The sequence below is a fragment of the Perca fluviatilis genome, chromosome 7 (genome assembly GCF_010015445.1).
Source record: "Perca fluviatilis chromosome 7, GENO_Pfluv_1.0, whole genome shotgun sequence".
NCBI lineage: Eukaryota > Metazoa > Chordata > Actinopteri > Perciformes > Percidae > Perca > Perca fluviatilis.
In genome coordinates, this window is record NC_053118.1 from 32,852,292 (window position 1) to 32,914,802 (window position 62,511).

Genomic DNA, 62,511 nt, shown 5'->3' on the forward strand with positions numbered 1-62,511 from the left:
TTAAAATGTTTTGTTTTGCTTTCAACCTTTCTCATCAAAATTCACTTTGTGTATCACTGAGACCTAACAAACAAAATGAATCCTCCACCCACGAACTGGCCTTCGCTTGCACCGTAAACAGTCACCGCAGCTCTGTCCGATGAAATAAAGCAACGCATACTCATGAACGGGTTCGTATGATATCGTACGGAAACTTATGGATGCCAAATTCATATGATATCCGCATGATAACAATTACGGCAACTGCCGGCTTGTCACATTTACAACCGGTCAAATGACAGTTAAGTTTAGCGGTCTTTACAGTTAAATTTAGCCGAGAAAAGGTGACTGTGAGCCTTAGTTGCAACAGTTATAAGAACGCATCGCACGTGGATAGAGCTTCAGGTATGACTGACTGATTACCTAACATACTAACAACCGACTTTAGTTCCAATTCCTGTTGTTGTGGTTACGAGCAAAGATGCATCACAGACAAACGCTTGATTGATTGCAACTGTGCCAAATTAAAGGAAATTACTGCAAAAAATAGACTAGAAAGCCATATCAATCATTATTCAGCTTTTTTGCTGAATCAGATAGTTTCATTGAGCAATACAGTGACCTTCCTATGACTGATTGCACTGAATAATAGCTGAAATATGTACTGTAACCTATAATATATAAGTCAAATCCTGGTCTCCCCTATACGGATGCTCTACACCATCACTTCTTCACTGAATTAACTGCCTGAAACAAGCGACAATGTATCCCCTTATAATATCTAGTATATACCCCTGCCCGCCCCCCCCAGCTAATACCACTGTTCTAAATTTGTGTGATCCTGATCCGTACATCACTAGGATTAGCGTTCTCCATCACTTGTGTGTGTGTTCGAAAGAACAAGCTGGGATGGTACCATGCCATCAATTAGTCATGTAAATGTCATCTTCGTTATTTAGACTGGGTTATGATACCTCTATTCTGAGCGGCGAGGTTTAAATGAAAGCTTAAAATGAAATGAGAGGATTGGGGAATCTCATCTGATGGTATCCACACAGCTGCGGATACAATATTAAACAGAGACCTCCGGGGCATGACGGCTATCTGATTAGCAATAAAAACCACTTGAACAATATGAAACGGCGCTAATTGGGATGAGAAAGAGAATGAGGCAAGGCAGGAGAGGAGACACAATGAGAAAGGTAAGAAACGGCCAATGAAATGTGGCCAGTTTGCATTATACTTCCTTTATTACCTCTAGTTTCATTTTACTCAAAAAACAATATGCTGCTCCTGCTCTCTCTGCTGCTCCGGACGCTTCGCCATCAATTGTTTTTTTTGACTGAATTGTTCTCGGGTTGAACTGTGCTCTTACGGTGGCAAAGATTGTCTAACTGTTCCCCTATTTCTACAGAGATGAAAAAAATGAAATGATCGAAAGGCCTATATTTCAACACAGATGCATTTTCTCTTGGCCCAGAATGGAATGAGTCTATCTGTGGCCCTCACAGAAAATGTAATCACAGTTCACAAAAAAAAAAAAAAGAAAGTGGCCAACTTTGGCTCTGGGGGATGTCGAACTCGGGATGAAGGCAGATTCGATAGAGCGTCACACCTCCTAAAAATCTAAGCGCCGTCAGTGCTCGGCATCAGCACAGTATTTTCTCAGTGCCTCCTCTCAGGCCTTTGATATGCTTTAACAAATGTTAATAGAATACAGAGTGCCGAGGGTAGAGTTTAGGAATTACAAATTGCTGATCTTATTCACAGGCATCCTTAAGGGACTTTTTAGACTCCCAACACCTTGACACATTCCCTTGAGGACTCAAACGGGAAGGAATGAGAATTGTGCAAGAATGTAAATTGACTGGAAGGAGAGGCTGCCAAGTGAATCCGCAGATGGTTGTGTCGAACTGGCAAAGGATGGTGGGGAGGTATGGGGTGGCACTTGGCTTTCTTTGGCACACTGCAAGCATCTGGCACTGGTGGCACAGGAAAAAACATGCATCCCCACAACAACACTTCCACCCTCATCACTGTCGAGAACCCCGCCTCCCTCTATATTCGGTTTATCTCACCGCCCAGCTTTGGGAAGACAATAGGGCTGTGAAAAATCAAGCCTTTGTGTCCTCTCGCTGCGGGGGCCTCTCTGTTTGTGCTATGAATGTGGATGGCTCAAGGTTTATGGTAATCTCATCCCAGGGCCGACAGTGTTATGCAGGACTGGGTGGTCACAGGCAAGTGAAGCACAAAGGAGAGTCGTAGCTGCAGTAAATTAGAGGTTTAGTTGATGATGGAAAGCTTACTCCTGCAGCGCAGCCTTCTCTTGAATGAACTGATGAAGTTGTACACAGTGAGCTCCCCAGTGGTAGCCTCTTCAGTGCCCATCTTGGACCTGCAGGCCCTGCTGGGTATAATGACAAAACTGTCTTCCTGGTGCTCAATTGTAGACCTTTTTTTTTTTTAAAATGGCTGTAATGTTCTTGTTGCCCAGTCTCAAATACACAAAAGGCAGGACATAAATTTGTGACTGACCTACAAGGGAATACGTGATTGAGAAATGGTTGAATGCAAAACAGTATTTACTCTGTAAAGTAAGTACTGTTCTTAAATACAATTTTGAGGTACTTGTTATTTACTTTAGTACTTTCATTTTATGCTTCAACTCCAAAAACATTGTAATATTTATTGTGCAGAATTTACAGACAGCTGTATCTACAAGTTAATTGGCAGACAAAGATTTTATTTTGAAAAACCACGATAACTTCGTAAAATAACATGCATTGTTGTAGATGAAACTAACCAACAGTAGCCTATATTTCAAAGCTACATTATGTAAGAATTTCTCCCATCTAGCGGTGAAATTGTATATGACAACCAACTGAATATTACTTTTTAGCCCCTCCCATTCCGAGGGCATTTTAACTCCTACAGTGGCCGTATTATTCCAAGTACGACTTCGTCCATTAGCGTTCCTTCCAGTGTAATAATAGTTTTAAGTTATTGTGATACCATTTCATTGCTAACATCAGCTATCAGGTTCCCAAACATATGCAAGCTAATGTTAGTAAAGTATCAGTGCTATCGTTATTTAAAGTGCTATCGGTATTCTGTATATTGTACAAGATAAATAGTGCAAGGCAATGTTTACAGCGTAGGAGAGAAGCAACGGAGGTTTGTGTTTTTAATATATTTCTCTGAGCAGTATGAACAATGTAAGTGAAACCGAAATTAGCTCTTAGCGTACAGAGTCATTTGAACTATGCCTGTTGATCACGCCTCTTGTACAGTAGAAATACAGAGCACTCCCCAGACTAATGTTCAATCTTAAAAGATTGAGCTTGGTCTGGTTATAGCCAGACTAGGTTTAAGGCACTTCCGCATTTGCAGCACTTCGCCGAATCGGATGCTTTGTCCATTAATATTTACAGTCAATTATTGTACTCCAAAAGGAGGTGTTCCTAAGATGTCTGTCTGACCGACCCATTGCATCCCCTGCTGTTTTATCAGTTAACTAGGGTTTATGTTCTTATCTACCCTAATGAGAAAGACACCAAACTATTTGATATTTAAGTCAAGTTATTGAGATGCACATTTTTCTCACTTTTGGTTTGTGCTAAGCTAATGATGCATTAGGCAAGGCTAATAACAAAGTATCTGTCTCTTAAACAAAGAGATGTAACTAGTATACATCTTCTCATGTAACTCCCATTACAAAATTTGCACATGTACCATGTGATTTAGTCCAAATGGCGGGGCTCGGTTTGCATAAACAGCTACTGTATGCAGGGAATGAATACATTTGTTATTTCCTGTGATATATCTACAGTGCACGTGCAAAAGTCTAAAATTGACATGTAGTTATAAAAAACTATCATTAGCATCCTCATGTGAGCCTACAAGGTTTAGCATTGGAAATGAATAAGCTGTAATAGTTGACTAAAAATGTCCATGATATCTTGTATCATCACATTTTGTATAGAGCCTGTACACAGACAAGTGTTGGCACTTTGGCAGTCATCTCATTAATGAGTTTAACGTATGAGACCAACAATCTGGCATCCATTTACCCCCTATGTGTACGTTCCTGCTAAGACCCAATCACTTGGCAGGGACCTGGCTTCCCAGCATCCAAAACCAGCCGCACAGCAATACATCGAACACACTGGCAAAGCACACAGCAGCATCTTATTTAAATTGGCGTGATAACCAATCCACACTTAACAAGGGCAAAACATGCTGGCTGACACACTCATTTTATAGTCAACAGTGTATCACAAGATTTAGATGAGATCTACACCCAAAGATTGTGCACTGTATCTGTTGAAGCCATTTCATTGGCAACCAGTGTGTGACGCTGAGGGTAGCCATAGTTTGATTACTGCGCACATCGAGGTTGGTTTACGAGGTGGAAACGTAAAAAAAGGATAACGTAAAATGTTTTTTGAGTAAGTGTGTTTTGAGAAGAGTTTTGTTAGCATGTAAAAATAAACAGATCGACAAATCCAACTTAAAGTTGTGGATTTTGGACAATTATTTGGGTGAAAATAGGAGTTTTTTCAAGCATGCCATCTACACCGGAGCCACGTGTACATTACCGACCAAAAATGAAATGTGTCAGCACAGTTTCTGTCTTCTTGCACTCATCTCTTGAAGTTACTGACACTCTTTAAAGTTAGCATACTGTACATGCAAGAAGAAAAGAGAAAAATAGCAGCTCTGCACAGACAGATGGCATGGATTGCTGGAGCACCGTCAGCACCAATATCTCACCCAATCTTCCCAAAAAGTTCAAAGCAATTGGATTTTTTTCTTCTTTATTTGATAGGAGAGCTTAGACATGAAAGGGGAGGGAGAGGGGGAAGGACATGCAGCCGCCGCGGCGAGGACTGACCCTTTGTACATGGGGCACACGCTCTACCAGGTGAGCTATTCAGGTGCCCCGCAATTGAATTTTTGATGGATTTGAGTAAATGAGCGTCCACAGAAAGTGAAACTTGTACAAACGGCTTCGAAAGGATCCGACCTATACCTGGTTTTACAGTTTTTTACAACTGCTTACACAAAAAATCTTTACATGTCACACGATTTTTGAAACCTCTCACTCAAAGAGCAAAACTACACACCAAATCTCCAAAACCATAAGCCATTTCTCAGCCTTTCACTCAGTTTGCAATAGCATAAAACACTTTTTTTTCAAAACACTACACCCAATTCTAAGACACAAACATTTAACAGGAAGTGACTTGCTTTCCTTTTCCAAACACAACCGATTAAAATGCTACACCTATTCACCAGGTCCCACACCCACTCCTCACTTCAAACACTAATTGCTTAACTGATAACTATGCAATCACTGCTATGGGCCTATAAGTAGATCAAAGGTCAGATTACCAGGTCGGATTTGTTTTGCACAGTGGATGCCAACAATAGAGAGAAGAGATAGCAAAGAGAGTAGGAGGGAGAGGCAGGGGACGACAACCAGGACAAGTTCAAGGAGGAAGAGTTGGAAGAAGAGGACAAGTTGGAAGAGGACTAGTTTTAATCTTAGTTTCTGTCCATACCCAAAAGGAAAATATACAAAGAGATATTGCTCTTTCTGTTAAAGCACAAGAGCTTATGGCACATGTGTCGCGGGCCAAATCCGGCCCCCTCGCAGATTATGATCCGGCCCGCATATCAATTTAGGTTCACAATACATTTTGGGCCACCTAGTTTTTGTCTCTTTTTCTGACTTTTTTTTTTTTTTTTGACGATTTGTAACTTTTTCCGACAATGTTGTCACTTTTGACGATTTTGGGCGCTTTTTTTCTATGATGGCTGAGGAACTTTTTCAGGACTTCTTTAGGACTTTATTACAACCAAACTGTAAGTGAGAAGACTATATGACACATGAAATAATACAGTCAAAGATAATAGACTTTTTTGATTAAATAAAAGCATATCAATAAAGTAAACATGTCTGGCCCTTGATGTGATTCTGATTTTTTTGTGTGGCCCTTAGTGAAGTTGAGTTGGACACCCTTGGCTTATGGGAATTGACATCAGATCCATCTCAATCCTACTATAGTATACACATAAAATGCACATACCGTACCTTGAATTGACTTTGTCCTCGTGGCAATGATATACAGTAGAAATAAAAATGTTTTTCCTTCTCTGACACTTTCTATCTTTAGCTGCTTTGCACTAAAACAAACTTTCTTAAATAAGAGTGACACTGCTGCAGAGATGTGTTGCCAACTGACAGTTGCCAGCAGATGCTGATACAAACAGTCATGAATTATAAAAAAAATACCTCCCTCTGCAGAGGGACAGGGCAAGCCAAGTTCAAATTTCTGTATCATCTGCTCTCCAGAAGAGTCTTCTGAGACACGGAGGATTATAGATCCAGTCCACACTCACGCTGCTGGGCCTCACTGCCAGCCGCTGTGCCGGGGAGGGGGTTTACAGAGGGGCTCAGAGAGACTCGGCCCGTTTCAAGAGCTTTCAGACAGAAGCACTGCGCTGGTTTATCCAGCAGGGGGGTGTTTAACCAGCTCATCACGCTTAGCTGTGCTAATGGGACTCATCGGCTGCCAGATGACCTGTCCTATGCTGCAGGCTGCCAGGATTAAAGGACAATTCCCGCTTCAGACCCTCTGATCTCTTGGATATTCATTGTATTCTGGTTGTTTTTGTGACTGTTGGATGACCTACAAATGTGAATGCTGTATATGCATATCTATTTGATTTTTTTCTGTAATGTAATGATTTTGTAAGTAGGCATGGGCCGGTTACCCGTTTCAAGGTATACCGTGGTTTGAAAAAGTCACGGTTTCAAAACCACTAACATTTTCCATCATACCGTTAGGTATGAGCTGTTTTTTTTATCAGTGGTCAAGGAAAGAAAGTGCAGTTTAGGAATCTGTGTCCCCACCAGTGTGCATTGTGTTTTTTTTTGTTTTTTTTACCCAGACATTTAAAAACTATTTTTTTTAAAGCTGTACTTGCAATACTGCAATACTGTGAAACCGTGAGCTTTTTGCTGAAGGTTATCATACCGTAACAATCTCATACCGGCCCATGCCTAATTGTAAAGTACTGTCGGGACAGGACTATATAAGCATTATGCTTTTGCCTACTCCTTGTCAAACTTAACCTTTTTTTTGTTTGTTCTTTGTTAAAATCGGATTGATTTGTCTATGTTTGCGTTTTTATCTTTGTGTTTTTATTTAGTTTTTGTCTTTTCTTCTTTGACAACATACTTTTGATTTGTTCGAGATAAATAAAAAAAATCTAATCAAAATCAAAGTGCTGTGATTTACTTTGCTGACCCCTTTCTCTCAACCTCTACTCCAGGGGCGTCAAACTCATATTAGTTCATGGGCCACATACCCCTAATTGGATCTCAAGTGGGCCAGACCATAAACATCTCCAGAAAGATCAGAAACTTTATCTGCGACAGAGTTTCTTGTTGCTTCTGCTCCGACAGCATTCTAAGGACATTGTAGGAAAAAAACTGGGAGAGAGGGGTAATATTCCGAGAGAAAAATTGTAAGACTAAAGTCGTATATATACGGAAAAAGAACTCTGATATTCTCTGAGATTAAAGATGTCAGTTTAGAATAGGAATTAATTACTTCTCTGCAATTTTCACACTTTGCAAAGTCATCCAGTGGGCCTGATTGGATCCTTTGGCGGGCAGGTTCTGGCCCACGGGCCGTATGTCTGACACACCTGCTCTACTCCTACATTTGATTCTTACATTTCCCAGAATTTCTATTGACTGTCCACAGAGAAAGTGCCTGAAATTATTTGCATTAGCTGTTGACGGCGGAAGATAAAATGCTAACAACTGCCGTGACAACAGAAGAGCTCACTTTCTCAGAAAATTAAAAGTGTCTTGTTTCTTAAAACACAAGTAAAACTCACACTGCAGACACTAGAAAGCCTCCGAAATCAATTCGCTCAGGCTAGTTTGCTTGAATTGAAGTGGAAAGCCTCCACTCATCATTCAGAGGAGCTACTGTCAACCAATCAGGGACCAGTGTTCCCACCACTTAAAGTAATCTTGACAGATAACAGTGAGGAGCATCATCCTGAATCATAGAACTATAAAAATGAAATGACTTGGTGCTTTGGAGTGTGTAAAGGTTTGTTTATATCTGTTTGGAGAAAAAATTACTTTGACTTTTTTTGATAGATTCAGAAAAGTTCCAGTTTGCTCTATGAACAAAACAAACCTGTTGAACCACATAAGTAACAACAGTCAATCTAGAGGTTCTTATGTGTTGCTGATGGTATCTCTGAAATAATAACAGAGCAGCTAAGGCCCGAGCGGAGCCCATTATTACCCACAAAGCATTTCACTACATCATCGACCCCGGTATTAAGAGTTCTTAGGTTCCAGGCTCTGCTGGATGACAGTTTGTGACGAATGTGGTTAAAACTGAGAGCGAAGTACATCCATTATTTCACTGTAAACAATACTTCGGCAATGATCTTCAAGACTCTGCTGTATTTTGTGTGTGAAGGATTTGCTCCACTATTGACTGAACTGCTTCAACATTCGAGGCGTGTGTTTTTGAAACAATATACCACACGCGCGCACGCACACACGCCGGCCTACCACAGCCTGGCCATGACCCTGTTTTAAATTACCACTTTCTGATGCAATTACATCCCTTGCTGCGGAGGGTGATGTTGGCTTTTTGTTTCACCACCATTTGTTTTCTCTGTGCGTTCTCGCCGGAGCATCCTGACAAAGACTCCACGACCTTGCCTCCCATTTAGACATCGCTACCCGACCGCGCAAAATCCAAATGCGCTGCTCTGAGGGGAAAGAAGAAAAAGAAAAAAAATCACAATTGAACCATTCCCTGCGGAAACCCGGGGAATAAGAACAGGAAATGAGATGTTCACTGATGTGCTGAAGGGTGTGTGTGCATGAATGTGGGTTGAGTGTGTGTGTGTGTGTGTGTGTGTGTGTACACATAGGTGATTTGTGTGCCTCTGTGTAAGTGTGTGCATGTGTGTGGCAGGCAGAAGAATTAACTGATCAACATCTTTTTTACTCTACTCTTCTCGCCTGCCGTGTAGTGTGGACACTGTAATATCACACGTTGGGAGAAAAAGCTGCCGGAGAACTGCTTCCTTCAGCACTTGTTCCAAGTTACTAAAATAAAAATGGAAAAGTTTGCTTCACTTCCCAGAGACTCTCTCAGTACACACTCTTTGCCTGCCACTTCACAGGAGCAGAAATACCTCCATGACTGGAACTACTTCGCCTGCCACTTTCAGAACCGCCGAGGTGGGAATTTACAAAGGGTTGTGAATTGTTTTATCTGAATCTCCTCATATGTAAGGCGCCAAATGTTTGTCATTTATGAGATGACATGTGAAGTTACATAACGATTTTAGCATTAAATCAAAAGAGAACTGTTGCCAGCATTACTAACAATAGGCATAATTATCTGCTCTTTGGTTTCATTTAGTCCGGTGTGAGCTGTTTAGGCCAATTTAATCAGTGTGGGCAGATGGCAGATCAGCAAATTGCATATAAAGCCAGCTAATGCTAAAACCCACAGACAGAAAATAGATAAATGAATTGTAATAATGACTATCAGTAGCCTACTTTATTCATTTGCTTCTTTTGTCACTTCCGCCACCGCCTTCGGTGTCCTCACTTCACCCACTGCGGCGATGCGATGTCTCCTGCCTGCTAATAACACGACCAAGGTGTGAAATCAACACAGAACTGCAGCATCTGTTGGCAGCCTCGAGGTACTGCGCTAATAAACCCATTTAACTAATGCCTTGGTTGGAAAGAAAATGCTTTCATGGCAACTTTAAATTTGTCGTTAAAATGCCTAAAAAAGTTGCTACGGAAGAGGATTAGGGCCACATGTGAAAAATGTATTTGTGTTCTGAGTTTATAGTCAGAACTATGACTTTAATCTTAGAGTTATGACTTCTTTTAAGTCTAAAAATGTTTTTTTTTTTTTAAATAAAAGTCAGAATTCTGAGGTAAAAGTCAGAATTCTTACTTTATTCTCAGAATTCTTACTTTATTCTCAGAATTCCTACTTTATTCTCAGAATTCTTACTTTATTCTCAGAATTCTTACTTTATTCTCAGAATTCTTACTTTATTCTCAGAATTCCTAATTTATTCTCAGAATTCCTACTTTATTCTCAGAATTCCTACTTTATTCTCAGAATTCTGACTTTAATCTCAGAATTCTTACTTCATTCTCAGAATTCAATACATTTTTTCACATGTGGCCCTAATCCTGTTCCGTAAATTGCTTATTGGGTAGCCATCAATGCACTGTCTCAAAAATCCACTGAAACCCCTGTTAAAGGCACAATCTGCAAGTAAATAACAAGTACATACCATTTCCTTCAAACTAAATGACAAAACACATCGTCGTCTTTGCCTTCCAAAATATATGTTAGTCATTTACACAGCTCGCATTACAAAAAATGATTAATGTGAATCTGATCTGCCCCTGCTTTGTTTATGGTTTAAAATAGGAAAGCTTATGGTGGGGGTTGGAAGAGAACAACAACTGTTGGTAGGAAACAGGAAATGAATAGCAGTCTCCCATGCCCGAGTCACACGCTTTGTTGACTAATCCATCCACTCAGACTTCCTCCCGACAAGGCTTAGGGGCTCTCTGACAACGTCACGCTACTTGAGCCTTTGTCACTGACAAACAAGAGTCATAATTCACATGGTCACTAGAGGTCCTTGTAAACTTGAACAGAGCTGTAGACATTGAACATGGTTTTAGGCATCTGAATAAACAAACCGATGCGGTAGCTTTTTCATGTTAGGACACTCACAAAAATTTACATTGTACAATAAAAAAATAAGCAATTTTCCACATATCATTTTAAATATTGGCCTGTTTTACTCTTTTTGTGACATTTCTGATGTAAAACACCAAACAAAACAACTATAAAAGCAACATTGACAACATGCTTGTTAGTGCATTATAAAACTAGTTCGACAGTGATAGTAGTATCTTATCCTGTGTTTTTTTAAGTATATGGAACACACACTATTTGGTTATAGGCCTTCCTTCCATTTCTGGCCAGTTTTCTCGTTTGGTGGTGTATTTTTCTCATATCCAGCCGCCACAGTAGAATTTCTAAAACATAAATGGCAAACGTCAGTCACTCAGAATCAAAGAGCCGAGGGCTTATTTCTAATCTTACAATTCTGCACCGACATTCAATAATCAAACAGAGAGAAATCCATCATAGAAAGGCGCACAGAGACTAATTTCTCCACCAACAGTTGCCCCTAGAGAGCCACATGTTGTGTATGGAGTAAAAGGAAAGACACATCTGTGGTCTGTTACAGTATTACCACTGATACTGTACGCACAATAGAAACGGCTACATTCGAGAAACTTGTGGATTCATGTTTATCTAAAAAAATATCTGATTTTTCACTTATTAAATTATTGGTAATGAGGCAGATTGACAGATACTGAAGGTAGACAAAAGCATTCATTGTGATGAAGTAAACAAAGAATAAAAAATAAATAAATCAACTACTTATTTCACACTACAATACAACGTATGTGAATGTGGAGGTTAATTCTTGAGCTTGGAAACACATGTACCGGGATAACAAAACAACAACTCAAGGTTCAATTACTAAAATATTCCCAAAGCTTTCAGTCGTAAGTGAACCTCAAGTTTAGAATGACCACAGTACAATAATGGGGTTTAAAGGGCAGGTTCACCCAAATCACACCCAAAAAACATGCTCTGCCATTTTCTCCTAGCAATATGGTTTTAGTTTTAAGGTTATCAGACAGAAAGTACCAGCGTGAAGTTTGTGAATGAATGTATAGTGAGGGAGTGAGTCACTGTTTTTGCTGCAGTCTGAGCGGTGAAGATATCGAAACACGAGCAAAGAAAACTCCTGCATGGCTGGGTACAGCTGGGAGTCCTTTGGATTGGGACTTCTTTATTTTTGTGGCTGAACTGACCTTTTAGATTCTGTACTGCCTATAATCTGGATCCCCTCAGTGCTGAGCAGAGCATTTTAATTTATTTGGCTTCAGATGAGCTTTGACTGTAAACTCACGGATCATAGGGCTAATAATGTATTATGTGTCCGCTGATTTTGGGGAGTGGCAGACAGGAGGGTTGTTTGTTACTAGTCTGTGTATTGTGTGCAGTCAAGGATTCTGTCTGGATACTGTATGTGACTTTTTGGAGTATGCATGCGTACTACTTGTGTGTTTATGTGTGTGAGTGCACATGGGGGTGGAATCACAAAACCACGTTACAGCTGTCACAAGCAGAGCTGAAATTGGATTAGTGTCACCTGTGATAAGGCAAAGGGGCGAAAGCGGGAAAAGGAGAAAATTGGAAGAAAGGAAACGGCTATTTCACTACCACTACCTCCCTTTGCACCTCCACCGCCCACAATAATTTCATTTCAAATTCCGAGGCACCGAATGCATAACCGCACTGGCATGCCGTTATGGAGCCGGCTGCAGTTAATGGAATATTTAAATGCAGACTGCGGAACCCTGAATTTCCTTTCTTTTCCGAACAGCGTGCAACCCCCTCCCTCTTCTACCTTTCTCCTATCTCTCATTCTAGAATTGCCTTTGTTAGGATTTGACACTATTTTTACACCTCCGAGAGCAATGTATTTCCATCTGCTGCAGTTGAAAGGGCCTGCAGAGACACAGAGTGAATGAGAGCAGCTTTTGGTCAGGTGCTATTAGCTTCAACCGATCCACGCCACATAGAAATCAATGCAAAAGGAGTGACAACAGACAACCCTACATCACAGACTTTTTAAACGGCGGTGAAAGATTCAATTAAGCTAATGCAGAGAGAGACAGAGAGGGAGGACACAGCTGCACGGGCATGTGACGAACCATAACAATACTTCTGAACTGATATCGCCAAAACGCTGCATCAAATAATGATGGAAGGCTGGAGAGAGCCGGCATTACATTGTTGAGAGCAGGCCCGCATGAAGAAAGTGAAAAGAGAAAAAGTAGCAGGTGGAGTAAAAGATACTAGGGGGTGTGGGGGTGGGTGGGGGTGGAGATGGAGATGCTGACAGCAGGTGAAACTGAAAAGAAACAGAGAGGGAGGAAGCCGAGAGGGGAGAGGGAATAACTCATAGAGGAGCTATAAATACAGGAGAGAGAGGCCCTTGGTTGCTGCATGAAGCCACAATAAGATGCCCCGGCATTTTTAGCATTCAGCTAGCGTAGCATTATAGCCCAGCTCCTGCTGTGTCTATAGTAAAATCAATAAGAGGGAGGTATCAAGGGACTGTGCTGGATATATATATATATATATATATATATATATATATATATATATATATATATATATATATATATATAGGTGGGGCGCTGAGCAAGAAGATAGGACGACTCGGATACAGATAGACTCCCATTAAGTATTCAACCACGGGGTCACTACAGTTACAGCTCCTCCACAGAGATGGATATTTCCATTTCCCCACATCCTAGGATTCATCCCTATCTCTTGTGCAGTCACAGTCCTGCCACACCGAAGGGATTTACAATTTTATATGGAGGGGCTGCTGGTTGTAAACAATATACAGTATAATAAGAAGCAGTTTATGGTGGGAGTTTGTCACCCAATAACTATGTGGTCTGACTCAGTCGAAATGCTCCAATAACCCGTTTGTGCTTTGTGCTGATGCTTTAATCAATGTCCCACGTTTGAATGGTGAGCTCTTTTCTCTGGTTTGACGATATAGAAATGATATCAGCCTCTCACTTTTTGATGGAGCTGAATTGGTCCGACTATGAATGGTTTCCTGCAGCGACCCTGATACTCCCCAGATATTGGATCATCCCTCTGTTAGGCTGGCTGAGCCCGATTACTCCTTTCAAAAGGGGACCCGTTATGCTTTTTCTTATTTTCTGTCAATATAATGTGACAATGTCAGATGTTCACATTAAACGTGGCCAAAGCTTCAAATAATGCGGTAAACGTGTAAAAGTAATCCCTGTGATGTACCAGACTGATAAGACCAATTCCAGCATTCATTTCTACTCTCGGCTCAAGCTTACGTCAACTCATCCCAGATTTCTATATATATACGATCATCTGCTCCAGGCATGTTCAGTTACGGCTATTTGCGTTCACAGGTTGGTTATATACCTTTAGACACCAAAAGTACGTAGTTAGGGTTAGGAAAACATCATAGTTTGGGTTACGTTTACCTAGGAAGTTAAATAGTGCATATACACCCTTCTCAGCAGGTTACTGCTGTGTTTACATTACATCCACTGCTACATGTAGCGAAATTTTAACGTCGGGGAATCCTATAATCTTGGTTGCAGTTAATTACTTCTCATACACTTAAAATCTAATTATTTTTTTTTTAATTCATGTCTTATTCCCTTACATATGCTCCTGGCACCTCTGCTCTTCTTTCTTCCTCTTCTTAATGGGCAACTATTATATAGCATCTTCAGGTTAATACTTGTATTTTGTGTTTGTATAACATGTTATAAAACACTTTATTTTTCTCATACTGCCCATTAGGGGTGCACGATTCAGAAAATGTCACGATTTAATATCGATTTTTAGGCTCAAGATTCGATTCAAAATCGATTTTCGATTCAAAAACGATTCTCGATTCAAAAAACGATTCACAGTATGTAATGTAGTTACTTTTCCCATGTGATTGTAATAGACATACAATTTAAAAGAAACACAACAAATTAAATGTAGTTTGATATTACTTTATATGTCTTCATACAAAAATAAAAACCTCTGCAACTAAAAACTATAAAAGTATAAAATAAAACTGTTAAATAAAAAGAGCTTTTCGTTCAGAGAGAAGGGAAATTGTAATTTCCCCACTGGGGATCAATAAACAGTATAAATAAATAAATTTAATTATAAAATAAGTAAAACACTGATCATCTACAACACAGTGCCCACACAAAGATGACACAGAGCTGGTTTAATATTGGCAAAGTATACCTTTAACTTATCTCACTCTCTCAGGCTTCATTAGCTAGTTAGCTAGCATGCTTGCCCACTGAGGTGACACGACAACAACCCCCCATGACAATGTTAGGGCGAACCTATAGATGTCGATATTTCCTCAGTAAAATAACTTTTGCTCCATTGGTTTGCCTGTCCAGTCAGTGGAGGGGAAATGACACAGAGTTGAAGTTATTTTCAAAAACGTAAAAGATCCTGGGCTTTTGAGAAAACATTCGAGGCTGGTGCCCCAGAAGCCATCCCCCTGCTCAGCTGTTCAAACAATGGGAGGGAGGTGTTCCTTGGCTCCCTGTTAGCGTTTGAAAAATGACATGAATGGACACCTTTCGAAACAGCAGCACCTTTCTATTTTTCTTGGAAGGAAGGAAGGCAGGGTGCGATATTGGCAGAGGGAAAAAAAAGTCCAGTCATGTCGTCTTTAATGAAAGCATCCGCAGCATCTGTGTGGAGTTCTGGTTGGCACCCTCGGCACATTGTTATCTCCCTCTGCTTCCTGGCTGAGAGGCAGCGGTGGACCTCCCAGGCCCCTGTGTGGCACAGTCGCACTGGAGGCCATTAAAGACAGGCAGCAGCACCTGGAAAATAGGAGAACACAGAGGAAATGGAGGAGAAAAGAAGCAGAAAGCTACACAAGAAATGGAACAGAGAGGGGCTCATTATCGCTCAGAGCGGGTATTACAGGCTAGCTGTCAGCTCACCTTTGGGTTTTTTGGAGGAGTGTCGGTGTGGGGAGGAAAGTGGTGGCTGGAAAAATTAATTTTGGCTGACAGTGTTTTCATAATTAGACCTCTACATGATAGGTGTGAGCCCCCTAACCTTCAAGATCAGAATTTAAATATGAAAAGTGGAGACCAAATCTGCTCTTTTGATGAAGAAAATTGTGTTTTGAATCAGGTATGTATGTTTTGTAACAGGGCAGAAATAAAAGGCCACGAATGTCATAAAATAACAGAGTGTCTGATCTTTCTTGTCTGGATTCAACAAAAGGCCAGAGTCACACATTTCTTTTTCAAGCTCATTTCTAACAGCAGAAGCAGTGGATAAACCATAAATAAATCAAAGGTGTGGTACCAGTGCCCCCTAGTGAACATGGTGAAAAAAAGTGGTTGAGCAATAACCTTGAATCTCCAGGTGCTCTGCATGTATGTCACCTCACTTAGACACAGCCACGTGTGTTGCTCTTGTTTTACCACATATGCCTGGTTTTATGAAGACAAAATTAAAAGTAGTGTATGCAGGTCAAAACACAAATGTTTGTCACATATCAATCTTCAGTGATCAGCGGCAGATAATGGCTGCCTTCACAGGAGGCCTGAATGTTTTGAAAGGATTTCTTCCGCTTCACTTCACAAACAATACAAAACCTTTTAAATGCCAATCTCAACACAATGCCCGTCAGATTAATGCGCACCTGACTGTAATTATGCAAATTTGAAGTAATTAGCCAAGAAACCTGGTTGCTCTAATGAGTTGTTGCAAAAGAGTACAGGCTAATTTCGGATAATGAGCCTCACATTGTGCGCTCCGGTTTACATAACACAGAAACTAAAGGTCTTATTTTAAAGGGATTCCCATATACAGTATCAGCCACCCACAGACTTCATCTCCATACAAATGCATTACAAATTAGACTCAGTATGTTTGCCAGCTCACGCAGCTGAGTCTTAAACTAAACATTTTTCTTTTTGCTACCTGCCACAAACATGCCTCTTTGCAAGCTATTTTGGCCCAGGTCACCTATTGACCTGACAACTAAGTGTCAGGGGAGAGCGCACATGTCAGCTGCAGGTGGAAACTCTCAGCAGGGAGCGATGCTGTGGCTGCTGGCTGCCACAGTTGGAGAACAGGATACCACAGCACTGAGGGACTGCAGGTAAAGAGACTTCTCTTTTCCCCTTCACATTCCTTTTATTTATTAAGCTTTTTGGTTTCATTTTATGTGTTTTACTGTCGCTAACGGATGGGATGGGAGCATCGCAGGCTGCTTGATTTCCCTGTGATGTTTTCTTGTATTTGCACCAGTGGTGACATTTTACAGTGAGTGTAGAACAAAGCAGCGTCAGACACAGGAAGAGTCACAGCTAAAATACTTCCCTTTACTGCTGCAACTAACGATTATTGTCATCTATTATTTTCTCGATTGTTTGGTCTATAATATGTCAGAAAATGGTGAAAAATGGCGATCAGTGTTTCCCAAAGCCCAAGATAAAATCCTCAAATGTCGTTTGTCCACAACTCAAAGATATTCAGTTTGCTGTCACAGAGGAGTGAAGCAACGAGAAAATATTAACATTTTAGAAGCTGGAATCAGAGAAACTTTACTTTTATTAGAAGAAATTGACCCAAACCGATTAACCGATTATCAAAATAGTTGGCGATTAATTTCATAGTCGACAACTAATCGGTTAATCTTTGCAGCTCTACTTCCCTTTTTGAGAATCTTGCCCTTTTCTTAGATGTAGCTTCTGAGAAGGTTACCTTAGGTTTCATGAAGTTGTGTGTGACACAGAGCACATTTCCTTCTTTCCTTCTATGCCTGCAGGTGGATAGAACATTATGCTCTTTTTGCACTGAAATAAATCTTTACACTTGAGCAAAATGTCCTATTTTAATGTAACGATGTGCCAGAGGTCTGTCCTCCAAAGATTTTTTTTTTATCCACAGTGATATTTTAAATTTCTGACCCGCACAAAGAAGAGTCCAACCTGTATTTAGGATCCTGCATGTCATTTCTGCTTAGCTAAGCAGTTAACTTCGGTATCAACCTGGAGGTCTCCAACCCTCTTAAGATGTACGGCCTGTACTTAGAAGCAGTGAACGATTACATAAACGAATCGTACGGAGAAGATGTGTGGAGATTGATCGAGAACCGAGCAGAGATACCCCACCTCAAGTTTGTCCGACATCAGATGTACAAGTAGGTTGTTGTTTTTGCTAATCATGTTTCCCCATCATACTGTGGTGAATACTACTGTGGTTTTCAGTGCTTGAACAGCAACAAACTGTATTTTTTTGGCAAAAGACTCACCATCATGCAGGTATAATAGCACAGCAACCTAATAATGCTTAGACCAGGGGTCTCACATTATAGATGTGCAAAGTATTTTTTCAAAAATTTTATAATTTGGTGGCCCCCCTGCAGTAACTCTGAGTACCCCCTAGGGGCCCCAGACCCCTTGTTGAAGATCTCTGGCTTAGGCCATTGCTCAATTCAAGTGCAGCACAAAATGTAAAAAGAAAACGTTCTGCCATTCAGGAAATATTAATTCTTTGGTTGACATACTCTATTTATGGGCCTAAGTTTTTTAGTCTGTAGCTTAATTGCCGACTTGTGATTGTTGATGTGGGCAACTATGACGATGCGCTTTAACACGGTGGACACATTGTCATAAACAGCTGTACAGTGTAAGACTATTTAGCATAGTGCTGCAATAATTATACGTTCGCATTGTTCAATTATTGTTTTGACTACTGAGATACTTTGATGTTGGGCCCTCTCCTGCCTTAGATTTTGATTCCAAGTTTTAAGAGTTTGGTCATGTCTCTACTGTTCTACACTAATGTTTTATGTAAAGCACTTTGAATAGCTTTCTTTCTGAAATGTGCTATATAAATGAAGCTGTCTTGCCTTTTTTTCTTACTGAAAAGCTACTTTCTTATAAAATCCCTTTGGGACAAATAGCTAAGAAAGAATAGCTCAAAACAAAAATGAATTCATTACTTTCCTTCTGCTTGACAGTGACAACCTGATTCTGCGGTTGGCAAAGGCAGCAGGCGAGGTTCTGGGAAAGACCCATGATGAGCTGATGTACGCCTTTGGGGTCTACATGGTCAAGAGGATTGGAAACTATGGATATGAGCGGATCCTAAAGGTGATATAGTGACACCCACAGATGCATCATGTCCTCCTTCTACGCTCCAATATCACTGACTGATAATACATTAGTGACTAAATATACCAAACATACCCTGCTCTTCTGGTCTCTGACACTTGGCAGGTGATGCGCTATGTTTCATATTTCCAAATCAATGGAATAAGCCTGTATTTGGAAGCAGCCTCGTGAACCTTAAATCTTGAGAATTGTGTAGTTAGCATGAGCGCTTAACATGGGTAGAGCCAGATGTTGTACACATTAGGGGCTCAGCCAAAACTAGAGGATGTCAGGGGGCATGCTCCCTATTTACGGCAGCTATATGCCTTATTTGTCAAGCCATTTGATAATAGAATGCCTAAAAATCTGTACCATTTGGGATAGCTGCCATGGAAAAAAATCATCTGGTAAAGCCTATCTATCTAAATGTTCAACCAACTACATCATTTTGAAATCAGAACATAAATGTTGAGGATTTTCACTCCTGACACCTAAAAAGAGGCAAAAAATGTAAGTTGTGGTAAGGCTACATAACATAGGCTCTGTAGGAATTTGGCGTAAACAGCATTACTAAGCCAAACCTATTTTTATCTTATACATTACTGGAGCAGTGTTTACAAAATGATTTCCCTAGTAATAGAACTTTTGCTCCATTGATTTTCTGGTCCAGTCAGAGAGAGTGGAAATGCCACAAAGTTATTTTAAAACCCTATTAAGTTTGGGGCTTTTAAAGAAAACATTTGGGTCTGGAGACCCAGACGGCCCCTCCTCTGCTCCACCCCTGGTGGTCACAAGGAAATAACCAAAATTCCAAATTCCAAACAAATTTATGCCAATGAATTTCCTTAATAGGCAACAAAGATCTCATTCATTTATTCATTTAAAATTAAAACAAGTCCACTGCCGTTTATACACTACAGTATCAGTATCTTTGCATTGTGGGAAGAAAAACAATCGCAATGACTGCTAAATTAGCACCAAAGAGACGTTTAAATAGATTCTAACTACCAAGTAATCTGACAACATGAAAAATGTCTTCATAATGAAATATCATCCATATATATAAACCACAGTTCTTATTTACAATTAATTCAAATATAATAATTTTCCATCTGTTCTAGGTTTTGGGGCGAAATGTGCGCGACTTCATCAATGAGCTGGACAACCTGCACGAGTACTTTCGCTTCTCCTTCCCCAAAGTGCAGCCGCCGAGCTTCTGCGTGGAGGAGGAGTGCGAGACGAGCCTCACGCTCCACTACCGCAGCACCCGCAAGGGCTTCACTCAGTTCGTCAAAGGTAACAGGAGCCACAGCGGGGGAAACACTGGGTGTACACTTTACCACAGTGACAGGAAACCGGGTTTGATCCCCAACCCCAAGACCTCTCTGTAGTGTAGATCTCCAAGTGTCTGTGTGGGTTTGTGGCTGTTGCATGCTGGGAAGGCTCTAGCTTCAGGAACCTGAATGTGCTTAGTGACTAAACAATGAGTGTTATTTAGCTTGTCCATTGTACATGACACGGTTACTTTTCAACACAGACACAACACACATTATTAAAAAGCCCATATCAGTATTTTTTGCACATTTTACCTGAAATTTCAGCTGCATTACCACATAAAGACAATTTCACTTTGATAACATAAAAGCAAACTTTTGTCCAATGTGTGTGGACATTAAATTCATTTCCAAGTTATTTTCATACTGTAGTGAACTGCAGGTTGGGACATTTATTCTGGAGTGGGATTTCGTAAATAGTCTGCAGTACTAATGCAAATTAAATGTAAACTGTAGTACAAGCCATACAAGGCGTGATGAACTGTAAGTTTTGAGCTGATCATATTCGTTTCAATTGTTTTAATTAAATGTATTAAATATCAGGTGAATATCAGATCAAGAAAATCAAGTTAGTATAATTTCCTACCTCCTCCTTCAAAAACTATTTGGTAAGAAAACCTGAAAGCGATGAGCTTTGTGTACAAAACTGTGGTGAGAAGTAAAATACATGATGCTCCGCTATGCCGTCAGGCAAGGTCAATCAATCCAGGCTAAGTCCTTCATTCAAAATGAAACACTGACTCCATTTCACTCCTCAGTTTGCTCTGAAAATAAGCTTACACAAGCCCATTGTGATTGAATGACCAGTGTGTGTAATTGTCTCCTGCAGGGCAGCTCTCTCAAGTGGGACGCCAATTCTACAACACAGATATCGAAGTGGAAATCCTGTCTAAAGAGGAAACCGAGAAAATGACGTATGTGGTATGTACTTGGGCTTAGGTCGAGTGTCAGTTTAGCTGCCGAGCGTCTCACCTTGACCCCTCGTCAGCTCTATCAGCATGGAAATCATTCCATCACCGGAGTTCTTATTTACACTCTGACAGCAAGTGTTTATTGGATGGAGATAAGTGTTTATTGGGATGGGACTTTGGGTAAACTCATAAAAAAAATTTGAAATGTTCAACCTCAATTATCTCTACCGTCTAGCACCAGCTAACATCAATGTCACCCCTTTTGTTTAAGAGTTTTTTTTCCCCTGAGCAGAAAGTCAGTGTGGATTCCTGAAATAACCAGCGAGCCCTTCACTACCCAACAAACACAGCAACAACAACAACAACAACAGCAGCACAGCAACATTAGAACAATATTCACAATCAGTACATGTAACCAGGGTGCGATTTATTTTTTTATCATGCACTACGAAACAAAACATGCAAGAATTAAATCCCCCTTGCAATACCATGGATATAGTGCCACTTGGCCAGGCATGCCAAACACTTAAATATGCACATCAATATTCAATGGAAAATACAGCGCTTTTAAGCCGGAGAGCGAAGTTCTCATTGCGTCGAAACCAAAATACTTTCAACCAGGAAACGCTTTTTAGTTCCTCGGGAGTGTTTTAATTCCAAACCACAATTTTTACTAAACATAGTCATTTTGGTGCCTAAACTTAACTGTCATCGCCGCGTGACGCTAACTTTTTCTGCCTAAACTCAACTACCATTCCCCCTGAAAGGACCGCCATCTGGCGATGCCTGTAGCAGGCTCACAGTCACCTATTGGCGGCTAAACAACCGCAGCTGGTAGCCAGAGTCCCGGAGCTCTGTAGCGTCTAAATACAACCAGCAACTGCCGCTCGGATTTTATCGTTCTTTCACAGGATAGACGATGTTCACATGACAGCACTTCACTTAGTTTAAAATACTATTTTAGTTATATAATGTTCTATTGGTGAAGTAGGATTGATCACTTTGAGGGGGGGGGGGATACATTTTGTTAAAAAAATATGTAGACCAGAAAGGGGGAAACCCCACGCATCCCACCCTGGCAAATCGCACCCTGCATGTTACCATGTAAGCAACACCAAGTAACAAAACACAGCCAAGCAACACTGATTATAGCCTATAGTTTGACACATGCAAATCAGCAATAAGCAATGCGACAAAATACAGCATTCATGGAGGAGATCTTGATAAAAATGCTAAAAGTAATAAAAGTACAAGTTAGTAAAATGGTGAAACTGTTTTAGAGAGGTGTTGATTCAACTGTATGATACGGAGTGTATAGTATGAAAGCCAAGTTTGTCTTTGCTCTGATTAGCCAAAAATCAGCAGTTTAAATTTGGCAATAGCTTTCAGCTACAGTAACTTGTTGTGATGAGAAAAGCTGCCTGTAACAAGCCAACACAAAGGTTTTTTTAATGTCACAAGTGCATGGAGGAGAAAGATGAGAAAGAAAGAACAGAAAATAATGTGAGGATATTTTCTCACAGAGATTAGTTGGAAATTATGCACATAGGCTTTTTAAAAGATTTCAAGCTCAAAATTATAAAAAAAAAAAGCTACTCATTACATACATGATTTTGGTTTAATCGACTGCAGTTGAGAAAAATATTTCAAATTGTATCTTTTGTTGTTCAAACCACCACAAAAACACACTGACTTCAAATCCCAAATGTTTGATCAACTTGAACTTGACACTGCTCATCCAGGTTTATAAGATGAACTTCGATAACGCCGCCTTCAAACACCGCATGCCCCAGCAGAAGACGGCGCCGAGCTACGAGAAGCTGCCAATGAAGCGAGGTATCTTCTTTGACATGTTCCCCTTCAGCGTCATCTTCCGCCGCGACATGACTATGTACCGCATCGGTGACGGACTCAAAGAGGTCTTCTCTGACCTCCAGGGCAAGAAAGTCAACGAGGAGTTCACTCTGATCAGACCCATGCTGGAGTTCAGCTGGGATAATGTGAGTTCACAGGGACGCGTCCTATTTGTCAAAACTAAATTGCTCATGTGACTTAAATTACTGCCTTGCTGACTTATTGAGCCACACCGATCTTTCTGCTGTCTCTCATCAGATTTACACCCATTTGAACAATGTGTTTGAACTGCTGTCTAAAGCGGTGGTGGAGAGCAAGCAGAAGGTCAACATCCCCAAACTGAACAAGGAGGAGCCAGAGGAGAAGGAAGAGAACGAGAAAGCGAAGAGGGAAGAAGAACGAGGTACCAGTCTCTCCATTTCAATCATTTCAAATGTATTATGTATAAGAAAAGGGTTCATTTCCGATAGATGGGATCACAAAAATGTCCATCAAGTCATCGGGACAGAGCAAAATAAAATATTTATAATATATTCAGTTGGAAATAAATATTAAATGGATTGAAGAGCCAAACCAATTGCACTGCATCCTCCAAGCACATAAACTATATTTAAATACATAGTGTGACGAATCAGTAGCACACCAAACAGCCTCCAGCTTGGTGAATGTCAAAATAAAATAGGATGAAGAGAAATAAAACAGGACGATTAATTTGTTGCATATTGCCAAGGGTGTTGTTATTTCAAGAGGAAATGACAATAACCATGTTTATCTTAATGTTAACGTGTCAGAATGAAACCTAATGGACAGAACTTACAACAAGGTGATGAATTTGTAATATATTCTCACAGTGTTTTCCTTAGGTTTGTGGACAGAGGTGTGCGTATTTGGTGGGGGTATAGGGGTACTACCTTAATAAAATGTTACATTTTTCAATAACAATATGGGCAATTTCACATCGTTTTGGACCATTATTATTACCATATCTGTGTCTAAAACGTTGAAAAAGCTAGAGCAGAAAATTAAAGACAAAACTTGCTAAAGACGTCCACTGGGGACCAACTACAATCATTAGATCCGACTCATTAATCAAGTTATTTAGTTAGTTTTGATGCTCACATTGATTCATTTGTAATCATATAAGTGATTATTGGTCGTGATTGGCCGTGATGACTATTTTGCCATGTAGATTTGACAACAGTGATGACTATTTCTTTCCGCCTCAAAAACGCCTCCTTGGGCAAAACGATACATTATCTGTGTCAAATAAGAGTAATATAACCAAAAGATCTCCTAGGATTCATTCAAAACTTTAATCTGTTTAAAAACTAATAAATAAATAAATATTTTTAAATTTGACTGAAAGACAATTAGATGGTTAATCGCAAATATTTCGGAGACAAATAATTGTACAGTAACATTTGGAATTGTTAGAGCTCTAATTAATTTTGTCATCCATTTGGCTATAGGTGCTGCTCAAAAACGGCTTGGGTGCTGCGCCTAAGCTTTATAATAATGGAAAAACCCAGTTCTCATGTTGAACATAACCATTCTGCCATTGCATAGGCTATATCTACGACGTTCCACTTCCGGGATTGCTCCGACGCCGCTCGAAATTCCGCTGGATGTCGCTCTTCTTTGTGTTTGAATTTTAAACTCCGGTGGATTTCTGAGGACTATGGTTAACTGCTCCTCAGATCTCTGCAGGGTAAATCCAGACAGCTAGCTAGACTATCTGTCCAATCTGAGCTTTCTGTTGCACGACTAAAACAACTTTTGAACGTACACAAGTTCCTTCCCGATGCTAATTGGTTTAAAGAAATGCCAATAAACCAGAGCAGATTTTTCTCCCATCCCGGAATGCTGCGTGGACTAGCCAGACCCTCCTCCGCAGCGCTGTGGAGGAAGGTCTGGCAACGCGAGACTAGCCATTGCCTGACTGTGTTATTGGAATTCACCGCACCGCCTACACACATTTATGCCCTTGTTAACTCGCTTGCCAACCAGGTTCACTGAGTCATGCATCCTCTCACTGTCTCTGCTGCTCTGCCTCCGTCAGAGCCGAAGGCGGTGGAGGAGATGAAGGGCACAGACCAAGAGTACAGCAGCTCTCTCACCCAATACAACAGCTCTACAAACTCTGGAGGGGAAGACATTGAACTGCTGGCGTTCCAGACTATCACCGGTCAGTTTATTTTGTTTCTTTCCAGCATGTTTTTAATTGCCACAGTCCTGTTGACCTGTCCCTCGTGGTTCTTCTCAGGAAAGTGTAGTGAGACCATCTTTGAAGACATGCGGGAGCCTCCAAAGAAGCCTCTCCACCTGAAGGGCCAGATGAAGTATGTCCCCCCGTGGGACTCCCTCATCTTCTTGGGGACACCCATGTAAGACCACAGCCTACAGACTGACTAGGTTGAATGGTACTGACTTATGGCGCTTTTCCATTACATGGTACCTGCTCGACTCGCCTCAACTCTACTCTACTCGCCTTTTTTGGTTTTCCATTAGGAAAAAAAGTGCCTGGTACCTGCCAACAAGTACTTTTTTTTAGTACCACCTCAGTCGAGGTTCCAAGCGAGCTGAGGCGATACCAAAAGGTGACGTGAAAGCGACAGAGGGGGGTTGTCCTGAACAAACCCGCCATTTTTAAATAGTTTAGCCAGCTGTGTTTTTTTTTGCTGCCTCCAGCTTCATTTGAAACAAAATTTGTCTGCTGGCTGTGGCAGTGTGTGTGTGTGTGTGTCGCGTTAGGTTACAGCAGTTTACTGCGGCGCCGATATGATGACCAGCCACGCTGAGGCGGTACTAAAATCTGTAATAGAAAAACGGACGCACAGTGCGTCGAGTCGAGGCGAGTAGAGTCGAGGTGAGCAGGTTCCAACGCCATTAGAACAAGAGGTCTTCAGGGGGCCACTTGATTCCTACAAACTGCCTACTAAATATATTTTGATATTTCAGTAAGAAGGCTTCCTGTTTTCTGATGCAATTTTTTTCAGCTGTTTGCTGTTAACACCAACTCAACACTTTCTCTTTCACACCCACACATATTCAGCAAGTCAGGGGGCCTATTCTCTTTCCTTCCCTCGCAGCTTTTGTCGTGCAAGCGTTAGGCTTCATTAACAACAGCTCAATTGCTTGATTGAGAAAACATTAGTCGGAATTAAGCAGATCGTGAGAACAATATTTCGGTTGAGAAAAAGTCAAGCGTTGCAGAGTAGTGTGTATGGCATGACGGCCGTACATGGTTGTACTGATGACATCAGTGCTGTGGATATAGACTGGTGGAATATGCTGAATTTATAATGTGAGCCATTAGAGTACAGGTAATTTTCTTTTTTTTTCCCCAGCTTATATATTTAGGACAAGCCTTTAGTTGTTTTGTACAGAAAGAAACCCACAACTATTTGACATTTTTTATATATTGGCCTTCATTTGAGAATTAAAGATAATTAAAATACAGTTGCACAGTGCCCAGGTACTGTAGATCAGTGTGTTAACCTGTCTGAATGTAGTATTGGAAACCCAGGGCGTTTTTTTTTTTTTTTTAAACTTCATAACCCATTGCAAAAAAGAATATTTATGTGCAGTGTTGTGTTGCCAGAATCTTTATTCAATATTAGTTTTTACTGAAATTAGTGTTGCATTCCCCCCCAAAAGCATATCTAATTTTAGAGATTGGATTTATCTATGCCAGTTCAGTGAATGAATTAACATTTTCTTGGTGTCCCTTTTCTTTTTACAGTTTGTATCTTCATTTATCCTCCTTATTCTTGCAGTATAGAGACAGTGGAGGACATGATAAAGATGGGCGTGTACGTGAACGATCTCAACCTGCATGACTCCAGCAGAGAGCTGATTTTGGCCGGGACACAACAATCGGCTGAGCTGCAGCTGGCCCTCGACCAGGTGATGAAAAACCGCTGAATCCCGAGTCTGCAGGGAGAGAGCATCATACTGACAAAGCAGGTTTCAACCGGGGAACTCAATTGTACAAAACCACAGACCAGGGTGGGCAGTTTGAGGTGGTTCATATCGTCTATGAAATGTACTGAAATAAGACTTCAAAGCAGAAGTCATAATAGGCTATATGATACGCTGAGTGCACAAAATGTAAGAACTACTAGCGATCACCATGAAGCAGCCTGACCAGGTGAGCCCAGGTGAAACCCCTGCTCCCGCATTTATTTCAACTATTAAATCCACTTCAGTCATGCAGGAGAGATTAGAAGGATTAGAGAAGGCAAAGAGGGATTTTTGAGCTTTCAGAGAGGTGAGACTGTAACTGTAGACTCTTTTGTCCCATTTCTGATCCTCTAGGAGCAACAAAAATATGCCCAGCTGCAGGAAATCATCAAAAAGCTGGACGAAGAGAAGAAGAGAGGAGATTCTTTGCTGTACGCCATGATCCCTAAAGCTGTGGCCGACCGTCTCAGGAAAGGGATCACTGCTCTGGAGACATGCCAGGTACAAGGCAGTGCTGCTTATATATCGGTATTAAAAAACTAAAATCACTGCTAATATGCACAACATAACTACTAAACTGAGTAAAGGAGCAACTTTCAGACAACGTATATGATCCTTTCTTGTCCTTTGGACTGCGCCTTGGTCGACGCGCTATAACAAGACTCAGAATCCACTGATCTCTTTATGTTTGTTACATTTATTTTCCATTATCACTCAAACTTCATATTGATACACTTTCTTCTTTTCCACACGCAAATAATGACCGGTCCTTACCAGATGGGGTACAATGATTGAAAGCAGAGCAAAAAATAATATAAAAAAAACTTAGTTGTTAGTTTATAATCAGTCTAGTACGCTCTCAATATCAACACATTTATGCACAAATCATCAAAATAAAATCATAATTTTTATCAGAATTGAGGCCATGGATGTGTCGCTGCAATCCTAGTAATATGTTGCTGTGATCATAACACAGGCTTTACCCAAAGGAAGCACACGTTTGGCATTTCAAGTACTTTTTTTTCACATGGAGGTCCGGGGTTCAGCCATGCAACAGTGCTCTTAGCTCAGAAGTGAACTCCTCGTGGAATGGAACTGCCATTTTCTCACAAGCAAAATAAGTTTGCGACCAATGGAAGAACAATGTTTGGCTTCAATTGCAGCAGCTGTTCAAGACGAGTGAGAAAAAAAAGGGAGAATTATTTCTAACACGGTTTAAAGATGTTAAGGTCAATTTTATTGACATTTTAGACCATACACACGAGGGGTAGACAGCAGTACCAAACTGCTTTTATCCTAATCCCATTGCAAAATATAAAAACAGATATAACACATATAACCCAACATGTATGTTTGTAACAGGCATGTCTTTAAACAGACACCAAATACAACCACAACATGCATTTACAGTACAGGCCAAAAGTTTGGACACACCTTCTCATTCAATGCGTTTCCTTTTTATTTTCATGACTATTTACATTGTAGATTCTCACTGAAGGCATCAAAACTATGAATGAACACATATGGAATTATGTACTTCTGCAAGAAGTGAATAACTACGAAAACTGTCTATATTTTAGATTCTTCAAAGTAGCCACCCTTTGCTTTTTTATTAATAAGGGAAAAAATTCCACTAATTAACCCTGACAAAGCACACCTGTGAAGTGAAAACCATTTCAGGTGACTACCTCATGAAGCTCATTGAGAGAACACCAAGGGTTTGCAGCGCTATCAAAAAAAGCAAAGGGTGGCTACTTTGAAGAATCTAAAATATAAGACATGTTTTCAGTTATTTCACACTTTTTTGTTAAGTACATAATTCCATAATTCCATATGTGTTCATTCATAGTTTTGATGCCTTCAGTGAGAATCTGCAATTTAAATAGTCATGAAAATAAAGAAAACTAATTGAATGAGAAGGTGTGTCCAAACTTTTGGCCTGTACTGTATGTCAACAGTTGGTAGATAAAAGCAGCAGACTGATTATTGTGCAAATGTTCAGCAGAACAAATAGCAGCAATTGTCTTGCAAATGGCAGCAGTTGTATAACATATAAAATAAATTACCAATTATACAACATGTGACATTACCACAAACTAATCAAGAATGAATGTCCATCCACACTAAAATACAACAATAACAAACCAACCAGGAGGTACATGTACCCCAGGGGGTACTCCTGCTGTTGTCAGGGGTTACGTGGACAGATTTTAGAGTAGCTCAACTAAGTAAACAAGAAATTAAATTATGGTTTGATTAAAAGAATATATCAGCTGAAACAACTGAACACTACATGTTGCAGTTAAGCAAGAGTGCTTAAAAAACTAGTTAGCAAGCTAGCACAGTTTTATTAAAGATGTAGCTTAAAGTAAAGACTAAATGGTTGAAATAGCTAAAATTAATATATAAATGGTTGAAATTAATTGCTAAAAGTAATGATTAAACAGTTGTAATTGTTAGTTAAAAGTAATGGATAAACTGTTGAAATAGTTAGCTAAAAGTAGGGCTGAACGATTAATCGTTTTCAAATCAAAATCCCGATTTGAAAGAATGCAATTAGCTTATCGTGAAGACCGCGATTAATCAAATGTGAAATATTTAGTTGAATGTTTCGTGTATCATTTGATTTAACATTTTTTATTCATCTTTTTATTATGATATTTACAGTTTTTTCATTAAGATAAATGTTGGAATAATGATACATGTCATAGATTGTTTACAGAAATGGCTTATTTTCAGTGGATCTTTCATTTATGTGTTATTACTTTATTTAAAATGATCGTAGCAGGTGCAATATGTAGCAAAAAATAAATAAATTCGCAAATCGAATCACAATATCTGGCAGGAAAATCGCAATTAGATTTTTTTCCCCAAAATCGTTCAGCCCTAGCTAAAAGTAATGACTAAATGGTTGAAATAGCTAAAAGTATACGACTAAATGGTTCAAATTAATAGGTAGTTGGCCAAAAAGGTTGGGAACCACTGATCTAATTGATGACTTAAGTTCCCTGTGGCTAAGTGACCCTATGCTAAGCACAAGCATCTCATTCTGCCACCTGGGGAGTAGACTGGTGTTTGCTCACAGAGTGAGATTATCAAAACGTATGTATGTTTGTATCCCAGGTCTTCCCAGATGTGACCATCCTGTTCAGCGACGTGGTCAAGTTTAACGAGATCTGCATCCACATCACACCCATGCAGGTGGTGGACATGCTCAATGAGATCTACATCGTCTTCGACACTCTCAGCGAGAAGCACAACGTCTACAAGGTCAGCGAAAGCAGCACAACCTAAAGTGTCTGCATATGATTCAGTTGCTTCCAACGGTTTTGTGTATTACTTGTATCTTTGAAGAGTGTTAATCAGTTTTGTTGCCTACTAAGGTATTTCTTTTCCCCGAATGTGAAATAAAAGCTGATGATTTTCTTTACATTTGACTATTTTCCTCCAGGAGTATAACATTTTAGCAGAATTTTCGTATTTTTTGAATCAAGGTGGGAAAACTTCTGAAACAGCATTTGGAACACCGTGGGGCATGCAAACTTTACTAAAAGCAAAGTGAAACCTTGTCTCAATCTAACTGTAAAGTACAAATGTACTATTTTTGAATAACAGCTCAGATTTTAACCGTTATACAAACACAAAATATTCAGGTGTGTTTAAGTCAGGTGCACACACCTCTGGAAAATACATTGAGGGACAAAGTTGAATTCCTGTCTGCTGTTATTACTGACTTTGGTTATGAAGTGACACTCAAACAATTCACAAAGATCTATTCAGTTTCTTATTACAATGTGGAAATTGCCACTCCTTTCTGTCCAGGTGGAGACGATTCGTGATGCCTACATGGTGGTGGCGGGCGTGCCCAACAAGACCACCTTTCACGCGCACCATATCTGCGACATGGCACTGGACATGCTGAGCTCCATCGACCACCTCAAAGACCCCTCCACTGGAGATAACATCCAGATTAGAGTTGGTGAGCAGTACACTTGTCTAGATCTTTAGTGGCTTGGCCATGATAACACACACCAGATTATTTTAGGTTTTGGCATCAGGACGTCACAGCCCAGGGGTCAGACACCCATCACTGATTCAGTGTCTTGAACCTTGTACTTCAGACCATGTCCAGGTTGGGCTTTTTAGCCACTAACCAAAATAGCCCCAAAAATCTTCTTGAGATCTTGGGTCAAAGACTTTTCCTCAACCAGAGGACCCAAGTAAAGTAAACCGGTAAAGTCCACAGTTTAAGACACAGTTTCCTCACTGTCACAAGGGGTCACTGTTCTGACGGCCACCCCAACCACATACTTTCCAAAATGAGTCATGTTTTTATCATTTGTATATCCTTAACTGTGTTTAAGATTTAGTTAAATCATTTTACCTAAGGACTTGAGGCCATCAGGCTGCTGGAATTGAGATGTGTAAATTATGACTAAATATTTTAAATTAAAGAAGCATTAACTACTACTAGCAATTTTCATAACCATTGGCAAAAAGTATGATCTTATGGTGTGTAACTGATTAAAATAAGTCATGACGCTGCCTTAGAGCCGAGGTAATCCAAATACTCAGCGCGGAGATCTGATCGAAACACAAAGTGGGGAGCTGTAAACCATATGTTCTGATCAGCGTATTTGGGGCTGGAGCCTGTCCCAGCACGCATTGTGCTAGAGGTTTATCCCTTGACAGGTCGCCAATCGTGATACTTAACTCCTCAAGAAAACATTGCTTTTTCCATGGGCAGAACAAAACATCTTTCCAGTCAGGGCTGGAAAGCAATGGTTGAGTTATTAGTATAAATCAACAAACCTACCACTCCTGCACAAAATATAGGATCATCATGTTATAGGACAGTAACAGCTGACAGCATTCGGGCAGTTTATGAATATATCAGCTCATGTTTGGATCTATGAACTCTCTCTCTCTCTCTCTCTCTCTCTCTCTCTCTCTCTCAGGTATTCACTCAGGTATGGTGGTGGCTGGCGTGGTGGGTCTGAAGATGCCTCGCTACTGCATGTTTGGCGACACTGTGAACACAGCCTCAAGGATGGAGAGCAATGGAGTGGTGACCGCACTAGCATATTTTACAACCCATCGCCCAGCTTAATGTGCTAAATAACCCACGGCAATAGTATAAATAACTGCAACAAAATTCATGATTTCCCTGTCAAATTCATGTAGATTAGTATAGAAACCCATTTTCTGTTTAATGACGCTTTTTTGAATGCTGCTTTTTAGTTAATGCAACAGGCAAACCGCTTCATTTGATTTCCATTACTTACAGTAATTTAAGTTAATGTCAATGTTTTGTAGGGAATCTGTTCTATGATGAAAAGAAATTAAAAGGGAGGCAGTTTGTGCAGGCTTAATTTCACTATACTGTGCACTCCCACAAAGGAAGTAAAGCCTGAATGAACTCTCATTTCAGATTTCAGTAAGCTAAATGTTTTCACGTCCCTTTAAAAAAAGGTTTCAGTATAGATGGATCTTGAATTTCAATACTCAGCGTTAGCAGGAGTTGTCTGTATGTGCTTCTGTCTGAGCAGGGCATGCAGATACACATCAGTCAGACCACCAAAGACCACCTGGAACATGAGCCCTTTATCATTGAGGAGAGGGGCAAAATCTTTGTGAAGGTGAGTGGTTAATATATTAAATCACAGACACACCTTTTGCTAATCATTTCTTTCTGCAAATTATGGCTTTCTTATCCATCATCCACTAATTGAGATGGACCTTATGATTAATACATTACATGACAGGTTTTGTAGCTGTAATACTTCAAGCACTTTACTCCAAGATGAGGTGTATAATCTGAAAGTACTATCTTGAGCCATGTCTGAGATATTTGCGACCTGACAGTGAAGTGTTTTAATATTGCTGAATTTTAAATGAAATGTTCTTTCCAACACATTTCTGATCAACACACTATCTTCCTAACATCTCCCAGGGTAAAGGCTACATGAAGACCTACTGGCTGAAAGGAAAGAGAGATCTATCGTTCAAGACCCCGGCAGAGCTGCGCTACAGCAGCGAACCGAAAGACTCGGACGACAAGAGCTCTAATGGGTGAGTAGACAAAAGGAGAGCAGTCAGCGCCAAAGAACCCCTTTCCTTCTGTACACAGTGTGGACTCAGGATGCCCCCTGTTGATTCAGTCAGAGCTGTGCTCATTACCCCCTGCAGCACCAGACAGCAAGCAAACTGAGAGGCTGTACTAGGGGCTTCTGTTTATGACCAGCAAAAACAAAATGTTCACTCAGATGGGGCCGTGCAACCGTTGGTTTACTGAAGCAACACAATAACAAAATGGGGTGAGACAAAACAGCACTACAAAAAGTTAAGTCTGATGTCAAGCCTTTCAGACTTCTTTTTCAGAAAACAAGAAAAGATTCTGCCACTAAAGGGATAGCCTAGTTCAGATCTTTTAAAGTGGGGTTGTATGAGGTACTTCTCTACTTTACAGTCAGTGGCCGCTGTGCCAGTTTGTAGTCATGACAAGTTCCATTTAATGTAACTGCCACCGTTTTTAACATGAAGTTAATGCTGTAATAAGGAACTAGTTAAGTTTAAACAACAAAAATACTTAAGTTTAGGAAATCGTCAGAGATTAGCTCAAAATGAGTCGCATAACACTACGAAAATGAGGATGTAACTGTGTCACAGACTAAGGTCGGTTAATTAATCATTGACTTTTGTCTCCTGAGTGAAAGTCCTGCGTTTGTTCGACCAATCCACCATCCCAACCTACTTCCTTACACAGAATTTGACGCTCTTATTCTTTGTCACCTTACTTCCTTGTTTGCTTCCGCAATAAATTATACAGCCACGAGAGGTCACGGCCTAACAGCATAAATGACTCATTAGGAGCTGCTTGTACAATCAACCTATACGGTTGTTTTCTGGGTGAGGACGGCCTGTTATACAGCTTTGCTTTGCACTAAAATGTCAACATTTGTACCTGAATCCGTCAATAACACTACTTTATACCCACATACATTGGTTTTCAGGTGAGAAAAGTGGTTACTGCATTTAGAATATGTTCACTGCTTTACCTTGACGTCAGACAGCCCTTTCCTTTGGCACTACAGTTTCTCAACCAAAGAACTTCCGTATTTCTATGCATAAGTGCAACGGTGCCACACACTGTTACAAAAAGAATAACCTCAGTCCAAGGACAGATACAGTGCTGCTGAGTATTGGAACCCCTGCTACTGTTGACCTAGAGATTGGCATGGGGTACTTTCCATAAGATCATCTATCAATGCAAATCAAACTAGCTATTAGGCTAACTGAAATAAAACCATGCCAATCTCTAGGTATGGTGAAGGGTATGTTATGATGTGGGGCTATTTTAATTCCAAAGGCCAAGAGAACTTTATTAGGATGCATAGTATCCTGGAACCATGAAATAACTGGCCTTTAAAAATAAAAATCTAACATAGGGGTGTCTATACTCATGCCCCCTGTATTTTAAGGAAGAACATTTATTTATTTACGATACATTATTCATTCACAAAGAAAATTGGTGTTGTCAAAGGTTGGATTTTTCCAAATTTTTTTCAATTAAGGCATTAAGATCAATTTCCAAAAGATGATTTTTTTATTCCTCTTTTTTAGTCCACTGTAGCAGGGGTTCCAATACTCATTTTATAACTTAAGACAATGATTTATATATGTCTTTTGTGAATCACTGAGAAACTCTACTAATCTGTAACTGCACTAGTTCCACAAGCACCAATGCTAAACGCATGGGATCCAACCTCCACATCCCCGGCAACGAGGAGCAAGCTGAACGAAAGCCAAGCCCCAGCGACCTCCCACTGGACACCCTGCCCCCACCAGAGGCTGCTACCGAGACCCCCGCCGTTTCAACCGAGCCCCAGGAGAAGGAGAAAGCCAGAAAGACTAAGAACAACAAGGGGGCCAAGCTGGATGCGCCCCAAGCAAACAGCTTGCCGGAGTCTTCGCCGCCCGCGGACGGGCTGGAAAACCCGGGTCCTTTACTCAACATCAAGAGAAACAGCTTCAGACATCAGTACGCCAAGCTGCCCGCCAACCTGCCCATTCGCAGCGCCTCCTGTTCCATTCTGTGAGCAGATGATGGTAGTGAGATTACAAGACGACTCCAACATGTTACTAGGGTGTGATATATGTTTAAAATATCAATGAAGACAAAACAGGCATTTTAAGGTTTTCAACATACGGTTACTGATGATCTGCATTTGAAATTTTGAATGCCATATCATGCCAAGGGGTTGTGAAAGATACATGCTTTTGTGACATTTTGATTAAATTAAGAGCGAAACTTCAACTGAAGACCAACACTTAAACTGTTAAACATTTCCCAGTCAACAAGTCTACTTTTATTAAGGTAAAGTTTGTGCAAGATTTAAGGCTACACATGCTTGATATTTAGATACTGTTAACTTGACTGCTTATAAAAAGATGCTTTCAAAGTCACTGCATTTAAGTTGACTTAAAAATATATGAAATGGAGAAAACCTGCTTGCATGCTGTTTCATTGATTTCATGCTTTGAAGGATTTGCCTTGTATAGAAATTGGGAAAGTATTTTTAACACCCTGAATACATTTCACAACAGGTTTCACAAAATGCCTTCCTTATGTCGACTGTTTTAAAGAAAAGGAAGTACGATGGCCTCTACACACAAAACACGCATGCACAGAGAAACAGAGAACTTTAAAATTGTACTACAGGTATTGACGGCCATGACAATTAGTTTATTTTATTTGCTATTTGCTGTATTATTTTACAGGTCCACTTTACATTCATGAAGTCACTGCAACAGGAATCATGTTTGTTCAAATCTATATGGACAAAAACTTTGTTTTAGAAAAAATAAAGTAAGCCATTTCTCATTGGCCGGAGCTTCCACAGAAACAAAAACTACTTCTATGGATGCTTCATTTAATTCACTGAGAGTAGATCAAGAGGTTGTATTTTATTTTATTGAAACTAGGCACATCTAGTAATTCAGTAGACATTTTACCACATTGTCTAAAGGAGTTTTGGTTATATGTTCTGTATGTAACTGACTGCATTTGTCTTACTGTATGATAGTCTTTATTTATATAAAACGGTATGTACAGTCACTAAAAAACTGTCATGTTTTCATTTGTTTGTAATTAGGTCATGACACACATATCTACTTGTTACAGTGGTTGGTATAGTTCAAAAAACACTGACCTGCCAGTTAAAGGTGTGACCAAAATGCACCTGTGGCCTGTGTACACTTTCACCCTGATTGAAGTAAACACTTAATTTTTATACGGGCATAATTTCCTAAGACATTTTCTGGAAAGAACATATGATACTAATTAAAAAGGGAAAATATGAATTTCCTTATACATTCATTATTTGTTTAATTATTAGAAACTGACCAGTGGGGATGGACGATTTGTCCAAAATCTTCTAACGTGTTATAGGTGATTTCATATCTTGATAATGATATACAAGACGATATAGCATGTTGTAATTCAATAAATACATGGAAGTAAGCACTTGTCAAATAAAACATACCAAGTATTTTCTCAATTTATTAAGAACTTTTAGTGCAAAATGAACATAACATGCAAGGATCAGAACATAAAGCGTTGTCCAAATGATGTAAGTATTGCCAGAACACAGTTCAGATGCTGGTTTTTCGGCATGGCTATAGAATTTTTTTTTTTTTTTAAATATGGTTTTCGTGATAAATAATGTCATATAGCCCAGCCCTGCTGTCCGGCTATGGACTACAGCAAAGATTATCGAGGTTACAATAGTAATTCATAGAGTGTAAGTGAACGCAATATCTATTTGTTCAATTACTGCCAAATAACAGTTCTTTCCACAAAACCTCTTGGGAAAATTATTCTGATTCTGAAATTGTAAACCCATAAAATAAAGCATTAACAAAAAAGGTTTCAAAGATTTAACACTTATACGCTTATTACCACTGTCATTTGATCATCCATTTATCGTTTACTCAACAAAATGTCAGAAAATAGTTTAAAAATAATCTCCATCAAGATTTCCAAGAGCCCAGGGCGACATCTTCAAATCAAAATATATCAAAGATATTCAACATACAATCATTCAAAAAGAAGCAAATACTCACTTCAAAGACTGAAACAGGCAAATATTTGGCATTTGGCATAGTCGATGGATTGAAGCAAACCAACAATCAAAGTGGATTTTCTGTCGAGGGACCAATTACAGAAATAATTTCAGTACAAAAATGAATGAAAAGCATCACACTGTCACACACATACAGCAGCCCACGCAAAGAGGATGAGAGTGAATGATCCTGGCTCAGTGTCATCTGTGGACACAACCATGCCTTTGAACAACCACTAGGAGGTGACAGGATAACCACAAGTTAGTCAATACATGAATTAGCTAATAAGTCAGGGACTGGGAAAACAATGAATGATTTTTTTTTCTCGTTAACTAAAGTTCTTCACATCTGAAAAACAGACGGAAGGATCCTATATCTGATTATGACGTGGGGAGACAGTGAATCCCTGATAGCTGCAGACTGATCAAATTAAATCTTTGGCCTTCCCCTGAACCAGCATCTGTTCATCTTGATCGGTGCTCACCATCTATCTTAGAACGCTGCGAGAGGAAAGACGGCAGCAGCGCAGGAAGCACCTACGCTCCAAGAATCCTCCATCCAATTCAGGCTGCGAATGCTTAGGCGCAATTCCCTGACCTCAGTTGTTATGAGGTCAGTTATTCCTGTCTTAGTCATCTGGTGATAACACGCTGCCATTATGTGAGCAACTGTATGTGTGTGTGTTTGTGTGTGTGTGCGCGCTTTTGTGTGTGTGTGTGTGTGTGTGTGTGTGTGTGTGTGTGTGTGTGTGTGTGTGAGATGTTGGAGGCTGGAAGGCCCATGCGATCTCTTAATGAAAGATAAGTGACATAATTAAAGCTCCTCTTATTATCTCATAACCAAAAGAGTACAGTACGAAGGTGAGACAAGGTGAAGAGCTCATTTCAGGCTGAGTGCGCTCCTTCACACACAACAAAAACACTACGCTCACCTACAGCCACAAAACACACGCGTGCAACTCTCACACACACACACACACACACACACACACACACACACACACACACACACACACACACACACACAGCAGAGTGCTCCCTGCCGATGTTTCCTTGTAAGATGTCATTACACGATAAAGAGGAAGCCATCAGGAAACCGCTTAAGCACTACTTCCTGTCTGTTGCCACGGAAACAGACCTCATTCTGCAGTTGCAAAGTTTACCACGACTTAAACCCGAGTTAATTTGTTGCAGGAGGGCTAAGTGGGAGGCAAAACAAAGAGGCAGGTGTGTTTCGGTTCGGCAGCTCACACCGGTGGGCTGCTACTCTGTCCAGGCACTCCTCTTAGGCCAGCTGGGGCTCAGCGTGACCTTTAACCCCAACATCTGACAACAGTTAGCATTTTGTGAGAGTTTAGTAGACGGGTCTCTCTTTCTTTCTTTTTCTTTTTTTCCTTTTTTGAATGGCCTGAGCTTCAGCCAACAGCCCTTCAGCACAGCTGGTTGCCATTCAGATTGAGCTACAGATAAACACACAGCTTCAGAATCAGAGAACACTTCCTGATTCTGAATGAATCGTTGAATTCATGACTTCAGACATGTTTGCTGTTGTTGCCAAGACTGATTGCTCTGTTGCGAACAATATCGGTTGCTCTTGATTACATCTACATTACCTTCGTCTGTATTTATATTTGACTCACTCAAGTAAGACTTTAAAAAAAAAAAGGTGACGTTTTAGGACAACCGACTCAAAGAAAGCTTTGATATTGGCCATCAGATTTTTATTAGCCTACGCTGTGACTACAATAAAGTGTATTGTTCATTTATTCAGGGACAAAGTGCAGTAGTGTTAAACAATATGATGTCATTTATAGTTTTATTGGCTAGTTTTATCTTCAGGTAATTAAGGTTCAAGGTGACTATTTGTCATTTCAACTACAATATGTCCGGTTAGAACAAAATATGAGAAGGTATCAAACTTAACAGCATTAATACACACAGTAAACGCATCTAATGCGTTAATGCTGACAACAGTTAATAAGCCGTATAAAAGATATTGCCTTTATGGATATAGGGCTGCAACTACCGATCATTTTCATTGTCAATTAAACTGTCGAATATTTTTTCAATTAATTAGTTGTTTGTAGGGGTGGGGGGGAATCAATCCAGCATAGTATCGCGATATTTTCTGTGGCAATACTGTATCGATACACAGACGCCAAGTATCAATCTATTATTATATATGTGTTGGTCAGTTTGTCTGCTCAACAACCCCATTTTGCAGCAATACAACTGAAGTGAGATGAACAAAGAGAAATGTATCTTTTCAGATAAAACAGATGTTGACAAAGTTTCCTTTTGGAGCCATCATTTGAAATTTGGAAAAATGTGAAGTTGGAAAAAAGGTCATAAATTGCTGAATCGCAGAATATTGCAATATGTTTAAAATCGCAATGATATCGCATCGTGATGACATAATATCGTGAGGCCCCTAGTTGTTCGATCTATAAAATGTCCGAAAGTGGTGAAAGATGTCGATCGGTGTTTCCCAAAGCCCGAGATGACGTCCTCAAATGTCTCGTTTTGTCCACAACTCAAAGATATTCAGTTTACTGTCACAGAGGAGTGAAGAAACTAGAAAATACTCACATTTGAGAAGCGGGAATCAGAGAAGTTTTACTTTTTCATACACTTACTTTCATATGATTAATGCAATAGCTGACAACTAAACGATTAATCGTTAAATCTTTGCAGCTCTACATGAATATCAGTCTTAGAATAAAAATGTATTAAGCGCATATGAGAATTGTTCTGTAATTAACACAGAAGATACAACTAAATAAAGCATTACGAGCAGATATGAGCGGCAGACGACAAACAGACAGACAGACTTGAGATGCACGGAGCAGGATCAAAGTGTTGCATCGTGTTGGCACTGCATGCGTTTTGTCCATAAACATAACAAAAGTAGCACAGGTTGGTAAGAGTGTTTAGTTTGAGTGCAGTCAGAGAGCTGTGACTGTGTGTGTCACACTGAGACACACACACTCCTGGCTACTCATTGTTTGTATTCTACCTTGAATAGGAGACACATGGGGCGGGACAGGGTGCTCAGCCGCACTGACAGGAGCTGCATTCCAGCCAAGGTGAACACAAAACAAGGCGTAAAGCCACTCCCCTTTCAACTGGCTGCATCCCTGGATCATTGCGAAATTCTTTCTGGGGGTTTTCACTTGTCAGAACAAGCAGAGGCACAACGTCAGCAATACAGACAGAGACGAGCAGGGAGAGAGACAGACCGGATCACAGAGAGTGCCAAGGTGTGATGAGCGAAGGGCAAGAGAGAAATACAGGGGGTTTGAAGAGTTTGAATTTGAATTTCAGAGGGAAACACCAGATAGGGTAGAGAGAGAGAGAGTAAGACAGAGAGAGAGAGAGAGAGAGCGAGAGAGAGAGACACTGAGGGGTGTGTCATAGCAAGTTAGTTCCTCGAGGAAGTACAACTCAACATTATCTTAAGACAGGGTGGCAGCACTGACAGAAGCGCTGCAGGAGGGCGCTTTTTTCAGATTTTGGTTCTGCTCGTGGTGAAGATAAAGGGATCTCATTAAATCAACCGACCTGTGCTGTCAGCCTTAAACACAGAGCAGAGTGAGAGGAGAGAGAGAGAGATATCTGACACACACCAAGAGGGAGGGGGACTCAACACACACACACGCACACACACAGGTAAGAGAACTTCTGCCGTGTTCATCTGACAGTAAAATAAATAAATCCTCTGGGTCCAGATTAGTGTTTAGTTCTGCTTTTTTTTGTTGTTGTTGTTCTTGGAAACGTAGTATTCATCGCTGGCAACCAGAAGAGACAGACGGAGTAGAGGGATGATTGGAACAAATTGTGTGACCTCTCTCTACTTCCCCATCTTGAGCGCGGGTTGGGAGATATGCATGTACGCTCACAGTCATGCTGGAACAAGTTCCAGTGTAATGCACAGATGTAGAGCTCACACTGTTGTTTGCACACGCTGGGAGTTGCTCAACTCAGCTCTCCAGACGGTAGACTTTCCAATATTCACTGGCCTACTTTGATTTGAAGCGCGTTAAGTCATAGATAGCGAAAGGGTGCGATGTCACTCACATTGTAGTGCAGATACGAGGGACAAATGCAAGGTGTGGGCCTCTGCTGCCTGTTTCGCTTCCCTTTTGAGGCATCGTAGATGGGTGGCGGCGTTTAGCAACGACTATTCTCAAGAATTGTGCAATGTTGAAAGAGAAACTGCAGTATGTGCTTTCTGAGGATTTCAAAATGCTTTTTTTGGTCCGTTACTTAAAAGCACATAAAACATAAGATTTGTCAAATGAAAAAGGCAACTAGCAAACTAAATATCAGCCTAATCCTTACACATTTGCATTTAGAAATCAATATGCCACTGAAGTAAGAGAAAACAGGATTTACACATGTGAACCGTTAGCCCTGTTGCCCCAGTTCAGGACACACAGCTGAAGTCGCGTTTCATCCTGGGCTCAATACTCATCGTTTACATATTGCTTGGTTCATCACCAGGAGAGAATAAAAGTTTCCACCAGATCAATACAACCTCCCTTGTAGCTCAGTGATGACCTTTCAACAGTAGCCTTGCTTTCAGCCGATTGAGTGGTATGGCTTTTCTGGTTTTTGCTTTTAGTTGTTTTTTTTACTGGAACATTCTCATTGTTCAATCTGATCAAAGGCTGCGGGGGAAGCTAAAAGAGACCTAACCACCCCCTCACCAGCTACAACTCAGTCTACACTGAGCCCGTCCCCAGGCCTGGTGATGAAAGTCAGCGAGGATGTGAAGCCGAGCTAACAGTGACGAGGCCCTGCTGCTCGAATAACAGTACGAGGCACAATTTGATCGGGTTTGAGTCAAAAGGGGCTTCACGAATTCCCCCTGTAAGCGAGGATTTATCTGTATACACACACAAACACCATTGCTGGAAAGAGTGAGGTCACACACACACACAGACACACACACACAAAATTGCAAAAACACCTAAATCCAAAAACAACTGGAAACCACTTTTACTCAAAAAATACACATCCACAAGTTCATACATGTAGGCAAACACTGAGGCTCAATGCTGGAGTCATTTAAGGAATGCTAAATATTTACCTCTCCTGCCTGCCTGCCTGGATGGCTCCACCAATCAGCACTCTCCCTCTCTCTCTCTCTGACTGTCCAACGTTTAAAGACGCCTCACCGCCTGGCTGTTGCAGTAACTCTGAATCCAAGTACGAACCATCTCAACTGTGATAGTTACACTTCTGCTGTTTTTTTTTTTTTTTATTTAGCTCTTCTGGTAGAATCAGGTCTCACGCAGTGTACAGGTGCTTGTCAATATCCAGCAGGCATTTAGGAGGGAAACAAACACTTGAACATATAATGCAGTCACTCGCTGTTTGATGTCAACAACGAACAGACGCTTAAAAGCCCCCTTCAATCCATCTCTACCGGAAAATGAATGCTCAACATTGGAAGCGTTCTCGATGCGACTGACTGAACGACGTCCATTACAGAAAAGTGGTTTGGTGGCAATGTGCTGCTGTAGCACACAAATGTTTCAGGGCTCTCCAAACATCCTCAACCTTCTGACTGATCTGCATAAAAACAAACAATGTAGAAGCACAAAAAGCCAAGCAACGAGCAGTCTCCAGCTGAGGGCTTAACATTTTCACTATGTGGGATACTGGCTGATGACTACGCGCTGTGCATGTCCCTCAAATCCCTGTAGTCTTTTTAGCAAATAAATGAGAGTGAAGCATGAATCTGAAATAGCTATCACGCTGCTCCACTTCCATTATCACCGTTAATGGAAATTAATCTAATGAATGTTCTTTAATTCCCCACAGGGAACCCGAAGCTTTTGTAACAACGCGAGCTATTAGAAACGTGACACTTGTTCAAAACGAATGGTTGTGCATGTAAAATGGAACCCAGTGAGATAGCCTATAAAAGTGACTGTTTGCTTATTATGGATGTTGCTGCTGGGATTGGGGCGCACACCAGGGACGGGGAGAGTCACAGCGAGCGCTGCGCATTTGCATGATACAATCATTAAACGCGACCGGATCACATTTTAATTTGTTGGTGAGCCATGGAGCCGTTTGCTCAGAGTGCTGACTGAGCATCATTGGCGTCGGACAACGAGAATATCACCATTTGAATAGTCTCGCTTTGCCAGACCTTCCTCCACAGCGCTGCGGAGGAGGGTCTGGCTAGTCCACACAGCATTCCGGGTTGGGAGAAAAACTGCTCTGGTTTATTGGCATTTCTTTAAACCAATCACAATCGTCATGGGCGGCGCTAGGTGCCAGACGGAGCCATGGTGCCTCTGCAAAATAGTCTCGGGAAGGAACTTGTTTTGGTGGAACGTTTGTACGTTCAAAAGTTATTTTAGTCGTGCAACAGAAAACTCAGATTGGACAGATAGTCTAGCTAGCTGTCTGGATTTACCCTGCAGAGATCTGAGGAGCAGTTAACCAGAGTCCTCAGAAATCCACCGGAGTTTAAAAGTCCAAAACAAAGAAAGAGGAAGGTAATGGACATCTGGCTGAAAAGAAGGGCATCCGGCGGAATTTCCGACGGCAACAGAGCATTCCCGGAAGTGGAACGTCGTGGATATAGACTACCATTTCAACAACTAATTAGTATAAACAGTAGGGAAGTAACGATATACTAAACTCACAATTCGTTTCACGATTTTAAATTCACGACACGAGTTTCTCGCAATTTTTTTTAACAGAATGAGCTGCAGACAAATATATTCCTATAAAAAAATATTCCTTCATTTAAATAAACTGTGCAAAATAACACATCTACTGAAATTGTATTTTATCCTACATAACAAAAATTAAATAAAAAATGAATTCAAGTAGTGACATTTGAAATCAAACAAATGAAATCAAAAGTAGATTACGCCTTAGGCCTTTTAAAAATGACATCATGATTAATTTTTTTTTATCTTAACCGGTTGTAATCTTTACACTTATATATCAATTTTTAACCGATGCACGATGAATCGTTACATTCCTATTAAAACAGGCATTATAAGAAACACGTTAAACCAACCATCAGGCTGTCATTTAACTGACAGCTTATGGACTAATATGCTGTTGCCAATGCACAGGGTGTTTCAAGAACAGCTGTTGTTTTGCACAAAAGCAGATCCCAGGCAAGTGATTAAGGTAGCCATTGGGTTCGAGGTGCTCACTTTCTGTTCCTGCCCCGCCACTAATGCAATCTTGGAAAAGCAGGCACGGGCCTGCCTCAGCTATGTAGCCTTTCTGCTTCCCTCAAATACTTGTCCACACAGGCCAGAAGTGGGATTTAGTGCAGAAGATTAAACTGAAAGATGCTAAGAAACTGTTTAAATGAGCCCGGTCTATATTTGTGAATGCAAGACCAGATGACACAGGAAGTAAGAGAGGATACACAGAAGCCACAGTGGCACTGATATGCAACAGATACTGCATGTCTTTGTTGATTCCGTCTCACTCATCTCAAATACTTTGGATTAAGGTGGAGTGGGAGTCAAGATTTAAATAAGACTTCACTTTGTTTGTTATGCGTGCGTTTGTGGGATTGTGGGATAACTACTTATCTCTCATGTATTCTACAATGACATACATTTGCTTCATCAATTGTGAGTCATCTGATCCTTTCAATATTTGTTATTCTGATGATGGAGGAATTTAACCTTATTTTGCTTGCCTAGTCTTTGTACGCTTCTCTTATAAAAACATCAGCTGAATAAAATGAAAATGTAGCCTTCTTCTGTGAATGATTCACTTCAAATCTGCCTGCATATTTGAGATTAGGGGAAATTAAATGTCATTAAAAAGGAATTAATTCAAACTGTGTTGACAATCAAAGATAAACAGTGGGTTTTGCAGTTGGTTCATAATGTGCAGTGTGCATGCTGATGACCTCCCGGGGGTTTCTCTGTGATGGATGCTAGGTGTGGTAAAAGTCTCAGTGGAGAAATTAAAAGCCTCTGTGGAGTCTCTTCCATGGTACTTTTCCCTGTTGGCATCATATGTGCATGCCAGATACAAAAACAAACATGAACTGGAACTAATACTACAGAAAAGCCATGTTTCAAATTTGATGTGTCTTTTAATTCAGCACTGTGTATATAAATGTGTGATATACATTTACCCCCTTAATTCTACTGACTATTTTTATAAAAAGGGTGAAAACTTTGAGCTTAAATTATTAACAATTGTCACAGAAATGTACTTCAATGATGTGTGTGACTGGAGGGTCGCCAGTGAAAATCCCCAGATCATCTTGGAAATTTGGATAAGAAAGGTGAACATGTGTTGCCCTCCCAAGCCTCCATAAAAACAAACGGTTGGCCCTTGAACATGGCATTTAACCTCCAACGAGTCCACTGGAGCTGCTCGTCTGCCAGTAAAAGACTGAAATTGTGCCAAGCAGCAACCAGATGTGAAAGTTGTTCTTCCTCTTCTTTAAAAGGCTGAGTCTATGAATATCTTCATTTTTGTTCGTAGCGTGGGCACTGGCTCTTACATTTAGCACTTGGAGAAAAGCAGTGCAAGCATTCCTATTTTAGACTGATGCTCTGGGTTAGCTGTAATCTGGTGTCATGTATGGACAGTCAGTGACTTTTGGGTGTAACACAACTGTCTCATACACACTAGTGAGCTCAATCTATTCTTTGAAAGCGGGAAATGCAAATGTGTCTCTGTGATTGGGACTATTAAGTGCAATTTGCTAATGTCATTACTATTGTAGTCTGTCAGTTCTCACAAATGTTTTTGGAAACTACTAATTAAACATTTACTCCTGCAGTTGTAATCACTAAACTGTCTCTGGCCGAATTTGAAAAAGTTGGGTTTTTTTCCGTCTCTCTGACAATTCAGGCAGCCATGGACTCCTTCAGCTCCAAGGACATGGCCTTGAGGGCGCAGAAGAAGATCCTGAGCTCCATGGCCACCAAAAGCTCTGTCCAAATGTTCATTGACGACACCACCAGCGAGATCCTGGATGAACTGTACCGCGTCTCCAAAGAGTACTCTGGTAATAAAACGGAGGCCCAGAAGGTGATCAAAGACCTGGTCAAGATTGCCGTGAAGATTGGCTTGCTGTTTAGGAACAACCGTTTTAGCACCGAGGAGCTGGCAGTGGCCACCGATTTTAAGAAGAAGCTGCACCAGGGAGCCATGACGGCTATCAGCTTTTACGAGGTACGTTTCCATATATTAAATGTTTATATGCGGGCTTTAGGAAGTAAATGCTAAAGCCCTGTGCAATTAATCAAAATGTTACTGCCGATAACGAGTTCTGCTCCTAATGATCACAAAAACAGTATTAATCAATTGTTTTGCACAATACTTTTTGCAAGTATACTCTTTATTTTGTCTTATGTTCTGGAAAAAAAAATTCAACTGACAAATGTATTAAGGGAAATGTAACAGTTCAATGTGTTTTCACTGTTGATTTGATTTTTTAGGTTCAATAATCTATCCAAAAGACAATGACTAATCATGTTAAATAATTGTCATTTCAATACTGACCAATTCTGAAATGACCATTTTTTCCATAAATGAGCAGCCCTATTAGAAAGCGTGAATGTACTTTACTCTTACATAGATCTATCAACTAACAGATAAATCACATAGGGATATGACACCAGTAGACTAATTATTCACGGAGACAATGTCCAAGTTCATTAAAAACAGATGCAATTAACAGAAAACTGTAAACCCCTCTATAGTCTTTCTATTCCTTATTCTGTATAAGAGTCAACATGTCCTGTATGGGGCCCAGAATTGTTTGGCTTCATTTAAGTCCAACAATGAACTCAAGGATTTAATTTAATTTTCCAATCTCTGCTTTCATAACATGACAGAACATAAATAGGTTTGTACAGTACCACTCTTAGATTTTAGAGCAAAATGACAACCGCAAGAAAGGTTGTCATTTCTAGATAAAATAAATACGTGTATGCATTTAGGTGAACTTTTGTATTTCATATAATTATTTTTAATTATTTTTAACCCTTGTGTTGTCCTTCGGGTCCCAGTGACCCGAAGGACAACACAAGGATTATGTACCTCCCTTGTACCTTGTTGAGAATTGCTCTCTAAACCCTGTTTCTTGTTAAGTAAGTAAAGTTTATTTCTAGAACACATTTAAACACAGTTTAAGCTGACCAAAATGCTGTACAAACAAGAACTAAGGTGCTGTATTAACCCTTGTTTAGAGAGCAATTCTCAACAAAGTAAAGGGAAGTACATAATCCTTGTGTTGTCCTTCGGGTAACTGGGACCCGAAGGACAACACAAGGGTTAAGAGAGGGAAGATATCCTGATAAAAGACTTGATTGTTTCAGAATACATGTTTGCTACTAATATACTGTATCTATCAATTCATCTGACCGTTACAAATCCCCTATTAGATTATGTCATTTGTCCAATACAGATATTAGAGATGAACCCTAACAGTATTAACATTCTGACATTATATTTCCCGACTGGTGCAGGTGGATTTTACCTTTGATAAAGCAGTGATGGAAGAACTCCTCACCAGCTGCAGGGATCTGCTGCTGAAGCTAGTGAACACCCACCTCACCCCTAAATCCCACGGTCGCATCAACCACGTCTTCAACCATTTCTCTGACCCAGAGCTCCTGACCAAACTGTACGACCCCAGCAGCCCCTTTCGAGACCACCTTACCAAGATCTGCAAAGGACTCGACAAACTTATGGAGGAGGGGACAATATGACATAGAAATAATACAATCACAGACAGACACTGGGAGATCAACAGGCAAGACTCAGCTGAGACTCAGAACTGTTGAACACAACTGGTCTTACTGCTGCGGAGGACTCGCAACGCAAGACAATTGATTTGAGAACAAAACTGCTGCCCCATCGTTCTCAAAGAACATGTGGGATTAAAAAATAAAGTTGGTTGACTCATAGTGCGTTCCATTTGTACTCGGAAGTCGGAATTTCCAAGTTCAAAGTCCGGCACACCCCCTGAAGTCAGATTTCCAAGTTGGGAAGCGCGGACAACCTGGCAGCACCCCAAGCTCCCAATCCATCAACAGTAGTGAAAGCTGTAGTAACATACAGTTTATTAGCACTTCTGTCTTATTTGTGTCCCACTAAATCAGTTGTACACAAAGTCCTGTCCAACTTCCGTGGACATGGTGTTACGCTGTTTGTACGCACAAATAACAGCCTAATGCGTTATTATACTGGTATTGCTAACAATGGCTAACCAATCCCACCATGAATTCCGACTTGTTAAATGGAAAGCAGTCAACTCGGGTTTGACGTCATTTGTGCTCCGGCTTCCGAGGTAAATTGAATGCACTATCATTCCTTAAGATTTCAATGTTTAGAGATGATATCTAGTGTATAATTGTGATATATATATATATATATATATATATATATATATATATATATATATATATATATATATATACACACACTTGTCTATTGAGACAAAGTTCAGAAACCAAACTTGGATATATATTGGTTTATACTGTATCAGCTGTTTTATTAGATTATGAAATGTCATCAAATGTTAAATATCTGAGAACTTGAAATGTTTCACAACTACTGATGTTATCAGGTTATCTGGAGGAGGAGTTAGAACAGCTGGAAAGATTTCATAAAGAAAGCCGACAGGGAACAATGCCACTGTAATACAACACTGCCATCTGGTGGTCAAGATGACGCTTCAGCAACTCAATGTACTGTATTTACTGAAGTGCCTGGAAGTCAATGCAGCCAATAATAAAGAAAATAACCCCACAGTAGGAAATTACTTACACCAACACTTTGCAGTCACAGCTTCAAAACATGTTTAGAAGCAGCAACAAAAGCCTGACTCTTAAATAGTGTTGACTGCACAAGCTTGAATTTCAATCCTATAATTCATGTTTTTCTGAAGATTGGATCACAGACATTGGCTGAGATTAAGACAGGTCTTGTTCTTTGGGTTTAATTACAAAGACATCAAAAACAAAAACAAAAACAGACAAGGGGGAAAAATTAAGCCCTGACAGACACTTCACCTTATAGAATATAGTCAAATATTGATTTTTTTATCAAATATTTAGCATTTGACTGTTAGCATATTTTCTTCTTTGTGTAAGCAACAATGTGGTTAAACCACAATGTTAATTATTAAATTACAGAAAGTGTTTTTTAAAGATCAAATGCTCGAGTCGACACACACACACAATTTTTTTCTAAAAAGAACTATATTAAATGAAAAGAAATATGAATATAACATAATAAAAAGATTCCTTTCAAAATATATTCTAAAATATATGTCTCTTTTCTAAACTTTGGCTACATTGTAATTTAGATTTTTTCAGCAGTAACAGAGAGAGATCAATTTATGAGCAACGTTGTGCTAATGTTACAGTAAACATAGGTCTATATATTTATACCATGGCTAAAGGCTTTAGTCACAAAACTTGGCCATCTTTGCATTATCGGGCTGTGAGGTAGCATTACACACAAACCACTTGTTGAGGTGACAATATGAAGAGTCATATGACTGAAGCAACTTGTGACTGCGAATTCTCATTTTCGATATTTCACGCTCTTGTTTCCTGCTGTTGAAAATAAGCTCAACACAGCTAACCTCTGACATAATCTACAGTTTGTCTCACGAAAGAAATAAGGCTAAAGTGCAATATTCATTTTCAAAAACCTTTTAAAAGAAAAGGTCTACATTAAATGGCAAATATGAAAATACTTTTAAGTCCATTCAGCAACAGGATCACTTGATCTATAATGCTCTATTATCCTGGAGGCCAAACCATGCGATGTGGCTTTCTGGGAAAGTTTCTTTAATGATCAAGAGTGCGACAGCAAGAACAACATGTCACAGCTGGAAGATCTCATCTTCGTGGTCTCTCAGTTTCTTAGTGAGTTTGGTGATAGTTAGGGGTACCGCCACATGTGATGCCTGCTGCTGCTGCTGCACTCTGGAAGACAAAATGACACTTTGCGACCTTGTAAGCGGCCGACAGTCTGATGTCCTGCTGGTGCACGCTGCTTCTAGGGCGGCAACCCTGTGAAGAATAAACAGATGAGAAGATACAGTAAGTCTTAAGACTGATAGGATTCACACAATCAGCCTCACAAACGTCATGCCTTTTGATCTGAAAGTGTGAGTCCTGCAAAAATATCAAAACAGGTCTCTTCATTTACAGTCGCAACATTTGGTGCCAAAGCAGGAAGTGGTTATTAAGAATGGGGAGGCCAGGGAGGTGGAAGGGTTTGGTAAGTATTGGACTTGGTATTATTTAGAAAAGTAACACACACACCCAGGGCTGCCGTGAGGTGCTGATCACTAGAAGTGGACTTGAAAGTAAATAAAAAGGTGAAGAAATGAATATGAAGGCTGTGTGCCACACTTTTTTCTCACTGTCAAGTAGAGCTGGGAACCGAATTCAATACTTTTTAGGCACCGACCTAATTGCTTCTAAAGTATCAAGTATCGAAAAATGCCTCGTCATTCAATACAAAAATTTCAATACCTTAAAAGGTGCACTATGAGTTCCTGCATGATCACTTCTGTTTACGTTCCAAGTAAATTTCAAACAAAACAGAGCAAGCTCGCCCCTCCCCCCTAGGTTTCCGTAACTGTCATGACTAATGCCGCCTTCCATTTACCTTGGAACTCGGAAGCCGGAGCTGGGAATGACGTCATACCCGAGTTGAATGCGATCCACTTAAAAGTCGGATTTTCATTGTTTTCATTAGCTCTAGCCCGGTTAGCTATTGTTAGCAACACCAGTTGATAACAACGCATTACGCCGTTTTTTGTGGATGCAAACAGTGTAACAATATGTCCACAGATAGAAGTTGGACATGCCTGTGTGAACGACTGATTCAGTGACACAAATAAGACAGAAGTGCTTATAACTTTATGTTACTGCAGCTTTCACAACTGTTGATACAGGGGGCAGCCATGTTGGATTTTGAACTCGGGCTAATGCGAGGTTTTCCCGAGTTCCGAGCTCGAAAATTTGAGGTCAGGGGGCGTGTTTCCGACTTTGACCTTGGAAAATCCGAGTTCCGAGGTAAATGGAACGCAGCATAACTGACTGTCGCTAATGCCCACCCCCAACCATCTTGTCGGTGATTGGCTGGAGTGGTTTGTTGTATTTTGGTGCACAGCCTGTGCCCCTAGTGTTTGTTTGACGTTGACGACCCCCGTGTTGTCTCCCGAGACCGGGCTTTTTCACAGTGGATTCAGGGGGCAGGCAGCTAGCGGATCAAGGAGAGATGCCTATTTGAGACAAAAATGAAATTGCGCTGAAACCATGCAGGTACTCTGCTTCTACCAAGACCTAATAATGCTGGCGATTGGCTGTCTAACGTTACACGTTGTAGAGACACGCAGGAAAAACTCTACGTTACGCAGAGAGTAACGCAGAGTCACGTAGTAGGAGCTGAAAAATAAATTAAAAAAAGATTTGTGCTTGTAATGATATAATATCTTTTTTCATGAAATTGGTATCAAAAAAAGTATTGTTTAGGAACCGGTATCAAAGTCACGGTTTTGGTATCAGTACAGGTATCGAACATTTTTTAACGATACCCAGCCCTACTGTCAAGTATTTGACTTGGACCATAACTAGGAGCGACTGGTCCTTGGGAGTGACGTAATGGTGTGGTACATATGAAATATATTAACCCTTGGAATGCCAAACACAGGCACATATGCAGCTATAACTTGAGGACTCTTTCACAACACAAACATGGAGCATAACTAGGGCTGCACAATATATCGTTTTTTTATCGTCATCGCGATATCAACTGGTGCAATATACACATCGCCAAAGGCTACTACACATCGTGAAAGACACTCAGAAGTTTTTGTGTTATTTGAAAGAAAATCAGTAGAAAACTGCACTTTAAAATGTAACTAACTTTTTTTAATGGGGCTCAAATTTAACTCAATGTTCAATTTGTTTAATAAAAGAATGTTGGAAATGATTTCCTTTCATTTGTTTTCAACAAGCAGTTTGTTGTATATTGGCAGAATACTAAAAGTACACTTTAACGTCCGTTTATTAATTGCAAGAAAAATTGTTATCGCAATATTCAACGTCATGGCATATTTTCCTCATATCATGCATCCCTAAGCATTACTGTGTCTGAACCACCAGTGTAAACGCAAGCCGTGAGAGCCATGTAGTCGTACCTTTGCTCTGCTTCCTGGCATCCTTTGACAGCAGCCAGTTTGGACTGATTTATCAAGCCATCCAGCCTTTTCAAAAAATCCACTGGAGTAAGGTCTGACACCCTTTCTTTGCCATCATTTTGCTTCCTCTCAGAGGAGATCCCCGTGTGCCCATTTTGAGCAGAGGCACAGTCTTCTTCACTGTTCTCTTCAACCAAATCCACCCCGTTATTACAGTGGTCCAAGTCTGACAGCACAGGGATTAACAGGGACTTTTTCAGGAATATCGAGTCATTGGTGTACAGCCTGTTCGCTCTTTTGATCTGCTCCATCTGGAAGAGAAGATTACCTCGTCAACCTTTTGTATAATGGTTTTTAACTTGACTAAAGCTAGCCCCTAAAAATATTAACTTTGGTACTTTTTGCTTTTTTTTACTAAAATCACGAGCAAGACAGCACTCCAATTAAAGAGTTAATTCATGCAAATTGAACAATTGAATAATTTAATTGAAGTGCTCTACTGCTTGTGATTTTTGTTACAACTTTATTTCCCTGAACCACAATAAGACGTAAACAAAAGACAACAATAACAAACATGTATATAGTAGTTCTAACAAATAGCATTAAATGTTTGTTTTGCATATCCCAAAATATTGCAAAAAGCTATATTCAATGCGGAGGCAAGAAATCACTATATTTCCAATATCGCTTAAAATGAATTGCTGAAGGAATTATAAAAAGGAGAAATTAATACTTACCGACACTCCATATTTTAGGGCCAAGCCCTGTAGTGTTTCTCCTGGCTTAATGTTGTGTTCAATGCGTCGCTGGCGAACCGGAGAGAGCGGAGAACGGACCAAACTGCCGTAAGACCTCGTACGGCCCCCGCGGAGTAAGCCCCCGGCTGGCAAAGGTGCTCGCTCCCCGGACATAGTCGTGAACCACTTAGCTAGCTAGCGTTAAGTTGGCAACCGAACAACTGCGGTACGTTACAAGCCAACTTGCATGTTGTTCACATCATGAGAACACAGCCTACTTAGCCTAGCTACACATGCGAAGTAAGCAACCTAGCAGATTAGTTAGCCTGCCAGCTAGCTAAGCTATCAACTTCACCTAGCTAGCTAATTAACGTTGACGCTCGTTCTTTTTTCCGAGTGTCAAACTATGTCTGTATCTCGCTAACGTTACTCGTTGAACTTATGCCACAGCTAATGACAATAACTTACTTGACAACACGTTTCACCTACCATAGCTCTCAAACAAACACCTGAAACGTTGCAGAGAAAGTTATTTCCTGGAGTGAGCTGTCTGCTGCATTTGTTGCCATGACTGCCGAGTTCAGCTGACTGAATTCCCATGAGTCTTTACTTGCGCTGCATTCCCAACAATTGGAAAACCCGTTACAAATTGAGGCTTGAAAGTTGAAACATCTAATACAGTTCATGCAGTATATCAATGCTTAAACATGCCCAGACCATTTGCGACACAGAAATGGAAGATTTCTGTTAATTGTCAATGTTTTCTGAGCGTTAGACACATTTGGCGTATTTTAAATATATTTGAGCTGATTTAATGTTTACAGGTAGATCAAACATTTCTAAACCAAGCGAATGAAAAATATAGTAAGTTGCTTAGTCTAGTCGGGACGTTGTAATAATTGAATAGGCTCTCGCAATTAAGAGAAATTAGCCATTGCCAAACTAGCTCTGAGATCAAAAATAATTTAACACATAAAAACTGAGCTGAACGGTATTTTTTAATTATGGAAACTTGTATTTCCCATTTCCTCCGTTGACTGGGAACGCAACATTGCTATCAGCATTTAGCTTCTCGTTGTCGTGAAGTAGCTAGCTAGTCAACTATGCTAACCTGTTACTGACATCTGTTTCCAGATTAATAACTATAATAATTATGTCTTTTAAAAGGGAAGGTGATGACAAGAGTCAGTTGAACATCCTGAAGGTAACATTTTACTTTTAAGCTTTTCTAGAAGTTACTTTAGTGAAGGGTTATGCATGTTGTTATGGTTAGCATCATGCTAGCTATCTGCCATTTACTGTATATATCTATGGCTAAGTGTGCAGCTAGCTGTAGTATTAGAGATGACTCTCTGAAACTGTAAACGATGTATTAACCACTCTACTATTGCTGACCAATTTCATTGTCTTGTGTTTCAGAAACGGCGTGTGGCAGATCTTCTGTCTCATTATATTCCAGAAGATGAAGCAGCTCTTATGAAAAATGGAAGGTGAAATGAACTTAAAAACAATGACATGTTTGGGAAATAAAATATTGTAACTTTAATTGCTGTAAATGACTGTAAAACGCATAGAAGTGGATGAGATTACGTTAAAAATGTAACCCGTTTATCCTGTTTCTAGATACACTTGCCTTGTGTGCTCCTACCGTCCCGTGTTTGATACAGTTGATACGTTGACGGTCCACAGAAACGGGAAAAAGCATCTAGAAGGTAAGACACCCAATACTTTATTATTATATTCTTTATGATGTTTAGTTAATTCTTAATTAAGTTTTAGTTATTTTATGTTTAGGTAGTGGTTTCCTTTATTTCCAGAGACATATAGTGTAACTTTCTAATAGACAGCCTTGTGTTTTGATGAATTAGCTCACTGATTCAGCTCTTGGGCCATATAATCACTTTACTTTATGGAATATCTGGACTTGATATCGCAAAGGTAGATTCCGATTCAGTAGTTTCAAGTTAAGGGAAACATAACTTACATTGCTGAGCAACTGATCCTCTTTTATGTGCACAGATTACTGTTGTTAAAGCATGTTAGACATTTTAGGTAAAATAAACATTCTTTTTTTCATGTTTTATTATGCAGGATTAAAAGCTTTCTATGGCAAGAAAGCACGGTTGAAGAATGAAATGACAAAAAGGCACCATGAAAACTACATCCAGACTGAAGACACAAAACAGGTTGGTAACTATAACAGTTATGAGCATACGGTGTGTTTCCTCTATCAAGTTGCTGCTTAGCTGAGTGCTAAGCAAACTTTTCAGAATCTCTTGATGCATGTTATTGTCTGAAGAAGAAGAAGAAAATGCTTCAAGAACCCTTGAATTCAGCCTGATCATGCAGCAGGCAGGATGTCAACGAATCATCATTTTAGAGAAGAACATGAGCCGAACAAACCTAATCTTTCTTTTGACTGACTGAGACCGTGCAGTCATATTTTCGTCTTGTGTCGAGGGCATTGTGTGGCGCCCCTTGTGACTACCGTATGACCCTGACAACTGATATCCTACTTAAAACCAATTTAAAATGGTTGTCTGTTGTGGAAAAGATAAACAGCACTTGACAGAGCATTTTGTAGCGCTGACTTCTGAGCGAGCACTCACAGTGGCTTTTGAGATCACTTCTACAATTCCACAAACAAATGTTTGGTTGTGTTTTTAAGGAACCCTCGTGTTCAGCCCCTTTGCTGGCCCAAACACGGAAGCTTACACATCACGCTTTGTTGAAGACTGTACCATATAACAGCTGCCATACTAAAACCAGGTGAGTGAGATGGTTATTCACTAAAATAATTCCTACAAATATTGCAAGAAAAAAACAACAACACAGTTTCAATAAAAATATATATTTTTTGTCATTTTCCAGTACAAAATCTGGAGAAGGAGCCCGGAGAATCAGCTCAGATCCCAGTGACAACTCTTGCAGCGAAACAGCATCCGAACAAGAAAAAGCATGCCAAAAAACTAAAGTTTCAAACAGTTTATCACAAAGCACGTTTAATGGCTGCACAGCAGGTAAAAGGCTGTATGAAGATATTACATTTTTTTTTTCATTATTGTGTCATGCATACAATAAAATATGCCCAGCCCACACGGGCTTACAAGACACCATTACATACCCTAAATAAATAAATAAATCTTCTAGTCTTTTTTTGCCAAGCTTTAGAAACAAAAGTCAACCAACTTATAAATATTAAATTTAAACAACCACTCCAATTGGTCATCATCCGTGCACCAGAACATTTCAGGATTTTGGACAGACATTTCATGTAAAATCAGTGTTCTTACCTCCTCATAATACAATAAGAAAATGGGATTCGTTCTCAACTTCTCCTAGTTCACATAGTTCGCTCAACCTTTTCTCTTCTTGGATGTTTTTGAATCTATACCTACTTCAGGGGCGAGGGAAATGATTCCTGTTCTCAACTGAGCCACCAACGACCTCTGACTTTAACCTTTGTGTTGTGTTCCCATCGACCATGAACTTGTTGTCTTTCCGAGTCAAAATTGAAATTTGTTTTGGTGCTTTTCCAACGGTTTTTGTCAGGGTTTTTTAAAACGTTTTTGTCATCTTTTTTTTTTTTTTTTTAACGCTTTTTTTTATTCATGGTCCATAAAACTAATTTAAATGACATTATACCAAATTTTTTAAATTATGAAGTATTTTGACTAATAGTTAAGAAGTTAATTTATGTCTAAGTTTAGTTTCAGGATACTGATTTAAAACCATTTAAACCTTTAATAAAACGCCCCAAATTCAATGGAAGTAAACATTAAAGGTTCTAAGACATGCTGTTTTTTTGGATGCTTTTATATAGGCCTTAGTGGTCCCCTAATACTGTATCTGAAGTCTCTTTTATATAGACCTTAGTGGTCCCCTAATACTGTATCTGAAGTCTCTTTTATATAGACCTTAGTGGTCCCCTAATACTGTATCTGAAGTCTCTTTTATATAGACCTTAGTGGTCCCCTAATACTGTATCTGAAGTCTCTTTTATATAGACCTTAGTGGTCCCCTAATACTGTATCTGAAGTCTCTTTTATATAGACCTTAGTGGTCCCCTAATACTGTATCTGAAGTCTCTTTTATATAGACCTTAGTGGTCCCTTAATACTGTATCTGAAGTCTCTTTTATATAGACCTTAGTGGTCCCCTAATACTGTATCTGAAGTCCCTTTATATAGGCCTTAGTGGTCCCCTAATACTGTATCTGAAGTCTCTTTTATATAGACCTTAGTGGTCCCCTAATACTGTATCTGAAGTCTCTTTTATATAGACCTTAGTGGTCCCCTAATACTGTATCCGAAGTCTCTTTTATATAGACCTTAGTGGTCCCACAAAGTCCCCTAATACTGTATCTGAAGTCTCTTTTATATAGACCTTAGTGGTCCCCTAATACTGTATCTGAAGTCTCTTTTATATAGACCTTAGTGGTCCCCTAATACTGTATCTGAAGTCTCTTTCCCGAAATTCAGCCTTGGTGCAGAATTACAGCCACTAGAGCCAGTCCCACAATGAGCTTTCCTTAGGATGTGCCATTTCTGTGTCTGTAGCTATTGAGGAGGAGAGAGGAGGGGGGGGGAGGCAAGGTGGAGGGTGGAGGTGTGGCCTTGAACAACTGACACTTTGCTCGTTTGAAAGCCATGATGTCTCTCTCTCATGGGTGGGCCAAATTCTCTGGGTGGGCAAAGCAGAGAAAGGAGAGGTAACCTTGCTCCTTATGACCTCATAAGGAGAAGATTCCAGATCGGCCCATCTGAGCTTTCATTTTGTCAAAGGCAGGGCAGGATACCCAGGGCTCGGTTTACACCTATCACCATTTCTAGCCACTGGGGGACCATGGGCAGGCTGGGGGATCTCATATTAATGTTAAAAAACCTCATAAAGTGAAATTTTCATGCCATGGGACCTTTTAATTTTACCTGTGAAGAATGTTGAATGGGTTCCATACAACGTACATCCATGCATCTATGTTATTTTGGGGCAATTTCGTTGTAAGAAACCCAAATTTCTGATGTAAAAAAAAAACTTTGAAAGCGGGTCAAATTTGACCCGAGGTCAACACAAGGGTTAAGTAACTTTTAAGTTACAAGTGTATAAATGATTTACTTTAAGCGCTGAAATGGACTAAAGGGTGTTTCAACAGTGGTTCTCCAGAGTTACTCTTTTTGGAGTTTGTGTCAGGTCCTGTAATAGGAAATCTTTTACTTTCAGATGTTGTGTTGATTAAAAACCCTGTTCTGATTTTGCTTTAACTGTGTGCATGTTGTGTGTTGTGTAGCCGTTGAAGGGTCGCATCCGGACATTAAGGCCGAGGCCTCAGTGACACAGGAGGCAGAGCCCATAACAGCGCAGAGGAGGAGAGAGCTGGAGCACTACCTCAAACTGAAAAGGTATGTACACAACTTCTTTTTTTGCATGACGGATGTTGTGCATTCTCAGTACTAGATGTCCGCTCGGTATATTTGACTAGGATTGGGCATCGAGAACCGATTCCTACTTGGAATCGTTTCAAAAATTACGATTCCATTAGAATCGTTTCTTTATTGGAATCGTTTTAGAGGATTTAGTTTCAAATCCAATCATCGCTTCCCAATTTAATATGCGCAAGTTTTGGATTGTTAAAATCCAAACACGTCATCTTGCTTTGTCTATTTCTTAGTGACGGGTGGTTGCCAGACCGAAGCGGCCAGTGGGTGAGAGACGAGAATGTGGAGTTTGATTCAGATGAGGAGGAGCCTACTTCGCTCGCCCCTCAACCTACAAGTCACTAAGACGACTATGGGAAACTGTGGGAAAACACAGATGAACTTGTTCCACATTGGTACATTCAGAGGCCTCAGGCTGTTTGAAACAGCCGGAGCACCACGTGTAAAGACTTCATTAAAGAGATTTGTACTAATAATCAACCTTACATTGAATTCCATGTTTTTTTCTGTGCTGATTCTACAGCACGTGTACTCTTAAGATCCCCACTGGGCACCAGTGATCATCAGCTGCAGCTTTTGATGCTTTTATTTTACCAGGAAACTCACAATTTAAAAAAGAATGTGTGTAATTTTCACTTGCATATAATTTACAGAATTAGACAGTAAGAAAAAATGCCCTTTTGTTTATATCAAATTCCTGTCACTCTTAACTTGCTTCAACCTTGCTACTGTTTTTGTTACTACAGTAACATAAAGCAAATTTCAAGAGAATACAATTTTGTGATTAAAAAAAATTCTGGCACTGGCAGTGGTGTTTTTCTCAATTCGAAGGATAATTCTGGTTCAGGATTATTTGGGCATTAGTTTCATAGTTCATTCAGATTATCTAAGCCACTTCATTTGGAGCTAAAAATTGAAAGTGAGCACACCCATAATGTCGGTCCATAAACATTACATAGGAAAACTGTTGGCACACAACTATGGCAAACACAGTAGGTCAAAGTTGAATCGGGAAGTCAGTCTGTAAACTGTGATGGATGTTTGCGACAGACAGTTTGGGTAATAAGAATTTAACCTTTTGCCTACATTTTCACTTCCAAATATGTTTTGCTAACCCGGTGGGTTTGTTAACAATCTGTCTGGCTGACTGCATGTGTTCTTTAAGCCTGGCTCCGCCCTCCTACCTACTTCTACTCAATTTTCATTTCCCTTCAGTACTACGTCTGGGTTTTCAGTATAGTCTTGGGTTTTCTGCGGCCAAAACTTTGGCGGTCCAATCAGCAAACAGAGGGTGTGGCAGAGAACAATGACGTTGATGTCGTGCACTAGTTTGAGTTGTAGTTCCGTAATGGCGGTGGAGAAAGATGCGAGCGAAGCCATTCGGTCCGTTGTGGCAACGCTGCCGAATATCCAGAAGTTAAAGCCCGAGTAAGAACAATCTTTGCTGAGTTGTGTTGGTGGCGATGATGTCGTGGCCCCCCCTCCCTACGGGGTTCGGGAAAAGTTTCATTTTCCAGCTCGCTCCGTTAGTGGTGAAGGAGTTGGCTAAGGCTAACGCTAGCAATGCTAATGCCAAATATAAGCCGATAGTGGTCGGTCTCCCCTCTTGTTGCACATGCGCATGACATGCGTCACGACCAAACGTTAGCGATTGGTTATGGCAGATCCAGAGTGGCTCTGGGCAGATCCAAGAGTTTTAAACTTTGACAGAGTACCCGCCTTCAAGGAAGTTAACACTTGTCAATGGAGAGTGGCCAGACTCTCTGGACACATGAAATGGACCAGAGTCTGGTAGGACCAAGGGGGTAAGCTTCGCTTCAGAACTCGAACCTCCGATGGCGCCATTTTGTTGCTACAAAGGTATCACCTCCTGTTAGCATTCCACTGACCGCCATTTTTTTTTTATGTCACTTGACTGCGAATAACTTTACATCTGAAGCGTTTAAAGACTCTATTTGTCCGTTGTTTAGTTCTAAAGAAACCCAACAATGTATAAAAGGCTCCATTACCTTGTACCTCACGTTATGGCTCCATAGCAGACGTTTTTGTAAAATAGGCTAACGATTGTGTCATAACCAAGGGACTTAGTGTCGCACAGTAGAGGAATTACCGTATATTACAGGAGAAGCTTGCAGGCAGTTTCGAATTACATTAGCTGTTTATGTTTAATTGCTAATGTTAACTAGCATCTTAGTTAGCAATAATTAGCCTGTGCCTATGTTATCTCCTTACATATACCTACACTCTCCGTCTCTGTAAGATTGGGAATGATTGAGATTTCTCTTGGCACAGCTACCAGAAGACTTACAACTTTCAGACACGTTGCTCACGTCACATTTACGTTGTCTCTCTCAGTTGGAGGCTGCGCAGTAAAGCAAGGGATCACTGGAAAAGTGCTTCTAATATCCTTCACTGGTCTCCGTCCAGAGCAACGGGATCTATTGGTCCATTATATATATGTCAATGGGTAGGACCAGGCTAATGTTTCTTGCCCTGTCTGACATCTTTTAGTAATATTACCATGTTCCCGGGTCACAGTTTTTGACTTGGCACAGTGTGACTTTAAACAGTGTTACAAACGGACATGACCAACATCAGCCTTGCATCTTGTTCATGGGCCCTTCAGGATCAGAAGAGCAGAACTGAAAGCTTGAAACACTTGATTTTTCACCTGAATGTCTCTTACAACCTACAGAGTGATTGACTTGTCATCGCTCTTTGTTGTCTATTTTACCCCTATTTGCTGGGTTCCATCTCCTCCCTGGTTGGACTAATCCTCAGTCAGCTTTACTATAAATCAGCAGCAGATAGGCTGTATTGGTGCTAATCTGGATAGCGGAGCCACTGGTTAGCATTCTTCGCAGTGTTTGTTCAGCGCCCGGCTCAGCACAGTTGGTATGAATTGGATAACACGGTCAGGGTCAGTGGAAGGGGGGGGGGAGAAGGACTTAACATGGGTTAGTTTCTGATGACACTGCTAATATGTGCCCAAAGCACGCCCACTTCCTTATTTTGGTGCTCAGAGTGCCACCATGACATGGGGAGGCACTTAACATATTGAAGAGCTTTCTCACTCGTTGCGGAGACTTGGCAGTGTGACATGTAAACGCTTGTCCAATGCTTTGAAGACAAATGTATCGATGTTGAACTCTGGATTGCCTTTAACATCACGCGTTGCCGTTTCAGCATTAGAACGTTCACAAACCTCTGACGCAAATCGGAACACAATATGGTAAATACTTCTGTCACAGCATGCATGGGGCCCAGCGTTGCAATCTAAAAATACACCTGTGTTTTACGGTGCAACAACGATCAGAGGGGAGAGAAACCTTTGGAGTAGACTGTGGCGAGGCGGCGCTTTTATTCACTTTAAGATGCCAAATGTCGGTAAAGCCTGTATGGCTTTTAAAAATGTGACCTTTTAGAGAGGTCTAAAAGTCAGCTTTCTACTTATTACTCGGTGGCCATGTCAGACTTGACATTAAGTCGGAGCACTCTGGGGCGCCCGGATAGCTCACTTGGTAGAGCAGGCGCCCATATATAAGGGTTTACTCCTTGACACAGTAGGGCCTGGATTCGACTCCGACCTGTGGCCCTTTGCTGCATGCCATTCTTTTTTTTTTTTTTTTTTTTTTTTTTTTTTTTTTTTTTTTTTTTTTTTTTTTTTTTTCTCTCTCTCTCTCTCTCTCTCTCTCTCTCTCTCTCTCTCTCTCTCTCTCTCTCCCCCCCTACCCTTTCATTTTTCTTCAGCTGTCCTGTCAATTAAGGCCAAAAAATAATCTTTAACAAAAAAAGTCTGAGCACTTCGGAGAAATGAAATGGGTTCAAGACATGAGGGGAGGTAGTGTAGGACGCCCAGCAATGCTGTCAAAATCCTCAGAGGTTAACAGCTGTCGCTGTTCATAAATCTCTGCGGGTGCACGCCAGTGTAACCCTCTTCAAGTTGGTTCTTATATTTGAACAAGGTAACTCAAGCCCAGCAGACTAGGTTACGTTTCCCCATCGGGGGGGGGGGAGGGTAAAAATAGCTCAGGTGCTCGAGGGAAGTCAGAGGATCAGGAGAGACTTTAAGGGATTAAAGTGCTGTGGATCTTA

At 40.3% G+C, this 62,511-nt stretch overlaps 4 protein-coding genes across 9 annotated transcripts; 3 read left to right on the forward strand and 1 right to left on the reverse strand.

The window, feature by feature from the left end:
* The first annotated feature begins 1,065 nt into the window (after positions 1-1,065).
* Positions 1,066-36,059, forward strand: LOC120562193 (soluble guanylate cyclase 88E-like). Of its 3 annotated transcripts, none has more exons than XM_039805766.1 (17): positions 1,066-1,181; positions 16,718-16,872; positions 18,739-18,871; positions 19,993-20,167; positions 21,035-21,126; positions 22,859-23,116; positions 23,229-23,373; positions 25,030-25,155; positions 25,234-25,354; positions 26,747-26,876; positions 27,288-27,434; positions 30,057-30,203; positions 30,756-30,912; positions 31,892-32,001; positions 32,483-32,572; positions 32,887-33,005; positions 34,663-36,059. In XM_039805766.1, exons 1-17 carry the CDS (start codon positions 1,134-1,136, stop codon positions 35,030-35,032), a joined length of 2,523 nt encoding a protein of 840 aa, XP_039661700.1. In that variant the 5' UTR covers positions 1,066-1,133; the 3' UTR covers positions 35,033-36,059. The 3 variants fall into 3 exon arrangements, with proteins under 3 accessions (XP_039661700.1, XP_039661702.1, XP_039661703.1); XM_039805768.1 differs by lacking the exon at positions 1,066-1,181 and adding an exon at positions 17,664-17,916 and having other exon boundaries at positions 16,804-16,872; XM_039805769.1 differs by lacking the exon at positions 1,066-1,181 and adding an exon at positions 17,740-17,916 and having other exon boundaries at positions 16,813-16,872.
* A 4,180-nt stretch (positions 36,060-40,239) lies between these two features.
* Positions 40,240-48,038, forward strand: tnfaip8l2b (tumor necrosis factor, alpha-induced protein 8-like 2b). 2 transcript variants are annotated; one of them, XM_039805774.1, is made up of 3 exons: positions 40,240-40,726; positions 45,923-46,246; positions 47,545-48,038. In XM_039805774.1, exons 2-3 carry the CDS (start codon positions 45,929-45,931, stop codon positions 47,785-47,787), a joined length of 561 nt encoding a protein of 186 aa, XP_039661708.1. In that variant the 5' UTR covers positions 40,240-40,726; positions 45,923-45,928; the 3' UTR covers positions 47,788-48,038. The 2 variants fall into 2 exon arrangements, with proteins under 2 accessions (XP_039661708.1, XP_039661709.1); XM_039805775.1 differs by having other exon boundaries at positions 40,250-40,317.
* A 1,686-nt stretch (positions 48,039-49,724) lies between these two features.
* Positions 49,725-53,182, reverse strand: lysmd1 (LysM, putative peptidoglycan-binding, domain containing 1). Its single transcript, XM_039805773.1, has 3 exons — positions 52,982-53,182; positions 52,245-52,555; positions 49,725-50,103 (listed from the first exon to the last, which is right to left on the reverse strand). The coding sequence occupies exons 1-3, from the start codon at positions 53,153-53,155 to the stop codon at positions 49,914-49,916; spliced, it is 675 nt and encodes a 224-aa protein (XP_039661707.1). The 5' UTR covers positions 53,156-53,182; the 3' UTR covers positions 49,725-49,913.
* Positions 53,070-58,901, forward strand: scnm1 (sodium channel modifier 1). 3 transcript variants are annotated; one of them, XM_039805771.1, is made up of 9 exons: positions 53,070-53,207; positions 54,149-54,185; positions 54,401-54,471; positions 54,605-54,693; positions 55,073-55,167; positions 55,650-55,750; positions 55,853-56,001; positions 58,269-58,380; positions 58,650-58,901. In XM_039805771.1, exons 3-9 carry the CDS (start codon positions 54,458-54,460, stop codon positions 58,759-58,761), a joined length of 672 nt encoding a protein of 223 aa, XP_039661705.1. In that variant the 5' UTR covers positions 53,070-53,207; positions 54,149-54,185; positions 54,401-54,457; the 3' UTR covers positions 58,762-58,901. The 3 variants fall into 3 exon arrangements, with proteins under 3 accessions (XP_039661705.1, XP_039661706.1, XP_039661704.1); XM_039805772.1 differs by having other exon boundaries at positions 53,104-53,207; positions 54,154-54,185; XM_039805770.1 differs by lacking the exon at positions 53,070-53,207 and having other exon boundaries at positions 54,028-54,185.
* The last annotated feature ends 3,610 nt before the right edge of the window (positions 58,902-62,511 follow it).

Excerpts from the sequence above, each read along its gene's own strand:
- LOC120562193 (XM_039805766.1), top strand. The coding sequence starts at position 1,134 with ATGAGAAAGAGAATGAGGCAAGGCAGGAGAGGAGACACAATGAGAAAG. Across the intron at positions 1,182-16,717 it reads GAGGAGACACAATGAGAAAG|CTATTTTGGCCCAGGTCACC; the intron begins GTAAGAAACGGC and ends CCTCTTTGCAAG. Across the intron at positions 33,006-34,662 it reads GACGACAAGAGCTCTAATGG|TTCCACAAGCACCAATGCTA; the intron begins GTGAGTAGACAA and ends TAACTGCACTAG.
- tnfaip8l2b (XM_039805774.1), top strand. The coding sequence starts at position 45,929 with ATGGACTCCTTCAGCTCCAAGGACATGGCCTTGAGGGCGCAGAAGAAG. Across the intron at positions 46,247-47,544 it reads CGGCTATCAGCTTTTACGAG|GTGGATTTTACCTTTGATAA; the intron begins GTACGTTTCCAT and ends CGACTGGTGCAG.
- lysmd1 (XM_039805773.1), bottom strand. The coding sequence starts at position 53,155 with ATGTCCGGGGAGCGAGCACCTTTGCCAGCCGGGGGCTTACTCCGCGGG. Across the intron at positions 52,556-52,981 it reads CCCTAAAATATGGAGTGTCG|ATGGAGCAGATCAAAAGAGC; the intron begins GTAAGTATTAAT and ends CTTCTCTTCCAG. Across the intron at positions 50,104-52,244 it reads TGCCAGGAAGCAGAGCAAAG|GGTTGCCGCCCTAGAAGCAG; the intron begins GTACGACTACAT and ends TATTCTTCACAG.
- scnm1 (XM_039805770.1), top strand. The coding sequence starts at position 54,135 with ATGTCTTTTAAAAGGGAAGGTGATGACAAGAGTCAGTTGAACATCCTG. Across the intron at positions 54,186-54,400 it reads GTCAGTTGAACATCCTGAAG|AAACGGCGTGTGGCAGATCT; the intron begins GTAACATTTTAC and ends CTTGTGTTTCAG. Across the intron at positions 58,381-58,649 it reads CACTACCTCAAACTGAAAAG|TGACGGGTGGTTGCCAGACC; the intron begins GTATGTACACAA and ends TCTATTTCTTAG.